This window comes from Agelaius tricolor, unplaced genomic scaffold, assembly GCF_023055355.1.
Source record: "Agelaius tricolor isolate 1412-34295 unplaced genomic scaffold, bAgeTri1.0.p SCAF_23, whole genome shotgun sequence".
NCBI classification, from domain to species: Eukaryota; Metazoa; Chordata; class Aves; order Passeriformes; family Icteridae; genus Agelaius; species Agelaius tricolor.
Window position 1 is genome coordinate 3,642,697 of NW_027269283.1, and position 72,089 is coordinate 3,714,785.

Sequence of the window (72,089 nt, forward strand, 5' to 3'; positions counted from 1 at the left end):
CAAGCCCATGCACTGTCAAACAGAGACACTCCCACAGCGTGGTGACCCTCTTTCTGTCACCTGCCACATTTTTCATGCTCAACCTACAGCTGTGAAACTGTTTTTCCCCGTTCCCTTTGAACAACAAAGTCCAAAGAACACTCCTCAGTTTGATGCCTGTCACAATTTGCAGAACATCCTTGGACAGGGATGATACTGCTAATAGTGAGGGAAGAGTTGTTCTGAAAGCAGCAGCAGCAGCTTTTCATTGCCTGCTCTTCCAGTGGGTCTGAGCTAATAAGAGGCACGCTGCAAACTTTATTTAATTTGTATGGGCCTGGTCCAGAGCTTTCCTCTTGACTTCAGGGCCATTGGATCAGGCTGCATGGTAGCTACAGCTTTGCTTTATGACTCAGTATCACTGTCTTGGAACAGTCTCTGCCAAATCAGTCAGTTTTTCCATTAAAACCTTCTCCAAGGAGAAAAATGAGTGTTCAGCTAACTGTCTGCTAACAGAAAAGTCTGATTTTTCACTTGTGTGTTTTTCCTAAATAACTTTCTCCTCCTCCATGAGAAACTTCTGGGTTTCAGGTGGGACAGTTCTGAGTGTCTCATACACACAGATCTGAGAATATCTGCCTGAATCTTTACCAGCTTGTTTGAATGTTCCTTTCTGCTTTCAATACATTTCCATGTTGTTACCTGAGAGGAAACTAATTTTTATGAGTAAAATGTGCAGACCATATTTCCAATTAATCTTCTGTGACAGCAGTTGCTGTTGCGTGACTTAACTGACCTGTGACTAAATAACTACAACAGTAAAATAATTTTAGTCTAACACTGTAAAAAACAAAACTAAAACTCTAACTCTGTAAAATGGTATTTTTTATGAGCTGAGCATGTACTCCATTAGGGAAAATGAGACTGTTTGCATTACCCAGCTTCACCATATACCTGCCTCTTTCCATATATGTGAATTCCAAGGATGGCTGGTTTAGGCTTGTATTCCTGAGGGAGAACTAGACCTGAGCTTTGCAGTTGGATTTGTGTTTTATTTCAGTTATTTTGTTGCTGGAAATGATGAAGAGTGTGAAGTTAATCTGCCCAAATAACACACCTACTACCACTCTGACTGAATTCTTTCCCTGCTTTGGACATTTAGTTGCTGCTCCATCCATACTCCACTCAAGGCAGCTCAGGCCCAGGAAGGAAGGGAATTAATTTCTCTCTTTGCAGATGAGTATGTTACAATTTCTTTCCAGCCTCTTGCTTTTTAACAAGCAGGGACATGTACAGACCTTTAGAAGGACTTCAGCCATCTGGAGAAAATGGTTATGGATGTCAGAGCAGTGACTGAAGTTACATAAATGCACAGAGAAGTTGTAGGACATAACTGCTCCTAGAAATTCTTGAGTCATCTGAAATCCATCTGACTATCTTGCCCCTTAATGACAGGGACAGGTAAACACAGGGAATTAAACAAATGGACATATCTTCATTGTCCTCATGGCAATCAGGAAGCCCCCTAAGAAAGCAAAGTTTCACTTCCAAAATGGAGTTGGGTTTGAACTGAGAAAAGTTGGGATGGATGGATCAAAGTCACAGAGCAAACCACAGTACACTATGTGGAAGTCAGGACACGACTGGAACAAATTTCCCATAGCACCATGCTCAGAAAAAGAGAAAAGAAGTAAACAAAAAACTATTGGCAGTTTACAATTTTGCTGCTGTCTGTTCCTTGTGTTGGTTTTCTTCGTCTCTGTTCTAGGAATTCTTTAGTAGTGCTATGAAGAATAATCAATTAATGCTTAGAAAGCAATTCTAATGATTCCCAGTTTACACATGAATAAACAAAATGCAGCTTAGGTGACTGAGTCACAATCATTTTTGGAGTCTGATAGGGCACAGGCAGCAACAAAGAGCCAGCTCAGCACTTGTGTTCTAATTGCTATTTTGCCAGAAAAGTTGGGGCTGGAGATCAAACAGACAGAAATGAGTTGTAAAGCTCCCTGAATGTAAATGGTTGAGCGTTGTTTAAAAAAAAATACTTGAAAAAAAAAAAATCACTGCACACTGTAATGATTTCATAACTGCTACATAGCTAAGACAAGACTTGCCTGAGGTCTCACAGGATGACCATGGGTCATACCAAGGACAGGATCCAGATGTGATTCTACTGCTGTGTTAAGCACGAGGCCATCTTTTCCTCTTCTAAAAATTTGATATTTGGTTATAGAGTCCCTTCCCATGCAAGCCCCTGTGATGCTCTCTCGTGTGTTCAGCCAGAAAGATGGCTAATACAGAAATATCCTTTTTCTGTGCATCATGGCTCATGGTGTCTTGCTTTTGTTGGCAGGGTCACAGCTTCAGCTGAGACGTGTGGCCTGGTGCAGGGATTGCTCACTGATGTTCCTCACAGCTCTGTGTGTGCACTGAGCAAGTGCCTGTGGTACTGTGTGTTCAGACAGCCCAGGAGATATTATGAGGATCACTCTTTTCTCTTCCAGGCATGAAGGTGTTACCATGATGTAAAACCAGGTCATGGTGAAGTTCCCCTTCACATCTGGGGACGTGTTTTGTTACTTGAAAACCCACAGAGCCCATATAACTGCAGAAGAACAAGCACAAGCCTTGCTATCCTACTTCATACACTATCAGCCAAACGAGCAAGCCAGCTTTGAGTCCTCCAGGGTCATTTTATTTTTAGGGCTGTTGCCTCAAGCAGGAAGAAAACAGCTTGATCTGTAGGCTCTGCTTTGAGCTTCCAGTGCTGGCAGCACAAAGCAAGTTCTTTTGACGTGCAGGCTGAGCTGAACCAGTGGAACAATCTGCATGGGCCAGGGAGTCACTGTGTTTAGAGTGTTCCTGTTCTGAGGCACAGCACATCTCCTTGTCTGTCACAGAGCTGATTTACTTTTGATCCCTTCAGCCTATGGTGGACATTCCAGCTGTTTTGCTGTCTCTTTATTTAATGGCGGGCTTTTTCTCCCTATGCTTTTTCAGGTTTTTCATTTTTCCTTGTTTGTCTGCAATCCATCTTGGAGACACTTGTTGCCCTGTTCTCTGATCTGTTTTGAGCCTCTGCCAGCTGCTGCTTCTGCTGCCAGTGGATAAAACAACTGAGTCACCACTTTGTGAATTTTGCATTTGCTTGTGGGGTGGCAGAGCCAAGGCCATCATGAACATATCAAGGAACCACAACAAAGGCCCAAAACACAAACACTGGGACTTAACCTCAAAGCTTGTGCTGGAGCCTGTTGAGGTGACAGGCAGCAAGATTCATACCCAGGGACCTCAAAGCCTCACCAACCTCAGCCTGACTCTAACCACATCAGAGGCATGCACCTCACACGGCTCTGGATCAGGGGAGAGGGTGTAAGGGAAAGGTAGAAGTGACAAAAGGGCTGTTTTCCTCTTTCCACAGTGGATTTATCACAGCAGATGTAAAAAACAGAAGAGTATGCTCAGGGCTATCAAACTCAGCAAAGCTGCAGTGGAAGAGAGCAGCACTGAGTGCACAAGGGAAGGCAGAATGGCTGCTTCCCTACATCATCATGTGTGTATTTGAGCCAAAATGCCTGTTTTGCTTTGTTTCAGCAGGTCAGGAGGGTTGGCAGCTCCTTCCCCACACCAGCACTATTTCCCTGTGGCCATGGCAGTGTCACCAGGGCACTGCTGCTGCCTTGGCTGTGACCTGTGCCTGCTTTCATGGAATTGTCCCAGCACTGACGTGCTTGCCCTGTTTCTCATGCCTTCTAAACATCCTGCTTTTTGGCCTAAGAAACTTTCTATCAGGGAGAAAACCTGTCTCTGGTTGACCAGAAGGACCATGGTGTTTTGGCTTTTCACAGCTTTGTTTTTGGGACAGCTTGCCAAAAGGTCATTTATAGCCAGTGTGGTGATTAGCTAAACACCAGGTGATCACCAGCATGGGGATGCTGATGCTGGTGGAAGTTTTGCTGCTTAATTTTAGCTCAATCAGGGTCATCCCTATGCTGCCAGCAAAGGCATGGGGACATTAAATACAGCTTGGGGATGAGGGCTCTGTGGATACATCAGGTTTGTTTGGCTACCTCCAGGTTTGTTCACTTTGGCTGATGGCATGAGGTTGTTTTTAGGGATAGACAGCAGAAAGGCTGAAATGCACTGATCCAATCTTCAAGCAGAGGACAGGACTGTATCAGTGTCTCTTTTAAAATATCCTGGCCTGCATGGCTTGTAATAGCCTTGGAGTAAAAAGATTTTTCATTCTTGGCCCTGATGCAAAAGGGAAATGGGTTCCTATTTGCATTGTCCCCACAGTGTTTGTGTAATTAATGTATGTGGGGGTTCTCCCTCCCCCACCCTCTCCCAAGGTAAAAAATGACCTTGTCAAAACTTAGATTACAAAATCTTAGTTACTAAGCAATGGGTAGGGCCCCACTGGGATGGCATCCCGGCTCCTGAAATGGTATGTATAGTAAAAACTAATAAAAATGGTGTCAGAGGCTCTCAGGCTTCCAAGTCCCCTGCTGTGTGACCCCCTGATCCCAATTTATTAGCTGAACCCAGGGAAGCAGACAAACCTTTCTGGCTCCAGACTGTAGGCTCCAAGAAATCAAATAATGTGAGCTCCAGAGCAGTGGCTCCAGAGCAGGAGGGAAGGAAATCCTCATGGAAAACAGGGGGCTGAGAGCAGGGCTGAAGGGAGCTGCTGACAAGAGCCATCTGAGCAGGATGGGAAAGGGAAACTCGCTCTGTGATATCTCAGTACCTCGATGCTCAGATGCTTTAAACATGTCAGGGAGCAGGAGCAGGAAGGGGGTGGGGAGAGCAGGGTTTTTAAGGAGGCAACCAGCCAAAATTGTTTCCTTTCATATGTTAGCAGTGCCTTTGCTCCGAGATCACCTTGTGCTGGTGACAGAGGATTTAGCAGCTGGGGGTGGCAGATGGAGTGGCAAAGAATGTGCCCTGTGGGTCACAGGGGGATGCACCTTCCCCCTTCCTGCTCCCCAACTGCAGGAATTTTCTCTTGGAAGCAATAAAGGTGGTGCAGCTCATCGTGTTGCTGCTGCCCCCCTGGATTCCCTCGTCCGTGTGTGATACACATAGCAATTAAAGCATGTTGCACAGGGGGAGTGAGATTTTTTTTTTTTTCCATCCCGAAGAGCTGCCAAAGCAAAGTGATATTGATGAGGATGGCTTGCTTCGATTAGCAAGCCATCCTCCAGCCTGTTTCTCTCCCCTCTTCTGCCTTGTTCAGGGAACTTCAGTGTTTTCTCTGCTTTCAGCAATTGTCTGTCTGTTCTGCACCTCCAAATCTGTGCCCAAATCGAGCTTAACTAGGGGTAAGAAGTGTAACAATAACTCTCCTTTTAATGCCAGCCATTGCATTTGGAGTGCTTTGGCTTCCCAAGATGTTAGCAGGAGAAAGCACTGCACCTTGTAAAAAGGCATGATTATGCAGCAAAACAGCTGAGGATGGACATGAAGAGATGAAGCCCATATGGCAGGTGAGCTATGGCAGTAGAGCAGGCCTGTCCCATTTGCCTGCTCTTTATTCAGGTGTCATTTGCTGTTTGGAAATGTATTCTGGGGGTTTCTGAGCAGAGACTGGCCCACAGTTTCTCCTGCTCAGTGACCTAAATGTTTGCGTCCAAGAGCAGCAAAAAGACAGGCCCGTAGCTTTATCTGCCTTCATGACTTTTGGCTTGCTTGAAAAGGGGTTGTGGTTTTATTCCTGCTTACCTGAAGAGATCTTTGAGAAATACTTTCTGATGTAAGAGCAGGACAGATAACAAATTTGGGGGCTGGAAAAACATGTGCATACAGGCAGGTTTTCTGCTTCATGCTAGGAGGAAACAAGGCTGCAGCTCTATAAATCTGGGCTTTCCTGGCTCTGTGTAGTTCCTTTTTAAATCACTGCCAGGGTGATCAGTTTAAACACCCACATCATTTGCGTTTTCCATAGTCAAACACAGGAATTTTTGGAGCGTTGTCTAAAGGGAAAAAATACAGCATGCCCTTCCTCTCTCACTCCTTAGCTGTGATCAGAGAGATGAGAGTCTGAGAGCAAGCAGAGGTCCTTGGTAGAGGATCAAGAATTGCTTTTTCCCCTGGATACACAATACAGCCTAAAGCTGTCCCTGGGCTTGGCTCAGCTTTTGCAGTTGATACATAAAGGAACCTGCAGTACCCTTGGGGATCTGGAGCTTGGTGTTTGCCTCTCTGCTGGGCAGTGGAATAGGTGGGATTGTATTGAGGGAAAGATGGATGTGAAGGGGCTGCTTCCCCAGGAGCCTGGGCTGGAAATGATGCTGCACTTCCTAGGGCTGGGGGTGTTTCCATTCTTACAGTGAGGCTGTGGCACTTAGGGACATGTGGCACTTAGGGACATGGTTTAATGGTGTAATTGGCAGTGCTAGATTAACAGTTAGGCCCTGCATGCTGTGGTTCCTACACCCATGTGCCTGAGGACGGAGGAGAAGCACAATCCCAAACAGGCTGGCTTCCCTCCTGCACAGGCTGCAGTGAGAAGCAGCCTCAACCCTGAACCAGTAAGAGTCACCTGCTGTAGGGTTTGTGTTGGTGATGGGGAGAGGCCTCATCTGGCTGCTGGTCTGGGGGCAGTTGCACAGCACAGCCGTGTCCTGCAAGTGCTTCCTGAGCTCTGGGAAGGGGCAGGTACCTGCTTTGGATGAGTGCTGTTGTGCAGTTTGGCTCACAGACAGTAGAACTGTGATTAGAGCTAAGCAGCAGCCATGAGATTGGTCAGCTGAAAAATGATTTAAAAAGTAGAGAAGCAAAGACAAATAGAACAATGGTCTGTGTATTAACACTTGTCTAGAATAACTCCCTAAGCTACAGAAAAGTTTATCTAGCAAGATATTAGGAAGTTTTAAGCTTAATAATGGAGCTCTGTGCATTGTGTTTGAAGGCCTACAAACAGGTATTGTATTTGAAATAAGCAAGCATTGTTTTAACCAAAGGTACCTGTGCTTATAGTGGTTGGATAGAACTACTATAAATGTGCTTTTGCTTTGTGGGATTGGTCAAAAAACTTATAAAGTGAGTTGTAATATTAAGTTCTTTGTCTGCTGCCTGGGATGTGAGCTGGTGGCATCTTCCCATTGTCATAACCATGGAATGAGAGTGATGCTGGAAAATAAAACAGCTCAAGGCACGTTCCAGCAGTCCCATCCCGTTTGTGAATTGTACCTAGCCCCCAGCTGGTGATACTATTGTGCAGTTTGCTGTGTGGGTGCTCCATCCACAATTTAGGGCAGCTGACCTTTCGCCTGACTCGTGTGCTGAATCAGCCCAGGGGGGGAGAGGCTGAGTTCTCCATAATGTGGATCCCCCATAACCTTGGATAAGTTGCTTTCACTGCACAGCCCTCACCATTTGTGGCTGAGCTATCACTTTTCTCAAGATAAGCTGGAATTGTGTGTGTTGTTGGATGACTTTTATCTTGCCATCACAGCCAGTGTGCACTTTCAGTGTCAAAGGAACTGCTTGGCTTTATAACTTGCATGTGAGGAGGGATTATTTTGCAAGAGGTCATGGGAGAGTGAGAGAAGGTATGATCAAGTTGTGCCCTCTGGAATATGCTGTGGGATGAAGATTTGGAGAGTGATATTTTCACTTTTCTTCCTTTCCCTTTTTTGATGTTGATTCAGAGCAGAAATGACCTTGGTCATTTTATGTCAGCAAAGATGCTGAGCAGATCTGAAACAAAAGGAGAAAAGCCAGTCAGTGTTTCAAGTGCATTTGTGGTTCAGTTGAATGAAAGCCCAGTGTTGCCAACTCATGATTTGATCATCAGTGCTGCAATGCACAGTCCTTTCCTATAGCTCCAGGTCTTGAGTTACAGAAGGTCTTAAAATACACTCTACTCACCACCACTCCCCCTTTCCCTGTAGGTTTCATGATTTCAAAGAAAATATAGGGAACATGACCTCAGTGCACCCTCAGGACTGAGGTGGTGGAAGGCAATGGATTAAAAACTGGCTCAGACTGTGAAGTGAAGAGATGGTGATATACAGTTCATATAAAAAGATTAAAAAAAAAAAAAAGTGATTTCACTATTGGCAGGTCAAACTTTGAGCAATACAAGAGAACCTCCTGGATTTGGGATCTGAAAGGGAGCTTCAGGTCACCCATTTGTAGCTCCATGGATTGTGCTAAGTGGGTGGGAGCTGAGCTTGCAGGAGTGTCATGGGATCTGCAAGGCAGATGTGAAGGCAGAAGAGCAGCTTTTGGGAATTTTTACCAGCACTGTGGTCTTGGCCACATTTGTAAAAATCCAGAGGAATACAGTTGTCTTGTGAAAACCAATGATTTCTTACTATTACCAAATCAAAACATTTAAAAAAGATCTTGTGTCTGCTTCTAACCTTAAATGACAACAAGATTTTTGTGTTTTCTCTCATTTTTTCCTAATTTCTTATTGATTAAGCAGGGTGGAAACCTTTAAATCTCTGTGCATAGTGGGACACTGAATTGTCCTTGCTGGCACCAAATTTGTTCTATGCATAAATGTAGGGAATACTTTGCTGATGCCATCAATGCTGCTGGATATTTGTGAGCAGAATGAGCATCCCCACACAGAAAATGTGTTAATTGATGCATCAGTTACTACTGTAAGAGATCTGAAAGTTGCACATGGATTTGGAACTACAGTGAATGCTGTACTCAGTCCTGCAAAGCCAGTGAACAAACTAATGCCCCAGTGGGAATGAAAAATCTCCTGCTCCCATTCCTGACCTTGAGAAGAGGTTTGGGAGCAGGAAAGGTGTTTTGTCTCTTCCTGCTAAGTCAGTTAGTCCAGTAAAGAGGTTTCCTTGGGAAGGAAAAAGACAAATTCTGTAGTCAGTAAGTTATGGGCTGGTTTCTGGAGGGCAGTGAAGGGCAAGGTTGGGTTAGACTCTATCAGGGAGACTTGCCAGGCTACATTTGCTGACAGTGATTGGAGCTGTCAATGAGAGTGACACTGGGGAGCGTCCACCAGCATGTTTAAAACATGCTCTGTGAATTCAGATGTGAAGGAGGCCAGAGAAGATATAAAAGATGTGGAAGGGACATGGGGGCTCCTCCCTAAGGTGAGATTTTGGATGCAATGACCTGTTTCTGTCAGGCTGTGTTAAAGTAAATAGGTTAATAACTGTTTTTGGTTTTACCATTAATCCTGCCTTTGATTAGCATTTATGTTTATTCTTCAGTTTCACTTAGACCCATGTTTACCAAAGGACTGGTCAGAGGTGAATTTAGCAAAGAAAAATAATTCAACGAATCCACCCTAATTTCAGTGTAACCTGACAGATTTTGCAGGAATGTTGTTGCCACTGCAGAGCCAAGGTAGGGTTGATCCCTCCTTCATTGTGTCAGTGATTTGGGGTATGGAACAACCAGGTGTGGTGCTGCTGTGATGGGACTGGCTCAGCACTGGGAGCACTGCAGAGCTTTGTGGATGCCAAACACCCTCCTTTGCTTTGGGATGGAAGGGCAAAAAGGTCAAAGGGCTCTACCCTGTGCTGGAGAGTTTGTTTCTGCTGAGTTTTTAGTTTTAAAAATAAATTTATCTGTTGTAAGAGAGAACAATTGTCTTGGTTTAGTTGGCCAGGTTCTCTTATGTTTAGCCTAATTTATGAGAAGATAAGGAATCCCTGGTCTATGCAGTTCCCTCTAGTGCAAACATGAGGGATGAAGCCAAAAGGCAAAGCTGAGCTTGGGGAAGACAGAAAAGCAGTTTCAATGCCATCATGTTATCTCCACAAACCCTGCACTTCATAGTCCCAGGCAGAACCCAGCACCTTCCTAAAGGGAGAGTGTCTGAGGGGCAGAGAGCTGCAAAGATAGAGGGGCAGAAAAACCAAACCAGGGCAAGAATAAATACTGGTCATTCAAAGCCTGAAGAGGATGGAGCATGTGGTGATTGGATTATCAAGCCTTGGATCTGTAAATAAAGGTGCCATGTTTATTCCCTTTGGGGCCCCATTGTCAAACTTTCCCCCCTTGTCAACCAGAGATAGCTGTGGTTTGTCTGGGAACAAAGAATGTGCCCCTTTCCCAGGGCCTGACACAGCTGTGGGGATGTGGGTAGGACAGGGAAAGGTGCACTTCAAATGGACCTTTTCAGGAGGTGAACTCATTGTCACTTCAAAGAATCAGATGATTTACTGTGTCTGTTTATGGGCAGAAAGTAACATCTTTATCTTTCTGTGGTGTGCTTAGGAGAGACATAACAGCCTGGTCATGTGCTGGAAAGAAATGACTCATTTCATATTGGGTCTGAGTGAAACGAATGTATTACTCATTTTTATGCAACTCTAGTAAATTGTACTTATTAAAAAGGAGGGGGAGGGTGGAGGAGGGACTATTACCTAAAGTCTAACCAAGATGTACTAGAAAATTAATTTAGAGATATGGTTGACCTCAGCTTCCTCGTAATGAAAATCTGCTGACAAATCTTGTGATTTTGTTACTCTTTTTAAAGCAGCCCTTGGGACTGCTGGTAGTTCAGGTGTCAGGACCAGTTACTCATTCAGATCCTGGCTGGATGATTTTTCCATTGTTCTTCCAAAGAAAAACTTCATATTCAGTCATGCTTTGGGCTTTCTGCACGGCCTGTTGCTCCGAGTTCAGCCCCATTGCTGAGGGCTGCTGGTGGGGTGTGAAGGAGCTCTGCAGGCTGCTGAGCTGTGAGCAGGGCTCCAGCAGCTCTGAGCATGGTGGTTGCTGCCCTGATGGTGCTGAAATCCTCCCGTGAGTCTGTGTGCCAGGTTAGGCTGATCTCTGCCTCACAGCCCCTCGTGGGTTTTTTGCTGACTGTCCTCTGCTTAGAGCAAATAAAGCCCATTCTCCTTCCCAGCACTATTTATCATTGAATTCTGATTAACTGCAGTACCATATTCAGAGGAGGCAGGAAAATGGCAGCACTTTTCAATTAGAGCATCCAGAACAACCTTGCCACCTCTTTCACAATCATTGCTTTTATTTGCAGAGGTTAAGATCATTTTTAGCAGCACTGAGAGCTCTTTTCCTCCAGTGCATATGCACAGAAGCCCCTCACACTGCTAAGCTGAGACTCAGATCACCACGGGTTCTCTGTTCTCTGGTGTCCTGTTCTTCCATCAGTGATTTCCATCTGTATCTCTGAGCTCTCAGAATAACAGGTCTGTGCTGCCTGGCCAGAGCTCACTGCTGGGCATTTTAACCTCCTCCTCTCTCTCTGTGAGGTTTATGGAGTTGGGATGGAGCTGGTGGCTTGGTCACAGGGCATTGAAATAAGCTGGCATCTGTTCTGCTCTCAGCAGATACACCACAACGTTGCTGTTCTGGGAGCAACCAGACATTATCTGGTGTGGGTTTTGGTGAGAATTGAACTTGTGAAGGGACTAAGAAGAGTGGATATGATATTTCATATTAGGGAATTGGTTTTATCTGTGCTTTTTTTTTTTTTTAATGGGGTTTGTGTGTTTATATTCTAAATCAGTCTTTTCACAGTTGAAAAGAAAGGAGCCTGGCAGCAAGCAGAGCTACTAAAGAATTTCAGTGATTCTGGCTGGTTTAAGGAGCGAGCAGACACTTTTCTGAAACTGAAGAGATCTAACCCTTGTCCTTCAGTCAGGTAGGCTGTAAAAAGCACTTGTGCTTCTGGGAGCCAGGACTGAAAGCAAACCTCAGCAGAGCCCACAGAGCCCTGCAGCTCAAGGGGTTGCAATAGATTTGTCTTAGTGGCTGTGTAAGAGAGACTGGTTAGGAAGCACCTGGAAACTTATCTAATTTTCCCAGCTATTCCGGTTCATCTAATGAAAGATCTCATTTCTGCCTACACACACTGTTGTGCCTCGGTCCTTAGACCCTTGGTGTTGAAGAAAAGCAGTGCAAGAAAAATATTTACAAGACAAAATGGAAATCTGGTTTCCTCCTGTTGTCAGTCCCAACTTTACCCCAGTTCTCAGAGGACTAGGAAATGTTGTGCTTTATTAATGCCTAAGTAATGATGGAAAAAAAAAAGGTTATTTTCATTTTTTAGGATTTTGTATTCACTTTACACTTTGTCAGTTAAAAAAAATGGCTGAGGTTTGCTAGCAGAGAACCTCTGGTGTGTTTTCAAAGGCCTTGGTGTGTAGCATAGTGCTTCTGGTATATATTTAAAAATTGTAAAGATTTTCATTGTTGCATTTCTAATTAAAAGCTCAGTGAAATGTAGGAGGTTTTACAGCAGAAAATTGAAGTTAGAAAAGGATTATAGCCATAGACAGAAGCTCTGGAGACCTAAGCAAAGTGAAACCAGGGTTCAACAAATTCCCTGCATCTTTATGAAAATCACATCTATGAGTCAGCAAAACAAGCTTCTCTCTCATCTAAAAATGTTCCTCTTGGCCATGCTCACAGCTGTGGTGCTTCCAGGGCCGAGCAAGGCGGGGCTGGGGCGGGCACAGGGCTGGGCTCCCTCCCACCTTGGGCTTTGGGGCTGAGCCCCCGGCTCCTCTGGAGGCTTGCAGGGGTGCTGGCCATGGCCACGGGGCTGTGCATGGAGCTCCCTCTGCCTCCATGCCTGGTGATCAGTCAGGAGCTGCTCTGGGGCTGCAGCTCACCCAAACCCCTGGCACAGACCGTGCCCAGCCCCTTGCTCGCCCCCTTGGTCGTACACACAAACAGGGGCAGCTCTGGCAGTAGGAGCTGTGGGTGGCTGGTGTCCACATCAGTGGGATTTTGCATTCTGGTTGTGGCTAGGATTGCACTAGCCCTTTGTAAATTTATTTATTTATTTTTATTTTTTTTTTACACCATTGTGGAATTACTCCAGGCATCTGACTTCTTCTGTCAGCCTTTCCTTGGCAGAGCAGCCTCACCTCCCCAGCAGCGTGACTCAGGATGCTTGTCTTGCTGGCTAAGGCTTTCTCTCCCTTACTCCATGTCACCATTCACCCTTTCCCTCCCTCCTAGCTCCTGGTCTCTGGCATGTTCAGCAGCAGAGCTCGTTGAAAAACACAACCATCTCCTTTGGTGTTGCTCTGCCTTTGACATTCCCACCTGCTCCTCTGAGCCGCCCTTCCCTGAGCAGAATCCCAAACGAGCTCCTTTGCCTGCTAATGCAGCCTTAAGACCAAATCCCTGAGATCTCTCCTTCCTCACAGAGGTTAAAGAGAATCGTTTGTGAGAACTTGAGCTTTCTGCCAAGTTAAAAGGGAGGAGATCAATGGGATCTGGGCAGCCCTGACACTGCCCCGCAGGTCACGAGCCCTTCCAGTGCTGCCTGAATCACAGAGCTGCTTCGGTTGGAAGGCAACTCTAAAACCATAGAGCCCAACTGTTAATCTAGCACTGCCAATTACACCATTAAACCATGTCCCTAAGTGCCACATGTCCCATTTGCAAAGATTCAGGGAAAACTGAATGTGGGTGGGAAATGCAGGGATGCCTCAGGTAGGAGGATTTGCAGGAATTTATTTTTTTTTTTTTGCAAGGAAGCTGCTGGTCCAGGATGGCTGTCTGGCTGAATTCCAGAGTCAATGCCATCTGAAGGTAACCAGGCATGGATTTCTTATCCTTTTCCATTCTTATTAGCAGCCTGGAAGTGGGCATGGAGGAGAGCACTGGGGTCCTGCTGGTGGGGGCTCTGAACTGTGGGCAGGTGCTCAGTGTGAGCCTGGCCAAGGGCTCATCCAGCAGCTCAGCTGCAGGCAGGGGCTGGCAGGGACTCACTCAGCCTGCCTGCTGCTCCCTGGGGCTCCCATGGCTCTCTGCCACCTCCATGGAGGTCTCCTTCAGTGAAACCTTCAGCCCATTTTCTCCCCAGAACAGCACCTGGGTGATGTCCCAGAAGAGCAGGGTCTGGATATCAGCAGTGACCTTCAGTGGGGAAACCCTTGGGAATGAGGCCATGGAGAGTGAGGGTGCAGCCTGGGAGATGAGGAGCTCAGGTGCTGCTTTTTGGTTTTGTTAAAGGCAATCTGTGCTAACTACAAATAGGTTGTGCAAAAACAAGACAAATAATAGACTAAATGTGGTTTAAGTTAGGCAATGGTAGCAAAAATAGGGGGATTCATTGAAATAGGGATTTCTTGAAACTGGACTTAAAAGTCCATCTTAATCTGGTGCCTGTGCTCCATTCATCATGTGGTTCTCTGGTCATCATTTTCAGGCCTGCTGACCCCTGAGCATGCAGAGGCTTGTGCAGATCTGGAGATGTATTTCCACCATGTCTGTGCAGGCATTCCTGTTAAAACCAGGGTTGAACTCATTAGGAAAAGGGAGTGAAAGGGAATAAGGAGGGCCACCAGGTCTGTTTGGAGTAATTCATGTGCTCTCTGAGTGGGGCTGTGCACACCTTTCCAGTCCTGTCTTTTCTGCTTAGCAGTGGAGGCTAAGGCAGGGGTCTTGAAAGGCAAAAATCTGGTTTCTGTTTCAGGCTGTGCCACTGTAACATGCTTTTTAAGAGGGCTGGTGGAATATGCTTTTCCCACAAGCAAAGGGAAATGCACTCAGAAGGGAGAGTTAAGAGGCAGCCAAGGGGAAGAGGAAAGGGGTGATGTGATCTCATAGCCGCTGACCTCTCTTGTGCAGCCATATCTCCCCTTCTCCTGGGTACCCTGAGAAACACCCAGCCCTCCACAGAACGGATGTTCTCTGACTATTCTCCCCCACACCCTTTTTTCCCCTTCCTTTAGCCCTTGATCTGTTTAGAAATTCCCACTTGTTTGCCTCTCTGGTTTCCATAACCTCACTGACACTGAGGCACTGAGGAGAACCCAGGGTTAGTGGCTTGGCCATGCAAGTTCAGCTCAGTCCAGCTCTGGGCAGCTCAGTGTTCGCCCTTCCTTTGTTTTTTGGTTTGGGATTTTATTTTTTTTTTCCACTACCATGTCCATTTCTGCAGAAGCAGCTGACACTTGAGTCACAAGGCCAGAGTCACAGATCTACCAAAGCTCTTAATACCCAGTTGTATGTTTGAGTGTGCATTTTTTTTTTCAGGGTAAGTACATCTTTTAGGGATGGAATAACAGTTTGTCCAAGAATCAACAGTCTTCAGGGAGCCAAATAGCCTTGCAGCCAAGGTTTGTGCTCTTTCCTTGAGGTTTTGGGGATGAGTTGCTTCCCTGTCCTCTTACATAAAAGAGGAGCAAATTGTCAGAATAAACACATTTTTAAATATACAACACCATCAGTCAGAGCTTAAGAGGAGCTCATTGGCTGGAAAAGAGATCAAGGCGACCGGGAATTTGGATGGCCTGACCGAGGAGTTTGGACTAAAAGGTTCTTTTTCATTCACTGGAGCTTGTAATTTTTTTCTCTCTCTCTATTTTTTTTTTTCCCTTAGGTAATCAGCCAGGAAAGGAAAAAATAAAAATCCTCCCCCTTCCTGAAGGCAGTGAGTCTGGACTCAGAATCTTATTTTGCTGTTTTATAATTTCTTTTTTTTTTTTCTTTTTTTTTTTTTTTTTCCCCACAAAAACAGATTGCTACTGGATATGAGTCCTTGCCTTGGAGCTCACCAGAGAAGCAGCCAGCATGCAGCTCTGCTGTCTGGAGTGGTTCTTTACTCTCTGATTCACAAGTCAGTGACTAATTCAGGTTTAACGATGGTCATCTGAAGATCAGACCCTCAGGGTTAGGTCAGCTTTAATCAGCCCTGCCTGGGGAGGGAGCTCTGGTAGGAATTGGACTGCACAGAAAATCCTGGGGTACTGATTTTTGGTGAGCTGCAGGGCATTTCTGTATTCTGTATTGTGTTCTTCCAGCTGGTTGCCCTTGTAGGGAGGAGGGATCCTTGCAGCTGTTCTTTCTCAAGGTGCCATCAGGACTCTTCCAGGACAAATCCCTGCTTCCTGGGCATAGCTAGGTTTGCAGCTTTCCCTGTGATTACAGCAGGACAGGGGGAGAGGCAAGGTGGGAGCAGCTTTCCTGTGTTTGCTCAGAGCAGCAGGGCACTGTCTGCCCCACCAACACAAAGCAGTTGTCTGTGAAATTTCATTAAATGTACAGGCAGCAATTGTTATTCCAGAGCAAGGAGAGGAGGTGGAAAGAGGCTGAGGTCCAGCTAGGAGTTGGCTAGCCTAGTTCTTGGATTGTTTTCCACACTGTGGTTATCCTTATCTGCATCTGGAAACTGGAGTGTGTTGTATGTGTTTGTAAGAGCAAGCGGATGTGTGAAGTGTTCTGGCAAAGTCAGAGACCTCATTTTCCCCTCAGTATAATGCAGCCTGATTAGATTGTTATTGACATGATGAGAACCTGCTAGGCTTGTTACATCTCTGTGGAAAGGCATCTGCCTGTTCCTTTTCTCCCTTCTGCCTGGAAGGATTGCAGAGCTGGAAATGGGAAGGACCTTTCAGATGGCAAATCCAGCTGGGAAAGCACGGTGTGCCCACCAGCTGATCAGCAGTTTGACATTGTATGTGGAGCTGCAAGCCAATTAATATCACTTTGGAACTATTAGGAATTCCCTAATGGGCAAAAAAGTAAAAGAAAAAAAAAAGTGAAAAGGAATAACCCACAATAAACCCCTCAAAACTGCTGTATTTTGGTAGATGTTTTTCATCCTCTAGATCATTGCTAACCTGACTTACTGGCAGTGTTTGGGTGATCAGATTTGTCTGATCATGTCAGAAATGTGCAGTGCTCCACGAGCTTCTACAGCTTTAACTGTTCAGGCTAAAGAAGAGAGGTGTGTGCAGAGCCCAGAGGGGGCTGTGGATGCCCAGAGGAGGCTGTGGATATCCAGAGGGGGCTGTGGCTCTCCAGAGGAGTTTGTGCATGTCCAGAGGAGGCTGTGCATGTCCAGAGGGGGCTGTGGATATCCAGAGAAGGATGTGGATGGCCAGAGGAGTTTGTGCATGTCCAGAGTGGGCTGAGGCTGTCCAGAGGAGGCTGTGCATGTCCAGAGAAGGCCGTGGATGTCCAGAGGAGGCTGTGCATGTCCACAGGAGGCTGTGCATGTCCACAGGAGTTTGTGCATGTCCACAGGAGTTTGTGCATGTCCACAGGAGGCTGTGCATGTCCAGAGGAGGCTGTGGCTGTCCACAGGAGGCTGTGCATGTCCAGAGGAGGCTGTGGATATCCAGAGGAGGCTGTGCATGTCCAGAGAAGGCTGTGGATGTCCAGAGGAGGCTGTGGCTGCCCAGAGGGGGCTGTGGATATCCAGAGGAGGCTGTGGCTCTCCAGAGGAGTTTGTGCATGTCCACAGGAGGCTGTGCATGTCCAGAGGAGGCTGTGGCTGCCCAGAGGGGGCTGTGGATGTCCAGAGGGGGCTGTGGCTCTCCAGAGGAGTTTGTGCATGTCCAGAGGAGGCTGTGGCTGTCCACAGGAGGCTGTACAGCCCTGTACCTGCCCGAGCTGCTCCCCTGCAGTGTGTGCTGGTGGGGATCTCCCCCTGATGGCTCTGGGCAGCTGAGTGTGTCTGTGCTGCTCTCTCCACTCCAGCTGCTTCCTGCTGGATTAGCTCAGGTATTTCTACCTAGTGCTGCACAGTGACTTCTAAATAAGAGCAAGAGAGGATGTGGACTAAGTGCATTAAAACCATTCTCCTTCCCAAAAATGGCTCTTGTGAGCTTTGCACCCTGAGATGGTCAGACAATGGCAATTCTCACATTCAGGATTTGCCATTGCAGGATGAGGACAGACTCAGTTTAATATCTGTGATGTTGCTCCCTTTGATCACAGCTGACGCAACCTCAAAAATCCTCATCCTGAAAGCTCTCTGAAGACAGATTTGTCTCCAAGAATGATTTTGGGTTCAGCAAAATTGCATGTTTCAGTGAAATGATATTTCTTTTCGCCAGCTTATTTATATTCATCATAATTGTCTCACTGTGATGCCTCCTATTCATTTGCTGGATCCACTTGTCTTGCATCTTGTTCTGACTCTGAGTGCTTTTTAGGGTAAGCCTGCCTTTTGAGAATATGCATGATTGGTACCATTGGAATAGTTTTCATGTGCTTGCAAGAAGTGCATTGCTAAGCAAAGCAAGCAGAGGAGCTGGGAGAGATGAGTGGAAAATGACTACGTGAAGAAAAGGGAAGAATTAAAATAGATGGCAAGGAGTTAATCAAATAAACAAAGGTTCATTTTTTAAAAAACCCTCTTGCTCTTTTTTTTTTTTTTTTTTTCTTTCTTTGAATAATCTCAATCTGATAATGATTGCACTGGCCAACCCTTGATACCTTTCTGTCTGATTACAGCTGGGTTGTAGAGGTAGTGATGAGTTACCACAACAATCTATTACTGGCAGTATTAATTAATGCCCCTCATTAAATTAAAAAGGGCAGAGATGGGAGTATTTTCAGGCTGTTCCTCACTTATAATTATTTATTTTAATTTTTTTTTTTTAATTTTCCAGAATGTTGTTCTCCTGAAAAGGAAAGCTCTTTAGTCTTGATGTTCTCTGGGTTTTTTTCCCTTCTATAAATTCATGCTTTGAGGAGAGTTAATTTACCACACAAAGAACCTTTGAAGGTCATGTTCAGTGCCTCTAACACTGTAGAGAGGATCTTTGAGAACAGCTGTTTGACTGTGCAGGTATTGGTGTTGTTCTGTATTGCTCTATGAATCAGATGCCATTTACCTACCAAAAGAGTGGGCACCTTTCTGGCCACTGTGTGCAGATACCAGAGATGAAATCACTGTATATCAAAACCCAAAAAGCAGGAAGGACCTGTCACTTTGCCCAGTCCTGGCTTGCAAAGCTTTAAGGGAAGGCATTTAGATGTGGATGGAGAAGGATCCTTCAGAAAGGCTGGATCTGTGAAGGAATTACTGCTTGTGTGAGTTTAGCAGAAATATGTTCTGCTGCACTGGCTTTGTCTGTCATTCTGCAAGAGTTGAGGGGGAATTTTAGGTGTTTCTGCATTTACTGTAGAGGATGAGTTTTCTCAAGGACACAGACCTGTAATTTGGCAGAGCTGTTCAATGATGGGGAAAAATAGTTTGCTTACACCTAATGCAGGAGTAAAAAGACCTTTAAGGGCTCTGAAAAGTTTCTCACAGGATAAGAGCTCTTGTTCTGGAGTTGCTTGAGGCCTTTTAGTGCTGTGGAACTTCCCCTCCATGACCACAGACCCTGTAAATTGCACAGGGGAACAACATAAAAATCTGGTGTTCTTCACAGGAGAAAAGCTGTTGGGAATACCCTGAGGACAGCTCCAGTCCCCTACATTTTTGGCTATTATATATAATGTGGTTAAACCAGAAAATTTTCAGATTATCTATAAGCATGGGATGCAGACAACAGAAGGTGCCAAGTACTCCCCCACACCCTTGAAAGGTGATGTAAAGAAGAAAAAGCAGGCTAGAGTTACTTTTGGGCACTGTGTGAGTAACAGAGTGGGATATAAGAACATCTAGTTTCTCTTTTAAGTCTTCTCTGAATGCACTTTGTGTCAAGTGCAGGTTTTCCTCTCCCATCAGACAACCTGCCACATGTGCTGCACATTGATGAATACCAGCTCTGCCACATGTTTCCTGGAAAACAGCACATTATGTTACTCCTCGTTGTAACTTTCCTTAAAATCAAGTACAAACCATGTTTCAGTCATCACAAATAAATAGAAAAAGCTCTGAGACTGGGATCATCTGTGTGCTGTAGAGGGGAAAGATACTCTCCCAGTGTATCCTACAGCTGCCCGTGCTCCTTTACTTTTACAACCCATATTTATTTATGAGTATGGCTGACCAGAGGAATAGTCTGGTGACATGCTTTCCTTTAATCAGTCCTTTGACTGGGATAAGTGAGTTTTAGAACTTTTTTCTAGCACTTGACTGACTCCCACCATATTAATCTGTGATTTCATTTAGATGGTCAAAGTCCCAGCACAGGCAGGCTAAGGCAGAGGGGTCAGTGTGCACCTTATTTATCCAGTACACAGTGAGATCCTGGCAATATTTCTCCATCAGATCCCAAACCCTGGAACTCACAGATCTCACAGAATTTCAGAGCTGTTCCTTTCATGAGGTTTATTTGTGTGGCACTCATGTGATCCCCACTTCAGGCTTTGGTACCTGCTTACAGTTCATCTGCTCCATTCCTGCAGCTTTTTCTTGCTCCTCAGATGTGGAGTTGCCATCCAGCTTGTGGCTGTCTTCACCTGGCCCAAAGCATGTGTGAGAAGCTCCTGCCCCTGATGTGAGACCACAGCTCTGACCATCCCCTGGCAATCTGCTGTGGTGGAGCTCACAGAATGTAGAAGGAGGAGGTAGATATGGAAATTGCTCCTTCATAGCAAGCATTGCTCTGGGAGCTTGCATTGCTGTTTTTCAGTCTGTGACTTGTGTGAGGGAGCACAAAGGCTGTCATTCAGTGGAGCTGGTTGGTGGTTTGGTACTGATCACCAACCACTGGGCCTTTTTCAAGTATAAAGTGCTGCAAATGCTCCATCTGCAGAAGCCATAAAGTGATTGCTGGGCTTCAATGCTCTGAAGACATTGAGTGGAGCCAGATGAGTGTAACCTGAGATCCTCACTCTGAGCCTCTGGATTCAGAACCACATTTGATCCAAGTTTACACTTGAAGTGTAGTGGAAATAGGTTTGAAGGGAATGCCACGACTCTCTTCAGACTGTGCTGGTCAGCTGCTGGCATCAGGATGTGTGGCTGAGACTTGCAGTCTTCTTGCATCAGCCCTGCTGCCTCTGAATGAGCTGAAGGAGAAGTCCATGGAGAGCCTCTCTTGGTGCTGTTCTGAACAAGGCACTCAGAATTACAAATATTCTTGACTCTTCCTGGTGTTTCACATCAAAGTGTCACAAGGTGCAGATATGACAGCTGGCAGTCTGCTGGTGGGGGGAAGAATCCCACTTCTGCTTGGCATCTTGTTGGATGTAGGAGCAGTTGTGTGCTTGTAGTCTCAGTAGCTTTACTATTGATTTTAGCAACAAAAATAAAATATCTACAGGAGCACACAAGATTTACAGCAACTCAGAAGCTGAAACAACTGTTTTGTTTCTTAGTAGTGGTAGAGAGTGGGGCAATACCTGGAAAAGAAGTCATTAGAGCTTATTTCCTTTGGGAAATACATTCTTCTGCCTCAGAAATGTCTGTGTTTCCAACTGCTTTTCTGTCTGTTAAATAATGTGGGCGTATGATTTGAGTCCTGAGACATAAGGGATGTAAGCATGTACCTGAAATTAGGCATGTGTGTGCTTTCTGCTGAGTAAGTGTGTCCTAGTCAGGTATTTAAATTTTAAATGCACTGGGGCCCTCACTCATAAAGTAAGCAAATTTCAGCCTAGACAGCAGTGGGAGGAATAAACATTGAGCTCAAAACAAACTGTTATCAAAGTAGCTCTTCAGACTATGTAGAATTACACTTTAAGATGGGCAGAGCATCTTTAAAGCCCTTTTGCAGTAGCTAAGAGCTTACACATTAGCTTTCATGAGAGGCATTAGAGATGTCTGTGAATATTATATAAACACCAGCCTGTTTGCAACAGTTTATAAACTTAAATATTTTATAAGAAAATACTGAACATTTAACTTGCCTTGTATTTTTTATACAGCAATAAAAACACCATTTTTATCAAAAGTTGCTGGGAAGGCTGACTAATAATGTAACACTTCATTATAAACTAGGAGGAAAGTTCACTGGTCTAGAATTAATAAGGTGTATAATCTGTACAGGAATTTTTACAGTACAGGGGGAAGCAGCTAACTTTGGCTTTGCTTCTGCATAAAGATGCATGTAATTTGTGAGAATGTGCTCTGATGCATCTTTATGTCTCTGTGGCTAAAGAGGCTTCTGTGGTTTGCAGCTGGACATTGCTTGGAAAAGGAAAATACCACGTCCTCACATGAGATAGATGCATGGATCTGGATGTCTTTGCTAAGTGACCTCCCTGCAGGAGACAGGAAATATCAAGTTTTAGACCTGAGCATCTTCTCCCAGCATTTTCTCCCAGTTATAAGTGTCAATGGGAGCTGCATTCCCAAAATGGAAAAGTGTAAAGCAATGAGTGAGCAAGGTTTGGGACATAACCCTTGTTTTCCACAATTTGCTTTAACATTTCCAGCAGGAAGGCAACAGCTTTGCCCCCTCCAAACAGGGCAGTTCTGTACTGCAAGTGAAGCACCATGCAGGCTTCTGGGGACTTTAAATACAGTCTGCCAGGCACTCCTGAGTTTCACAGCTATCAGGCTTAAGCAGCAGCTGAATGCAAGTTTGAAAATCACAGCTCAAAGGAATACTTAAGAGGAGGAAAAGCTTCAACTTCTAATTCCTTTTAAATCCGTATTTTGTTGTAAGCTCAGCTTTAATTTTTTTATGTGTTTGCTGATTATTGCCATTGCTCTGATTTTACTGATTGATTTGGTAATTTTCATTGTTTTTATTGCCCAAATATCTTTATCAAGATTGACCTTTCATGCAAACATTCACTTGGCTTTCAGCAGAAATTCAACTTCTAATTTTGTAGGTATTTAGGTGGTTGCTTCTTTTCTATACTCTATACTAACAGTTGCCCCAAGGGTGTTGTTCCCTTGACATCTATTCCTCGAGAAAACTCCTTCTCCAGCAAGTGCTATAGGCCAAGCTGGGATGACACAGTAGTAGAAATTCTTGGTCCTCTCTAATTGCCACTATTGATGAAGTGAATATGTGTAACAGGAGGAGAAAACTCTCCATGATTCTTAAATTCTTATCCTTTGTTTTCTCCAGAACACAGCAACCCATCTAGGATGTAATTCCATCTGCAAGCCTGAATGCATATTTTTTACTCTAAAATTTGCATAGCACTTGGTCAGTTAGAGCAGAAGAATAAACAGCATCTGAGATTTTGAATTATTTAGGAAAGTACCTTTACCCATGGAGTGATAAGACTGTCCCTAAATGACCCACCAGAACTAGGTGTGAAAGAATTAACGTATTGTCCCTTAAAAGGAGACCAAAGCATTAACTGCAAGGTTCCAGAGTTACAGGGTATTTGTACCTCTTAATTCTTCCAGGAATCATGGAACTGGCTTTGCTTAATGGAAGATCATGTGTGTTGAAAGGGAAATTCCTTTCAGATCTACACAGACTTCAGGTCAAAAATTTGTACTGGCCAAAATTGTTATTCCAGTTGACTAAGGTAGGCTGAAAAATGGTGGCCAGGAAAATGCATGCTCTGGAATAAATGATAGTGCTGATGTGGCCAGATGTCACACATATGTATGTCAGGATTCATTCCTACAGTTATTTCCACTTTCCATTGGCATAAACATTGTAGAAAATAAGGTTAGCACTTGTGCCATCTACAGAGCAAATGCCAGTGCCAGCCAGAGCTGTGCAATGTTTTGTGTGTTTTTCCTATAGCTTGAACAGGAGTGTGGCTTCCTTAGAGCATGGAAATGTTGGAAGATCTATAACCAGGCTTGTCTCCACAGCTTGAAGTGTTCTGCAGGCAGTTCTTTTCTATAATTGTGTATCTGTGTTTTTATTTGGAATAATTCAGCAAGCCATCCAGTCTCCTTTGTTTAATGATTTTATCAAGCCACCTTTAAGCTGTGAGGATGCAGTGGGTGAGAGATGGTCCTTCATCCCTACAAGTTTTCTTATTTTTTAGCAAGGTTTATGAGCTCCATTTGAGTCGTTGGAAGCTGAGGCACTGGATGACTTGGCCAAGGTCATACAGGAAATTTGGGATGGAGAACCAAACATATGATTGCTGCTGGTTTCCAAGCCAGCGCTCAAACCACTGGGCATCCTTCTTAATTTCCAGCCTTTTCTGGCATTGCTACCAACTTTCTGGTCCAATTCCTCAACCACGTTGTGCCTCTCCTTTGCTCCTGTTGCGCGTAAATCCAACCTCACAAGGTAACATATCGAAGCAATCAGTAGGTACCCAGCAATTTCCTCAGCCAGTTTCACTTTTTCGCTTCATGACTTGCCCACCAACAAATTTATTTCTTGCTTGGAGCATTTCACTGAACTGTTTCTATTCAAAAGTATCTGTTAGCACTTTGCTAAGCCTCAGACTGAACATCTTTGATCCACCCATTTCAAGATTAGATGGATGACAGAACCCAAACTCTAGCTCCAAAAACATCCATGTTTTGGAGGTATATTCAAAGCCCAAGCTTGGATTTGGCTCTCAGTGTGGTTACTTTGATCTGTCTTCAGAACTGGATGCCTTGTCCTGTGACATCTCTGTTCCTAGCACAGAATCTCGTGTTCCTATCTGTGTGAGAGCTCTGAGACACGACGGGTGCTCCGTGCACCCCGTGTGGGAAACGGCGCCCATGGATCCTCTCAAATTCCATTCAGGTTGTGTTTGTGTGCAGTGGGGTTTTCTCATACTTGTTGTTTTGTTACTCACCTGGAGGCACAGGGAATTTGGCCCTTTGACAGAAGCAAAAGTGCAAGAAATGCCACTGTTGCGTGGCGCTCTCAATGCGCTCTCCCTCTTGCCTGTTTTCCATGCAGCTGCTTCCCCCTTCCTAGAAATCACATCCCACTGCTCCTCCCCCTTTATCTCCTGTCCCCACACCATGAGAACGTGGTCTGGTTTTTCCCCCCATGGATGGGAAAGCCAGGGCAAGCTTGGTACTGTGGTCTTTTGCACTAACAGAATTTCGGTGCAATTCACTCTTTCCAGGGAATTACTCTAGATTTATTCACCACAAAGCATCCAACCATAACAACTCAGTAATTTTAAGGCCTAAGGAAAAAATGTAACAAGATGTTCAAAAATTTTGGTTTGGGATAATTGGGAGTTGTTTATATCCTTGTGCTGCTGATTATGTTGTCATATACCACCATTACTGGTGTCCTCAGGAACAGGATTATCTTTGCTTGGAAACAAAACCTCCATTTTAACCACTTAAATGCTGGTTAATGTAGCTGATAAATGGGAAGAAAAATACACCCATGCTGTTACTGGATATATGAGACACTCAAAAATCATAGTGATGAGGGTTGAATAAACAGATAGATGGACAAGTGAAACATAATCACTGTAATTTTTCTGATAAAATTACCAGGGCACCACAATTTATCTTTAGAGTATTTAGGGCAGGGTCTCCCACTGCTCAGTAGAATCAGTTCTTGCTCTTCCTTGGTTTGAAAATAACTTTCTGTGCATTCAGATCATACCAAGCTTTCCAAGCTGTATCTTCCTGGGGTTTTGTACCCTCCAATTATTTCTGCATGCATCTGGAATTCACATCTCTGGGTCATGGTTATTCCCCTGGCTCACTGGAATGCCAGCCTTACCCATGAAGTCCAATGAATAACTCTAGTAATGGAAATGTGTTGTAGGAGGTATGGGGCTTGTCAGTCCTGCTTCTCCTCAGCTTTTCTGGGACAGCTGGAACTGGTATTTCCTACTATTCCACTGGAAAGAATTGTACTGAATAGACTGGGGATAAATATTCTTTGCAGTACTTTGAGAGTTAAAAAGAAGTTTAAATATAAATTACATTTGCAGTCATGAGAGTTTTTAGATTCCCAGAGTGGCATATGTAAGCTTTCTTGTGTTTTTTAAGAAATTATTATTTTGTTGGGTGTTTTCTATTTGTGTGCTTTAAGGTGCTATCAATAATGTGTACAGTAAATTCTGAAGTTTTGTACCAATTTTCAGCAAATATGAGGTTTTCAGCAGTCATTTTCCTCTGATTTCATGTGATCTGGGACCTGGAATGCAGCAACCTAGATGTACTTTGTCAAGAGAAAGCATTGTCTGCACCCAGAGTTTTCATAACATCTAATTTAAAATGCATCTAGGATTTTTTGAGGAAAAAAAAGTCTCAGAGACTGTAGTGAGGAAAATGAGCCATTTCCTTAGCTTGAACCTGCATGAATTAGTGGTAAAGTGTTGATCTCTAAACTTGCAGTTTCTGAACCATAAAATCTGTTTATTTCACCCTATAAAAGAACATTTTAACTTATATGGCTATTTAAGTTTAAAAGCTATTAGAGAAGTGGGTGGGGAGAGGCAAAGAAGCAGCTTGAATCAGTAATTCAAGCTTGCAATACAATCTTCATCTGCTGCATAGCTTGCATAGAAATCCCCTTCAATGTGGATTTTCTGTGCTTGTAGCAGTCCCACCATACAGGAAATATACAGTATACATTTCCAACATTATCCATAATTGTAGTAAAGCTTATAAAGCAACCCATTCCTTGTGTGTTCCTGGTGATCTGCAATAACTGGGTATTCTCAAGTATGCATTTAAAGGAGAGAAAAACATAGCAAGAGCTGGCAGAAGTCATCTGCAGTGATTTTCCAAAGGGAGTTTGGGGAAGGAATTATTAACCTGCTCCCATGCAGAAACAGCAATGGCTTTGATTGAAAACCTCCATACCTGTGCTTTCTTTTGTATCTGAATTCCAGGGAGGTTTTATTTCCCTATAGACTGAAAATGCTGGGGCTAAAACCGTGTGGATGCAGCACCTCCTCGGTTGGGCAGGACAAGGTCCCAGCACCTGGGGAGAGATGGGACTGACGAGGAGGGGCTGCTCCTGCTGCAGGCAAGGCAGGGATGGAGGGAGCCTGGATCCTGCACCACCCTGAGCCTTGGAGAATCCTGAAGAAAGCAGAGAGGGGTTTGTGCTGATTGGAATGCAAGGTGAGTGTTTGTCCTTTGTCCCAGGGAGGGAAGGCTTTGCACAGCCTCTGATGCTCATTCTCAAGCACACAGAGCAGCCCTGCTTACAGCAGTCACCTTCAGTAAAAGGGAAGAGAGGTTTTGATTCTCTCCCTGCAAATTTGGTAGCAAATTGTCAATGCTTTTGCTCGAGCTGTGCAGGCCTTTTCCATCCAGCTATCCCTGAACTTGCAGCACCTTTCCAAAAATAGTTCAAAGCGTTAACCGTGAGTTCCCTGAACTGTGATCCTACCACTTCTGTATTATTTGGTTCACCATTCCTTTGAAAGTATTCATCCTTCCCCTCATAAAACTTAAATCAGCTTGTTCTTTGGTCCAAGAGTTGACATCATTATGATGCTACATCCTATGTAATGGTGTGAGAGCTGGAAAAGCATTCACAGCAAAACCACGCGGTGAATTGAATTTGCAGCCCTCAGCCCTTGCAGTCTGAGCTCCCTCCTGCCCTTCTCATTTACTTGTACTTTTAAAACCTGTGCAGGTCCTTGGAAATACCCCACGATAACAGCAGCACTGCCCTGAGTATTTATCAAGGGTCTTTTTAATGTTCCCACTTTTCTTTCCATGACCCCACTTGTTTTACAATGTTTGGGAGAGCAAAAGTGATTGTTTTACCAAATTAAGCTAGATTTCTTGCCAGGAACAGTGGATAGAATCTTGTTGACAGATTTGGAAAAGATTATTCTTTCAGTACCTTTTGAATTATTTTTTCAAGTGTGTCTGCCATGCACTGTTTCCAAAATCAGCCCACATTTAACTGTTTAATATTATACGGCGACAGGGACAAATTAGCACCTTTCATTTTCCTATCAAAATTAACACATCCCAAGAAGACATTTCAAGAGCTACACATCTCTTATTTAGAAATAAATGTAGGAATCTACTTAAATGTGTTCACCTCAAAATCTAGCACAAATAAATTTTGAGGGATTTGTTATTGATTTCAAACACCTCAGAATTTTGTCTATTTTCATAGAATCATAGAAAACCTTTGGTTGGAATGGACCTTAAAGTTCATCCAGTTCCAACCCCCTGCCATTTTGCTTGCATGTGTTTGGAGCTACCTTTTTCCTCTCCTGTGTTTTTCATATGATGATTTTTTCCTTTTTGGTGGAAAGCCCTTTTTAGAGTCTGAAACACATCTCATGCCTTTGCTCGAGGGCTTCCTCACAGGCATGAGGTGATGTCTTGTTTTGTTTTTTCCTCCTTTTTTTCATGCCTAACTTGCCCTCTGGGTTTGTTTGTTCTTCCCTCCTCCTCTGGAGCATCTGGAATGGGCCACAGCTGACACTGGGCTGATGGGCAGGGTGCAGAGATGCTTCTGGTGATAGAAGGAAGCTCCTGGCTGGTGTGTATTGCCCCTGGTCACATTGCCAGGGACTGCTGCCATTTGCTTTATTGCTCTGCCTCTCTCCAGCAAAGGACACAGCTCCCACCCCAGGCACTGCTGGTATTCAAGGCTTTTTGTCTTTTGTGTTAAAAGTCTGAAGTTTGTTATAAAGTATTAGATCTTCCTGGGTGGCTTGTGTTTAGGTGGATGTTGGAGTTCTGACTTTAGCACCAAGATTTAGCGGGGGGAAAGTGAAGTAGACGGTGTTTTGTATTGTGTGGTGTTGGGGGATGTGATGCTAAAAATAAAGGAAATACATAATATTAAAGTGTTCAGAAAATGTTTAGATGCATACTCCAGGACATGATTTAGTGGTGGACCTGACAGTGCTTGGTTAATGGTTGCACTCCATGGTCTTGGAGGTCTTTTCCAACCTTTATAATTCCACAGGGTTGATTTAGCTGTCATGGGAAGTGACTCTGTAGATCATTCGTGCTCACTGAAGCTGCTATGCACTGTAGGTACAGATTCATATTCTTTCTGCCACTTTTGGTCCGTGCAGATACCTTGGGTTAACAGAACAGAGCACACGAATCCAAGTCAATATGTCTGTGTATTTCACTTTTCTGTTTGAGAATATTAAGGCCAGATTCTCATTTATACTAAGCCCACTAGCAATATTCTGGCAACAGAAAGACGCCTTAGCAGGAATGTAAATTAAAGCCTCTTTATACTTTTAATAGTGTTTGTAGTTTCACTTGGCTGTGGTACAGGAATGACACATGTCTATTCAAATGGCATTTGCCATCCTGTTGATGGTTGCTGATATTCTTTGTGCTTCTACCCCCTAACTAACTAGACCATGAGTCTGCTGTAGTCAGAGCTTTCCAATTTCCTTAAAAGGTGCTTTTTTTTCCTTGGAACATCTAAACCAGGATTTAAGATTAAAGCAATTTTTCTGTCCTTCCTTCACTATATGATGACCCTGTTTATGCCTTCATGAATCTCTACTAAATGTCCAGTTCTGCAGTGGCCAGACAGATTATTCTTGCCATTTCTGTTGCTTAAATTGAGGAGAGGGTTCTTCATCTCACTATGCCTTGTACGATGCCAAACACATCTTTATTTGCTGGATTAAGAAAAATAAAACCTATATTAGGAATGAAACCTATATTTTCATCCATTGGAGCAAGAACTTCAAGTATTTTACATTAAATCATCCCAGCTTATACATGCTCAGGTCCATTTTCATTTCTGTCCCTTTATATCCTGCCTACAAGTACCTCAACTTTCAAGTGGGAAATCATCCTCCAAAAAGCCCAAGAGTTTAAGGAACAAAGTGAGACCTTAAGTACAAGGCTTGTAGAGAGGCTACATGTGAGCCATACAGACTTAGGAAAAAATGTCAATATCAGCATCTACTTAATATATTTCAGTAAAATTCTGCTTTTGCAATGTCTGAAAACACAATGTAAGTATTTTATTAGATCTACAACTGTAGATCTGACTGTAAGGTCTTGTGCTAAATGACCACACATTCAACAATGCTGGCTCCAGAGAGCTTTGGAAAAAAGCTTTTAACACAAATCCAAAATTAGTCTTTGCTTGTTTGGAATTTTTGCTTTTTTTAAAATAATTTTTTAAGGGATCACTGAAACACCCATTGCCTTGAGATTGGCATAAAAAAGAATTATAATGCTTTTCTCTCTCATGGAAATCTGGACCTCTCCAGTGATTTAAGTTTCCCATTCCTTCCTTTTAACTTCATAAGGACTTAGTCCAAAACTTGTCTGCAGCCTGACTACTGACTTGTCAGAGTGTCAGTCCCTATTGATATTGAATTGAGAAAATTGTGCACAAAGTAAATAGAAAGGAAAGATATGTCTCCATCAAACTAAAATACAGCATTTGGAGCTGCTAAGGAGTCAGATCGTAGAATAATTTATGTTGGTGAGAAAGCTTAAGGGTCTCAGTGCACATAAATTGGCTCAAGGCTTAAGAAACGCAAATATTTATAAGATTCTCTAATTTAGTAAATGGATTCTTAAAAACTAAGAGCTGAGTAGCCTCCCCATGTATATAAAACATGTGACAGCACTATGCAGACCTCCACAGATCATAACACATAGTGCAAAGCATTTCTGCAGAAAGCTCTTATCTCCTTGATGCTCTTAAGTCCTCCCCAAATCTTCCCTGGGATGTTGTGAGTCTTTGCCCCACAATGCTTTCTATCCAGACAAGCTGTTCCCTCCATCTCTCCTTCACCTGAAAGTATATTTTTCTGCATTTCTAGATTAAATTTTCTTCTTATGTTGATGGGTGACTGGAGGAATTTTCTGAGTGACTGCTAAGATAAAGATGCCCCTTTTTTGGAGCAGCTTGCACGAGGAGCACTGTACAGCTGAACAGGGGTGCTAGAATTTAATGTCTGCTCGTGTCACCAAGGCTCAGCTGTCACCAGTTTTTCATTTATCACACTGCATTGCTATTTTCTGAAGGATAAAATATTCCAAACCCAAACAAAGTCATCATTTAAGGAGCAAGAAGGCCTCTTGCTCCTTAAACGATGACTTTGTTTGGGTTTGGAATATTTTGGAGCGTCTGTGCGGAGTCTCTCTGGAGGTGGAGGCTTCTCCCAGCCCTCCTTACTCGGTGCTGGCTGGCAGGGCAGGGGCTGCTGGGCTGGAGTGCTGACAGGGAGGTGATGGAGTGTCTGCTGGAGCCGTGGCTGAGGGTCAGTGCCCGAAATGTGAGAACAAAACAGGCCCGGGTGCTAATGGCTGGCAGGTGTGCGCCAGGGCAGCGCAGGGGAATGAGCACAGGGGAGTGAGCACAGGGGAATGAGCACAGGGGAGTGAGCACAGGGGAGTGAGCACAGGGCTCCCCCTGCCAAGAGAAACACAACTGGGGCCTCGTGTGAATAAACAAGGGCTGAGGGAGCGTTTCCTCACGCTGGTTGTGCATGGAGCCCATGCACACGTGTCCCATCGCTTGCACGCGCGGCTCCTCCAGGGCAGAGCTCCCAGTGCTGTTCCCATTTCCCAGCCAAGGGACAAAGCCCTCTCCTTGCAGGGGCTGCTAAATCCCCTGGAACACCTCTTTCCTCTGCTTCCTTGCCCGTGCAGGTGTGTGGAAACCCAGGGCACGGGGAATATTTCTGTGTCAGCTCTGGGGTGCCCTGACCCCCAGGGCAGCACTGACTTTGACCTTCGTTCATGGAGAAAGTTTCCCAGACTTCAAGATAGACTGGAATCCACAAAAATGTGAAATAGATTATAGAAAGTAGTGTAGGTGTATCTCTTGGTGAGAAATTGAGGTTTTGGGATTTTTTAGTATGTTGTGGATGGAAGCAAGATGGAGGGCACAGGGTGTGGTCCTGGGTTTCTTCTTCATGCTTCTTCCTTCTTCTTCTTGGGTTTGGGTGGCATTTTGTAATTGGGCAGAAAAATCTGCACTGGGGGCTCTGTGGGTTCAGTTATTGGGTTAAAAGGGAAAATAATCAGGTGTCAGTTCTTAATTGTAGTTTAGTCTTAAAAGACCTTGTAGCAAGAGATTGTTGGCCATTTTGTGCCTTCTAATGAAAAGCTGCTGAACTCACAGCAGTGAGAATGTTTTACTGATAAGAAATAATAAACACCTGAGCCCCAACATGAACTACTGTCTCAAGTGCCTTCAATCCAGACCCAGAGAAACCCACAACTGGTACCCCCCACACCTGTGTTCACCTTGTAGGGTGTCACCTTCCTTACCTCAGAAATCCTCCTCCTGATCTCCCCTTTCAGCCATCACCTCTCCTTTTCTATTCCCAGCCCTCGCTGATACACACCAAGATCACATTTCTGCTTTGGCCTGGGTTGTGTTTTCCAGGCCAATATATTATGCCACTTTCACACTCCCCTCCCTGCCCCATCTGGCTTCCATCCTACCCCCATAAAGATTATTAATATCGCCTGTTTCCAAGCGATTTATTAGCAGGGGCCTAACTGGTGCCATTTCCCATTTTAGTAGAGCACTGAAAATAATCCTGAGGAGTGTGCCCAGCTATAAAAATGTACTTATACTGTCATATTTGCAGTTTCAAACATGCACCACTTGATAGTCTCAAAAGTGCTGTTTAATTGGGGTTTATGGGTTCTAATTAATTATACTATATAAAAAAATTACTTGTCCCATTACAGCTCTCTGTGGTTTACTCTGAAGAGCAATGTAATTTAGAGATAAATTGTCCTTCTCTATCCCCCTGCTCCCCCTCTTCCCAGCAAGTTCCAGAGCTGTTTAATTCTCCTCTAACCCAGGAATGAAGCTGAGAAAAAGCTACATTTTGATCAAGGGACACAACTTTTCCCCATACCCATAAACAGCTTTAAATGTGACTCAAAATGGTTCCACGTTCTTTCTGCTGAATCAGACTGGTGAAATTATGAATAATCCTGGGGCTTTGCACAGCTCAGGTCTGGAGGGGCTGGGATTTTGCAAATATTTTGAGCATGATGGCTGCTTTGTGCACTGTGGATTATTTCCTCTGATTTTACAGAGGTACCAGTGAAGGAAGGTGAGAATGAGCTCAGGATTTTTGGCTGGATGAAGGTCTACGTTGAGATTTCTCTCCATGAACCTGTGGGAAAACAGGTAAAGGATCTGCCTGCCTTTGTGGCATTTTGGTGTGACAAGCAGCAGAGGAAATATCTCAAGTTAACTTTCTGTTCTCTCTTGCAGAATCACGAAACCTGGATTACTCAAACAAATTTTGGGGCAGTCTTCTGACTCTTAAATGCTTCCTGGAAAGACTTTGTGAAAAATGAGCAGCCAAGCAGGTACACTTGTGGTTGTTTGAAATATACTATTAAATTACATCCCTCACTGTAATAAATTTGGTCTCATGAGGCAAAACATGAAATATAGTAGAGCTGAAATGGAAAAGATTGTATCCTATGGCAAGAGGGGATGGCTTTACACTGAAAGAGAGCAAGTTTAGATTGGATATTAGGAGCAAATTCTTCACTCTGAGGGTGATGAGGCCCTGGCACAGGTGCCCAGAGCAGCTGTGGCTGCCCCTGGATCCCTGGAAGTGTCCAAGGCCAGGCTGGACAGGGCTGGGAGCAGCCTGGGACAGTGGAAGGTGGCAGGGGGTTGAAATGAGATGATCTTTCAGGTCCCTTCCACCCCAAACCATTCTGTGATTCCATTACTTTATCTGGAAGTTAGGGAGTGAGAATGTTAATTAAGGAAAAAAGACAGGGCAAAGAAACCTCTTTAATTTAACTTTTACAGGGAAATTCTACTTATTTTAAAAATTTCATGTCATTCAAACTTTTGTGTGTGTGGCAGATACCTCCAAAATTATACCCCCAGGCCTAGGAAGGCAACGTGGTGGCCTCTCCACATCCCTGCTGTTTTTCTAAGTACTAAAAGGTTATGATTCCTAATGTCACTGCACAAATGAACATTCACTGGATCAAAAAAGTTTGTTAGTCATGCTTCACTAATTTGCTTATTTTATAAATTTAATAACCAGCATGTCAGTTGCTGGAAACTTGGATCATCCTGGGTGTCCGGATCAGTCTGCTTCATGTGCTGGAGCACAAGCTGTGAGAACTGCCAAATAAAGGAAAAAAAAAAAGAAAAAAGAAAAAAGAAACACTGCAGTCACACACATTACTCATCAATCTGAAAAGTAACAAGATTTGTACTAAGAATTGTTTTTATTAAAGTACTCCTTTTATGCAGTAAAATTAGTTAAGGGAATTTTAGTGCATATATCTAGTGGGTTACATTAAGACTAACTACAACCTGCAATGTTTTATGGAATGAGCTAAAACAGAACCCAAATCTGAAAAAACTTGAAAATCTCTGGGCAGTGTTTGGATAAGTCCAAACAAACCTGAATATCTTGGTGTTTGTACAGTGTTTATGTTTGCTTTTACATGGCTTTTACTGCCACAGAAAGCCATTTATGGAGAGGAAACAATGTGAAACCTGCTCTTCTCATGTGATTTTCATCATCCAGAGATTTAAATAAGTGGGATCTGCTCTTTTCGTGCTATTCTGTCCCCATAAATTACTCCTGGAGGCATTAAAAGGGCTTGTGAAAAGCACAGTAATAAATAGCCAGAGGACAAATACAAATGTTGCAAACTGCTCATGCTGCTGTAGCAGCAGCTCTGCTGCAAATTTATTGAGCAAAACTGATGAGGGATCTCCATACCTGTGTCAGCTCTGCTCTGTGTGGAGCCTCATTTTACACCGCTAAAACCGATGCTAAAAATCCCCTTTTTTATGGGATGACTTTTACAACAGTATTGTGACTGCTCAGGGGCTGACTGGGTTACTCTGGTTATTCCAGAGGAGCAGAAGGGTTAAGGAAAATGAAGAGAGAAAGGAAATGTCAGCTGCAAAAGGATTTTGTAGCCCATGCCACCTGCAGCAGCTCCCGGCCCTGGGTGGAGCGTGGCTCTGGGCAGGGACAGCGGGGTTGTGTAACAGAGGAGAGCTCTGCCAGGTCCTTTCTCCTGACACATCCCAGACCACAAGCATGGCCCTAGATCTGAGGGAGAGGAGCAGCAGGGGCACGTGTGAGTCATGGCCCTCATGACAGGGGAATTCCTCGCTGGCTGCTGGCAGCGGCCGCGCTGCGCGGTTTCCAGTGCCCGAGCATTACGGAAAGAGCCCTGCTCAGCTGAGAGCTGAGCTCTGACTGCTCCCCTCCCTTCAAAATAGAAGATCCTGACATAGGGGGTTTTGGTTTCTTTTGGGGTTTTTTTGTTTCTTTTTTTTTATTATTATTATTATTGTACGGTTCTCATGACTGTTCCTTTGAGAGCTGGGAGAAGCCCAGGTTCACACAAGCCCCAGCGCATCCTTCAGAGGTGGCTGAGTCAAATTGCCTGTCTTATCCCCTTGATAAGAAAACAATGAGCAAAATATTAATCAGTGAAACTGCCAGGCTAGCTTTCTATGGCATTTAATTAACCCAAACCCCAGGTTCATCTCTTAAATGAACCCCAAGGTTCATCCCCTTGATCTAGCCACGAGTGTGTGCTCTGTGCTGGGAGCTGAGGTGGGCCAGCTCTGCCCTCAGGCCATTGCTGGATGGCGACTCAGACCTGCTGCTCCTTCTTACACAAGTTGGTGGTGGATCCTTTAGGTTAAAAATGTTCAGATTTGGGTCTTTTTTCATGAGTCTATGAAATGAGACAGACCTGTGTGTGTCTGTCTAAATGGGACTCACTCTGTTCTAAATGGGAGAGACAGTAAAAGTACCTGGAAAATGAGGATCTATTCCTGGCTGTCACTGTATTGAAAATAACACATAGCACATTTAATAAGTTTTTTATTACAAAATGTAGATGCTACTGCAGTGGTATTTTAGAAATAGCTGGTGTTGTGCTTGTAACAAGGATTGCTTGAAACTTTCCAGGCTTCTTTATTTCCTTGTAACTCTGTCAAGCTCCAAATATTCACATTAAAATTTCCAGTGCTGGTATCAGCTCTGGTTGATTTATTTAAAACAATTCAAACCCAACACAAATAAAATTTTAAGGGAATTTGGAAGTTTGAGGAAGGGGAGGCATAGGTGTTCCCATGATTCAAAATGAAATGAAATTATGAAATAACTGAATTTCCTGAATACTGGAAATTTGGAGTTCTGCTTCTACATACTGCTTCAGCAGGGAATGTTATAAAATACAAGTGGTTCTGATTTACCCAGGCACATGTACCCTGATTTCCTCAAACAGAAAGACACAGTCAGAAGGCTGAACTGAAACCTATTGAGCAGATTTTGTTCGCCTTTAATTTTAAACAGAAAACTTGAATCATTTGGGCATAATATACCATACCAGGTACCTTTTCCAGACTTTGGAAAATTTTGACTGATTATGAATCAGGATCAAGAGTAAAAGTATACATAAGTTTATATTATTACACATATATAATAACATTTTATCACATTTTATATATTTATCATATGTAAAATACATTTCTACTTTAGCTTAAAATTACATTTGTATATAAAATTTATATTTTATATACATACACATGTGTAAGGGAGACTGTTCTCCTTGAAAAGCTTATTATTTAGAAATGGGTATCGGGAAATCATGAAATTAGGGTTTCCTGCAAAGTGTTTATTTGGCTTCCTTTTGTACCTGTGCTTGGTCTAGTCTTTAATTACTTGACCATGTGCTATATTTAGCAGAGCACCCTGGTCTCATTCAGTTCAGAAGGTGGAGCAGCTCAGGACATGAGTCAGAGCTGGGGACAGGAGGAGGCAGATGCCTGATGGACTTTGCCTGGCTTTGCTGTGGAAGCAGGGAGAGCACAGTAAAAGGCAGAGAGCTGAAAAGAAAATGTGAAATCTCATGGTTCAAGTATCTGAATCCTGCAAAACTTTCATCCAGTCTCAGAGAAGTCGATTTGCACTAAATTCTTCCCAACTGGCTATTAATTTTATTTTGCTTTCCATGTTTCCATTTGCAGAGTAGACTGCCAGTGCTTTCTCCTGACATATGATGCTGTACAATGTTAAACATTCTGAGAAATCAATTCCCAGACATCTCAGTTTGGGGACTCAACTCTAGCAGAATGTTTTGACCTGAATCTCTTTGTGTTTCAGTTTGCCATCTGTTAAACAAGAATAATAATATCCTCTCGTCTTACAGGGTGTTGTTAGGAGAAACGAGGGCTGTGAAACACTCATATGCCATACTGATAAGAGCCCTAGAAAAACTCACAAAAAATCAGCAATTGTGTCTTCCAAGCAGGTTTGGAGTAGTGTATGGTAAATGAGGCCCCAAGCCACACACTGAATAATGGCACTGTAACAAAATATTGAATATCTGCTTATTAAGTGAACACTGTCCATCCTGAGGTAGAATCTGGTAAAAATACAGAAGGGGTTTGCAGATCTGAAGATGTCTGTGAGGACAAATAAGGCTTAAGACCCTAAGAAACCTGTTTCTGGTTTCAGATCTGGCATTTCTTGTTGCTAAAAGCAGTCCTCACAAGGTTGACATTTCTTTTCTCCACACTTTCTTGGCTTCTGGAGGGATGAAAGAATGAATCCAATCTCATGAACTTCATTCATGAGGACTCATGAGCAGAGCAAGGAATCAGAAAAGCATCTTTCCAAATGAGACAGGTCCTAGTTATGAAAGAGTGAAGGGCTCTGCTTCCTTCTGTCCCTCTACAAACCCTTCCCTGCTTTCTGAAGGATGGAGAGCCCCCATGGGAGTGGGGTCCAGCACGATGCAGTGGGGGATGCTGTCTGTACCCCAGTGGTTGCTCTCCTCTTCCTTATTCTCTGCAAAGTAGGGCTGAGTTGGCTCCTCTGATAAAGGATCCTTCCCAGACACAAAGAAGAGAGGAACAATCCCCGTCACTTTGCAAGTCACTGGGAACAAAACACAGCTGCCCCTGCACTTTGTGAGGGGTGTAAAGTGTGTCTGATTGCTTAGCCTTCAGCAGGAGGCAGCTCAGGGTGAACCCTTCCTGCTGCTTTGCCACTATTAAGATCCAGCAGTACCTTGATGTTTCCTCACTGGCAATAATTTGCAGGATTAAATACTTCAAGCCACTCTAAAATTAGTTCCAGGAGGCATTTTTTGCTTTCATTTCAGAGCTCTCGCGAGCCTTTCCTACCCTGTAAATCTGCTGCAGCTAATTACCTGATGGTTACTGTGCTCTAGAAGATTTCGAGTATCTGTCTTTTCTACTGCTCTAAAGACCCAGGTGGGGTTGCAGCACAGAACTTGTACCAGGAGTGTTTGCCAACAGCTGTAATGAGCTCAGACAGCTTCATGAGATGGGCAAATAAACCACTGCAAACAAAATTGCTTTTGTCCACTGTGTCCATTCAAGATTCAAAGCAAACCTATTTTTGAGCCTTTTAAAAACATCTCAGAGAGCCATTGAAAGTAATTATTTTATGTCTTGAGCTCTCTCCATCTCTCTAACCCACTGGAGAGCCTTCAGAATCACAGCACACATTTTCAGCTTCCAGTGCTGTGGTTTAAGAGTTTGCAAGGAATACTTGGTATTTTGTTTTGAGAACACCTGAAGTGCATGATGCTGCTGTTTGTTTCTATGCAGGCATGTCACGATCAGAGTCAGAGGTAGGATAACCTTTGGAGAATTGAGAAATCTTATCACAGCAGCAAAAGGAAAAGCACCACTGGACAAAAGCCCTCTGCACAAATCCACTGGCAGCAGAAGGTACAGATTTCTGCTTGGTGTTTCTGGCCACTCTTTTTGGTCCATGCTGACTAAGGCCATGCCATGATCCTTTCTATTTTCTTCCCACCCTTCCCTGGCCCCCTTGAGATGATTCAGTCTCTGAATATATACATGTGTCATGTACAAAAATCTTACTCTCCTGACCACAGCAGAAATCTGTGGGGTTTGTTTCTTCACTTGTGATTTCAAAGGCTGATTTTTTTTCCACTTGGCACCATGCCCAAGAGAAATTGTCTTCCACTCTTACTTCTCCTGGTCATTAGACTGTTAGGATCTTTTAAACCTGTTTGCTCATTGCTTCCTGAGGCACAGGCCCAGCTTTATCCACCAGTTCTCAGTCTTAATTTTTAAGTTTGGTGCTCATGCTGTTAAACCCACGGCAATTCAAAACCCATTTCATGCAGCCAGTAACAGGACAGATATTTTCATTCTTTGAGCCATCACTGAAAAAAACTGAAGTTGTTCCTTCATTTACTCTGAATAAAAACTGTTCATCACCTTCAGAGAGACATTTGGTGAAGCTGCCCACCACAATAACTCAGTATTTCTCTCATCAGCCATTTCTGGGAATCTCAGGCACAGCATCTCACTACCTGCAGTCACCTTTTTTGACCATAGTGGCCTAATGTGAAACAAACTGTAAAAGCCAAGGCCCAGCAGCAGGGCTTGGCTGCTTCTGTATGATTGTCAGTGTTTACACTTGGAAATGATGTTTGAAATCCATGTTCTGAGAGAGAGACCCAGCTCCCTTTGAAGTCAACAGAAGTTTCAGCCTCCACTTCCACAGCCCAGGGGTTGGGCCCTTTGTTCTTTTGTCTGGTGCAATTTGTGAGTAATTCCTACGATCCAAGTGATGGGCTGGATTTTCTAATGTGTTTCCAAACTGTGCTCCTTCTGACACCAGATTCCTGTACTGCCTCTCCCAAAATAAAATGCTGAAGGAGCATGGATGGAGGAAATCCGTTCAAACTGAGTAAACAGCTCGTGAGGGTAGGCCAGCAGGATTCATTCATGCTCCTTCAGCCCAGGCTGGTTTGATTCCAGTTGGAGCACTCTCTTCATTACAGGCCCCCTGGGGAATGTTAATCTGTACAGTATAAACATTTATAAACATCTACTAAATCATTACACTTCAGCTGCCCCATAAACACTCCTGAATGCTTTCCTTAGGCAGCACTGGTTGGGTAACGTGTGGCTTTTTGGAATGAGTTTACGGGAGTTTGGCGCTGGTAGAAATACGGGCAGAGGGCACAGGAGGTTAAATAACATTGTTTAAGCTCCATGACTTTTTTAGGATAAAGACAGAAGCTGTTTGTGAGGAATTAAAGTGAGCCTAGCTGGTAGATGCTGAGGACAAGCCCAGCTTGTAGAGGAGCTAAGACAGCCTTTCAGCTTTGCACACTGGATTTTAGTGATGCTGCTGCCAGGACCATCCCAAAATGCACTTCTCACTAGTCCACTTGAGGTTTCTGGACCAGGCAATGCATCATTATTCATCTGTGGCAGAAACACAAAGTGCCTCTGAAAGAACTGCCTTATGCAAGGGAAAACTGTAGATATAACTTCAGAAAAAAAACTGAGCCAGAACTAACTTAACCCCCAGAGCTAAATAAGCTGGGCTGCAGGCCCAGGGCTCACTTGTATGTGTTTACAGGACACATAAGTGTGTGTGTATATATATATATATATATAAACTGGCAAAAATAAGTATGCTTATATATATATATATATATATGTATTTGTGAAGTGAATAGGAATCACTTTCAAATGCACATATAGCAAAGCAAGCCTTGAACTCTGTAAAGCTGAACTTCTCAATTCTTGTTTGTGATCTATTCCCTAACCTGAAGGTGCTGGCATGGCTGAGATTCCCAGGACTCGGGTCAGAGTGACTTTCCCCCCACTTGTAGAAGTTGTATTTAATATAGAAACAGTGAGTAGAAAAAACCAAACTTACCAAGCCCTCCCATTTTCAAATGGGTAAAGGAAAATTCCCTCAATTATTATTTTTGTTTGTTTGCAGAGGTCTGGAAAAGCTGGGAACTGATAGAGCTGTCATTAATTACCATGAGGATTGTGTTCAAGTAATGTAACCTGAGCAGAAGTTAAACATGTTGTGTGTGAGAGAGTTGTGTTTACTGACAGCCTGATGAATAAGTAACAACTTGATTTCTAAAAAGCATCTTAGGGAAAATGATTTAATTGGCTATAATTATATCATATCCTACATTTGAGTGAATGTGCCTGTGTGCACAGACCTGGTTTATTGTACATCTCACAGGTACATGGCTGGACACAATGCTCATCTTCTCAAGCTGCTAACAAGAGCCTCCTTTGCCATCTCCTCTCTCTTGCATTCAGAACACACAGCCACTGCCTTCCAGCTATGACCACACCTATTTGTGAAATGAGAGCCCAAAAAACCAGATTTTGTTTTTCCTAAGTGGACCTAGATGCACAATGCATCCTTTTCAGAGCCTCAGGGCCATGGGACAGTGGCTGTGACATCTCCAGACCATGGCCCACTCTGCCCTGACCTTCTTGGACAGCAGCATCAGGTCAAAAATATCTTGCAAGGAAATGAGACAAGGAAACTCGTTTTACTATTCAAATTTACCAAAACTTCCCTAAAACATGAAATAAAACCATACCCATCATAGGCTAAAGGTGAATTTGCCATATCTGCACTTCCAGCTTGTAAATCTCCCTATTTGTGTGAGTGTGCATACATATATATATATATACATATACATACATATCTATATATATGTATGTATGTATAAAATCAGTAGTACAGGGTGATTTTCCCACAGCTTTTCTGTGGCATGTAATGAGGTGAGTAATTTAAAATCTTCTGTGTATGGTCCAGGTTTGAGCTCACGGAAAGCATTACACATTATTAGTTTCAATTGGTCTTTTAACATCCATCTTAAAGGGTCAATAAATGAGATTGCCTAGAGGTAAAGCTGTTGTTATCATGTGTAGGGTTACAGTCACAGCTGGAGGGCACAGGCAGGGACAGGCTGTCTGTCTGCCTGTGTAGGAGACTTCAGTCACCAGTCAGGGTTCTATTAATTTTATAGTGCCTTAAATTCATATTGTAATTATGAGGCATAAGCAGAGAGAAAGAGAAATCTCCTTTTAATATGTTTTAAAAAATCTGGAGCCTATTACCCCACTTAATTCCAATTATATTACAGCTGAACTTTTATCTCAGTACACTGCAAATAAATTCAGGCCAAGGTAGCTTGGATATGTGCTTCCTAACTTCAAAACAGGAACCTGTGGGCAGTAGACAGAAGAGAGTAAAGGAACCAGAGTGAAGCCTCAGGAGTGTCACATTATGAATTTAAATACCTGGGCTGAAATTTGGTGACCTAATTCAAAACCAAAAGTGAATTCACACAAGCCCCTAAGTGGAAATCATTTATCCACTGGGAAAGATCACCATATGTTTTACCATGATGACAAAGCAAGGCTTGGAATATCCTTAGCTCAGAGGACTGGGAGATGGAAGCTTTTAAAAGTGATGGGTGATGTGATACAATACAGTAATTGCATGGATGTGGGCAAAAAAAAAAAGCTGAAAAAGTGAAAGAATTTGCATATTGGCTTGATGAATATTTACTGAAATGTTCTCCAAGTCTGAAACTGTGTTATATGTTACTTCAGCTCACAAGTAATGAAAGCTCACACAACATGCTTAGTATAGAGGCTTTTCCAGTGCATTAAATATATTTAGAAGAGAGGACTGCAAACATCACTTTATAGGAGAAGTCTTAAGATAGCAGGAACTCAAGGTGTTTGGCAAGAACAAGGCTGGTGCTTCCTGCCAGTGCTGGTGCTGCCCAGTGACCAAGACTTTCTGTGGCAGAGTCCCTGGGTCTTTACAGGGAACATTTGGACGTTTAAGAGGACTGGTGTTGTGTAAACTCCATTAGAGCCTTTTAATATTGGCTGGGCACCATCTCCTGCAGCCTTTCCTGTATTTCCTCACAGCCCTGAGGGGTGGGACAGTGGTGGTGGGCACTGTTGGTTTAGACAACTGAGCAGCAGCTGCTTAAAAGCAGTTTGCATCAGGCCCCTCTCAGTGAGGCTGTGAGAAGATGCTCTGTGTGAATCTCCCACTCTTTTCTTCCAGCTGTGAGGAAGAGGAGGGGCTGTGCTGCAGCACCATCAGTCTCAGTGCTGGGATGGGACACTTTCTGTTGGCTTAGCATGTCCTGAGAGCACAATCTCCAGGGAGAAATGTGTGCCCTACTGAGCCACTCCTGCCTCTGCTCCTCTCCCCAGATGTCTGGGTTTCCCTGGACTAGCCTTGTCCTTGGGAGCACACTTAAACCTTCTCTTTTTTCCTTAAATGTAAGTACCATTACATGCTTGCAGGAGGCACTGTTGTCATCCTGGGTGAGTATCTGTGAATAGGTAATAATAATAATAATAATAATAATAATAATAATAATAATAATGGGAACAACGTAAGAGAAGGTGATTCTTATGTTGTTCCCATCAAATTAAGGACCCAGAACATGAAATTTTTATCAAAAAAAAAAAAATCAGTTTTCTTTTTGTCAATCCTCCTGTCTCTAGTCATATCTGCAAAGTGAAGTCTGGCAGTGCCTTTCACAAAAGATATTGGTCAAATGACTTCCAATGGCAAATGGGCATGAGGGAAATTAAAGATGGTTCATGAACAGCCAGAAACTGGGAAAAGAGGCAAGGTCAGCTGACCAGAGCCTTATAATTTAGTTCCTGCTGAGGAGATAGATAAGTTGTACATAGTCCTTAGGTTGACCTGGTGCATAAAAACAAATCCTGCAGCCAGCTTTAGAGATAAGCACAGCTTCAGAGTTCCCTGGACAGTGTTTTCCAACACTAATGTACAGTCCAACCCAGGGACTTCAAGCAAATGAACAGATTTGGCTGTGGGAACAGTTCAGCTTCCTCCTTTCCCTGCAGTGCAAGTTTGTGCAGAGGGAAAAGTTTGCTCTTAAAGGTTTAATGCTATTAGTGTGATTTTGCTCAGGTTTTGTGTCTGTATCTCAGATTTTAGCAAATACTATGTAGTAAAACATGAGCATGACACCTTGTCTAACTTTACCCCAGCTTTTTTATGCAAATGCTTTTAGAGGTGGTCAGACCTGTGTTTGGTGCTGCCATGTAAAAGGCACAAGTCTCTCAAAACCAGTCCTTCATAGGCTAAACTTGTCCCTATCACAAAATCTGTGCTGTGCTCAGCCTGAAGTGGGCAGAATACTCACAGCAGGGAAGGGAGTAGCTGCACAAACCTCTGCCTGCTAAAAGCTCCTTTCTCACCATGGTTGTGTTTTGGAGAGAGGGACAAAGGGAAAGCACTGCAAACAATGCTTTTGCCAAAGTAATATAAGCTCTTCAACTTTTTCCAAAAGTGTCAATTCAGAGCCATTCCTTGAGAAGGAGTGAGTAAAGGGTTTGATCCAAAGGCCAGTTGTCAGTAGCAGTCCTGCCCATTGGCTGCACTGGGGTTTGGATTTGGTCCTAAGTCCAACAGCCATTAAAAATTAAGTAAAAAGCTTTGGCAAAGCATTCCAAGCACCATAAACAAACATGTTCCCAATATGAAGTGCATTTAATGGAGTTTTGCAGCATTGGTCTCCCGGGCAAGCTCTGTATGAGTCTCTGTTTTCCCTCCCTGTCCTAATGGCCAGAGCCAGAGGGGTGCTGGTTTGAACTGTGAAGGAGGCTGGTTTTTATCCACATTGAGTGGAGAGGCATAAATTGGCATTCCATATCATCATAAAAAAAAAAAAAAAACTTCCCAGCAATTATTAAAAGATTCTTATCTCTTGCTCCCTACATGGATAATGAGATCCCTCTCTGCTGGACTGAGACAGCCTGTCTCTCAGCTCACTTAATGAAATGGACCCAAGTTTGCAAATTAGCATAGCCCTGACTCCAAATGTAACCTCTTGTTGTCTAGTTGTACATCAAGGCCCCTGGCTTATGTCTTTTCTTATTAACACCCCGTAATCATGTCAACCCTCTTTAGTTTTCATTTCCTGTTTCCTTTTACAAATTCACTTTTGAGTTTGGAGCAAGATGTTGGATGCCTTTGGATGCACTGAGATTTTATTTTTGTCTCATTTTTAACATTATTGCAGTATAAGTTTATCAGTGGGTCCTGGGGTGGATCAGGGAATCTGTGTTCTGTTCCATATTTTTGCTACTTGGTTGCTATGTGATCTTAAAGCAGCTCCTTTTGTATGTGTGTGCTCATTTCCCTTCCAGTTTTTAAGGTTTTTATTTTAGACTGTAAAATCTCAGTGACAGATATTTTGTCTTGGCCTATATTTGGTCGGTGCCTTTAGAGTGTTTTTTTGTTTCTGTGAGGTTGTCTGTGTAATAGACTATTAATAATCATAAAGAACAGCGATATTGGGCCCTAACAAACACAATATGCTAAAGGCTTTCTACGAAGTCAAGAAGGATGAACCCTTTGAAACTCTTTTTCTTTCTCTCTCCCCTGATGTGAAACTTCATTGTTGGACCTTGAGAGTAATAAATCAAAGCAGCTGAAAGAAGAGAATCATGATTTCTTTTGCCTATGTGTAGCTGACCCAATCTGCCTTTGATAAAGCAGTGGCCTTCCACTTTATCCATTACCCTACTAATTATCCTTCACTTTCATGAGCAGTAAAATCCAGTCACACTTTAGAATAAAAAAAGAAACAGGGATGTGATTAGTTGTGTACAGATAAGAAGCAGCCCACAGCGTTAGCTGGGTAATAACATTTTCTAAGACTCCTTTTTTTTTTTCCCCTGGAATTCATTTCCTCTCACTTACATCCATTGCAGTAAAAAGTACTTACATTTTGTAACACAAAAGATAACTCTTCAATGCAAAGCTTTAGTGTGTGTCTTTAAAAGATTTACTCCTTTATCAAGTATTAATTTAAGAAAGGGTGCCTTGTAGGTAAGGCAACGACATCAGTCATAGTCTTCAGGGCAGCAGATTTATTAATTTAATAGGTTTATCCATTTTACAGCTTGGATAATCATATTTCACCAAACTGGTACACAAGGAGTCCTCAGCCCATCTGACAGCTTTATTCTTGTGTAAGTTAACAAGCACATTTTGTACTCGTGACCTTGTGAATTGTACAAGTGCGAGGAGCTGGAGAGGAATGACAGACCAAATCCAAGGAACATGTCAGCATTTCAGTTTTCCTGAGAGAGATTTATAAAGGGAGCAGTGAGGAGCCCCAGCTGAACAGGGAACTTAAACATTTGTTAATTTATTTGGTTTAAGAAAATATGCAGAATTAAAAAAAAAAAATAAAATTAGCGGAATGTTGATTTAAAAATTAAGGACCTAATATGTTTATCAAATATATCAGTTTAACAGTGGAATCATTCCTGACTATAGAGGAGTTGTTCTTGAGCTGGAACAACTGGAAAAGAATTGGGCTGGGTTTGTCTAAGGTAAATTCCTTTGGTACATACTCGTGTTTACTCCTTGTGTTTATCTGTGCTTGCTGTGGCCAGTAAATTCCCTCTATAAGTGCCTAAAATTCTTGAAACTGGTTAGGAATTAGAAGATTAAGGCAAGAATGGAGCCAAGATTTTAAAAACACCTCGATAAAAATAATTTTATAGTTAAAACCCACAGGGATATGTGTTGCTTGAAAGCAACACACACTTCTTTATTGCTTGGCATTTCTTTTCCTATTGAAACTGTTGGGAGAAAAAGAAAATATTTCCCTATTTGTTTAAAAGCTTCACTTAAAACTGCACTTTGTAAAACCTGTATTTCACTGTCTTAATGAAAATTTGACTTATTCAGGAAGAAAATATTTCCTGGGAAAAAATAACATTCAACTGAAAATTAACTTGTGTCAGAAAATGTAACATAAAAGTTGGGACTAATCCTACTCTGTCCTTTTAATAAAAGCAAAAGCTGAGCTACTTACACTGTACTAACTGCAAGCTCTTCAAATAAAAGAGCAAATACATAGCACCTCATCATAAAATGGTCCATTTGGCAGCAGGGAAAGAACAGAAAGAATTGTAGACCTCAGGGATTTATTTTCATTTATATTCAAACTCCTTTATGCCATTCTTGACACCTAAAGAGGAGTATTTTGTGCAAATCAGAATTAGGCCACGGAGACAGAAATTTCAAAAGCTTTGAGTATCAGTTGCACATGACAGGGCAGTGCTGAGATATATTGTGCCCTTAATTTACTCTCCTCTATATCTCTCACTTGCATTTCACTCATTTTTGACAGCAGGTGATGCCTTTTAAGCTCCTCTTTGCAGGTGTCAAGGTCTGTGTGCCCAATTTGAATACAGAGCAGTCAAACATTTGCTCTGAAAGTTTAGAAAACTTCATGTCCTCTTCCAATCACTCGCACTTTCTGGTTTGTACACAACCATAGAGTTTGGGTTGAGTGTGTTGTAGGAGGATATTTATGTTTGCTGGAGAATTCCTTTTAAAAGGGAATATTATTAATCATGTTGCATTTTGAGCTGTTGTATTTACAGCAATGTCTGAACTTTCACCATAAAGTACACAAACAAGTGTCACACAGGGAAAACATTTCTCTTGCTGCTAAAAATTTAGTGCTGCTGCCTGCTGTGCACTAGAAAGAAAGAAAAAAAGATATTGTATGAACTTCTGCTTGGCCTTTTTTTTTTTTTTAATTTGTAGGGCCTAAAAATCTAATTGTGTCCTGCCTTTAGCCATGTTCCCTGCAGGTCTGACAGGACTGCTCTGAGGTTTTTTGGTTGTTTTTTTGGGTTCCTGTGTTTATTTTCCCAGCTGGAAGTCTGCAAATTGAGGTGATATTTCCAAGGTATTGTCACACAATTGAACCTCCCTTTAATTTCTGGCCATCTGAGGCACACAAAGAAGGTGGCCAGTTGTGCTAGGGGATGCCAAAGCCCATCTTGCCTAAAAATGGCAAAAAAAGGAACTTCTTGTTGGACATGACACCGTTGTCCCAGCAGGCTCTGGAGCTTTGGATCATTCCTTTTCTCCCTAGCTGGAGCCTGTTTTTTACAGGAACATGCTCAATCACAGGGTTGTGTTTTACTTGGCTGTGGATGTGTTACCGGTTGGGATCCCTAATTATTATCAATTTGCAGATTGCCTGGAATGTCTTATTAAAATTCCTGTGGAATGATTGATCATAATCAAAAAATTAATCACCAATCAGCCCTGGCAATTAACATTAGCAAGTCTATTTGCATATATCTGGTAATTTATGCTGCTGCTGGAAGAAGGGACTTTTCCTGAATGTTATTGATTAGGGGAGAAGAGCCAGATGCTTCTTTCACTGGGATATGAGCCTTTATTAATAGGGCTGGGAATGTGGAAGGAGTTGAAATCTGCTCTGACATGGGCATATTCAGGTGTCTGAAAAAATTTTATTACATATTAAAAGTGTTCTATTTTGCTTTAAAAAGGCTTTGACTTTTGGCTCTTGTTTAGAGTAGGTGCTTTAAGTCCATTAGGATAAAAACACACCGTGATCTCAGCCCAGGCAATGAGATTTTCATTGCAAGAAGTTATTTAATAGATGTAGTTATTTAATGGTATGAATAAGGAATTTGCAGGCTTACAATTAATTTGATGAATTGTGGTATTTAAGCTATGAAGAACTGCACAACAAAGTCCTAGTAGTGGTTGACAATAGTCTGCTCTGTTCAATCAGGGGATTTTTTTAAAATAAATTTTTAATCTTTTTGCATTTTTTTTTCTTTTTAAACCTATATTTTTATTAATGTATTTGAGGTTTATTATCCAGTCATCAACACTGATTTTGTTTTTAAATTTGCTTGATATTGCTTATGGGATAATACATCTGCTTGAGATGTTCTGAGTCAGGTCCCAGTTTCTGGTATTTATAATCTTTTTTGCAGTGTAACCCTTGGTTTTACTTCAACACTTTTGTGTGTCTCTCATACCTGCTACTGTAACTACAACCACATGAAAATGCACAGTCTGCTATCATAAATTCAGATTAGTTTCTCATTTATAACTGCTTAAATATTAAGAACAAATTAATTTAAGCCAATAGGCAAAGTGATAACAGTTTATCCTCTGGCCATTGCAGCCCTATTAGTGATAGCAGAACTAAATCTATTCCAATAACCAAAGAAGGTCAACAATTTAAGTGACAAAATTATATTGAAAAGAAAGGCCAACAAAACCAGGATTTTTTTTCTTTAGTATCTGAATTTAAAAGTTTGAACAATGGAAAGAATGTTTAATTTAAAAAATTTGCATTCTTTTGAGAGATATTAATTCTTAGTTGTAGCTTTGTTGTAAGCTAGAAATCTTTGTAGTTCATAGAGGATTTTAGAAGAACCTCTTGTATTGAAACTCTAAAGCTCTGTGCTGATTTTAAAACTGAAAAGTGCTCTCTAAAATACATGAGCAAATAATGGGGAGCTCTATTCCTAACATAGCCAGATTGGTTTGTTCTCTGATGTCAGCTCTGTGCTTATCTCTGTCTTTCTTGAACAAAGATCTTTCTTCTTGTTTATCTGACTGTTTACACTAATCTGTTTTGCAAGCTTTGAATGCCAGTGTCCTTAATGCCATTCATATATTTCTCTGTGTCTCTTTACTGAATTTTTCTCCCATTATTGATTTGAAATGGGAACAAATCCGACTCCAGCTCTGATGAAACACTCAGCCCCATAGTTACTCCTTCACCTTTTGGAGAGCATGAAGTGATCTGGGAAGAGCCTGGTCAAACCCCCCTGTACCCTGAGATTAACCAGTTATCACACCTGGATTTTGCTGAAGTTAGTTGGTAACCATGAGATCTTGTCACTGCAAAGTTCAGGGGTTAATTGAAATCAGAGAGGCATAGCCCATTCCATTGTCCCATAACCCATTCCATTGTCCCATAGCCCATTCCATTGTCCCATTCCATTGTCCCATAACCCATTCCATTGTCCCATAACCCATTCCATTGTTCCATTCCATTGTCCCATAACCCGTTCCATTGTCCCATAGCCCATTCCATTGTCCCATTCCATTGTCCCATAACCCATTCCATTGTCCCATAGCCCATTCCATTGTCCCATAACCCATTCCATTGTCCCATTCCATTGTCCCATAACCCATTCCATTGTCCCATAACCCATTCCATTGTCCCATTCCATTGTCCCATAACCCATTCCATTGTCCCATAACCCATTCCATTGTCCCATTCCATTGTCCCATAACCCATTCCATTGTCCCGTTATTTACACCCTGGCTCCTGCAGCCCCCTGTCCCCAGCAGGCACAGGGGACAGCTGCAGCCACCAGCTCCTGTCACCCAGCTGGATGGCTGGGAGAGAGCTGCAATGCCTGAGACACTGGAGACCATAGAAAATGCCTGAGGGAGGGGAAAGGGGCATGTGCAGGAGGGGAGAGAGCTGGTGAATGCCCATGCACCACCCCAGCCACAGGGTTACCAGCTGGTGCTGAGTGCTGGTAATGCTCTGGGGTTTATGGCAGGTGTGCTTTGCTCAGGGCACAGCTTTTCTTGGGGAAAATGGGCAGGCCTTGGTTGGCATCCTGGCAGACTGGCAGTGGTTCACCAGGGTGGTCTTTATGCTACAGAAGTTCATGTTGCATTGGATGAGTAATAATTTATGGTTAAAATATATAAATTTCCCTTCTTCTATCACCCAAGTTGATCTGAACAGTGGAATTTTTGCTGGTAACTATTAATTACCAAAGGTTGTGATGGTGACTTTCTCCAGGGTTTCTGCAGTCAGCAGTTATGCACTATTTACCTTACAGCAACCAGAGAAGCACGGCAGATTTCCAAAGGGACATTAAAATGTTAAAATAGATTTGAATCTTGTAAATCTAAACCTTGGGGGGCGAATCACTGCCTTCAGTGGGAGCTGGTGTGGGCATGGACAAACAGAAGTCTTCCCACTTGGAGTAGTTTTGAAGTTTTGAGCGTAAGGAAAACAGGTTTGAGGCAGATTGGTTAGAGGTGAGTGGAATACAGGTGTCCTAAAAACTGGGATACTCAGATAAAGAATCTAAAAATCTCACCTTGCATGTTTGTCTATATTTAGCAGATCTAACCCCCAATTTTAATGAATATTGAGCATAGGCCTGCAAGATCCTTCCTTCCCTTTTCTTCTCACAGCTGCCATTCCCAGCCCCAGCCCAGCTCTCCAGAGTGTCCCAGCCAGCCCAGAGCAGACCCTGCTCCAGTTCCTCATGTTTTCTGTACCATTCCCAGTGCTCTGTCCTTGGGAAATGCAGTCTGCAATCAGGCCCCAGCTTTCATGTGATGCACAAACCTGAGCCAAACGCTTCTCTTTGTTCCCTGATTTGAATCCAAATTTTTTTTTAATCTGGGTTCAGGTGACTGTTCTCAGTCCTAGGGGGTGGCAGTGTGAGTATTGCAGTCTGGAATTAGGCAGTGTTCCAATCACACTGAAGTGTTTAAATCACCAATATGAATCTTAGGAATAGCTCTCCAATCTCTTGTTACTCAGCCCCCAGAAATATGAATGTAACAGCGCTGGTAGAAATTTCCTTTCCTTTTTTTTTTTTTTTTCCTGCAAACACATTAAAATGAAACATCTTTGTATCTTCTTTCAAAAAGGCAAAAGCAAACCCCAAACTGTTGCAATTTTTTAATGAAAACTGAAAACTTTTGAATTTCACAGCTCTTATTAGTTTTCAGAAAACAAACAAAAAGTCTCTTGTTTTTTATAAGCAGCAACAGCATTTTCTGGTTGTTTCTTTAACTAAAAAAAAAATTAAAAATATCAAAGTTACTTGCTTCTACTTGATTTTAATACACAAGTATTACTTTGAATGTGACTTAGCTTCTGACAAGCAAATAAAAATTATCATTTCTATTCTGTATACACTTAGAGCTAATACTTCATAAAAGCTTCTCCTCTGATGGGGTGACAACATATATAGACTATACACAACCACAAAAGGTTTTTCCTCTGTAATTTATGTGCCCCAGCCACACACTGAGCCCATACACTGCTGAGGAGGAGAAGGTAAATCAATCAAGGGTGATTTCCAGTGAACAGCCATATCACATCTACCACCCATTTGCTCTTGGCTGGCTGAGAAATGAAGCAATTTAAACCTATTGGGTCACACTGAAATGGGGGCCAAAATCTTATCAATGTGCTGCACACAACGGAGCCTCATTTCATCTTCATTTCCAGAGGTCCATGGGTTTGCAGCGTGTCCCTGCAGTCCATCAGTGTCTCTGGCACTGCAGCCAGCCCTGGCTGCTCAGCTGGTGCCAGAGGTGGAAAAAAACAATTCTTTGGTATGAAAGGAGAGGGTCTAGGTTGGAACTTTTTGATCTACACAAAGAAATACAGAGGGAAACACAATTAGTGGTCAGTTATAATGCAGATATGAAGATAAGCCTGAGAAATCCAGTATTGGGGTGGGAAAAGAAATGTTCTCCATTCACTTGCTTAATGTTTCATATAATCTTGGAAGTGTTCCACTGCCTGACCCTCATGTTTTCAGATTATTTCCACATCTGTCTCAAAGCTGTGCCCTCCTCAAATGGACCAAGCAGCTAGTTTCTTAGTTAAAATAATAAAATGTAAGAGCACCCCAAGTGTGCTGAAGCCCCCCACAGCTCCTGCTCTGTGCAGAGGAGAGCACCTGGAAAGGCTCAGAGCCCATCCCAAGCCCCAGGCAGGAGCAACACCCGGCATGAGCTCGCCCCTGCCTTCTCCTGTTCCTTGTTGCTTCGTATTAAAAATGAAATTCCACACGGACTTTCCAATGGTTGCTTGGAAATTGGATGTCTGGCAGCCCGGAGGGAGGTGTTGGAATTCTGCACCTGATTGCATTTCTCCCTTCTCCCCCACAGGAGGAGTCAAAGGTTGTGGTCCAGAAGAGAAGGAGCTCGTGGGCAGCAGGTTCTCCTCAAGCTGAGAGGAAGCTTCTTCCCTTCAATACTGTGAGTATGCTCTGTGTGGATGTAAATGGATTTAGGAATCTGATCCAAAATAAACTGACATGAGCAAGGAAGCTGAGACTGACCCCAAAATAAATTGTTCTCATCCTAAACATTGACAAAAGGAGTAAAAGAAAGCAAGCAGAAATAAAGAGGCAGTTCAGAGCTAGGCACAAGTCATCAAAATCTCTTTTGGTTTTTTAACCTGCTTAAGGAAGAATAAAAGGGCTTCTCTGAACTATAACACTTCTAAACAGCTTTTTGAACACTTCAGAAATAAGAATATTTTAGTATCTCTTGCCATGTTGTTGTCTCCAGTGTGATGTTACCCTTCTCCCAAGGGACCTGGGCTGGTCTGTGCCAGGGTCACACAGGATGGTTCACAGCAAAATCCCTCACCTGAATCCTCCCAAATACTTCAGAGTGCCCTGGGATGCTCGGCCTTGTGATGCCTGCAGGGATGTCAGCACAGGAATGGGCAGGGACAGCCAGAGTCAGCATCTGCTATTGAGCCTGGCCTGCTGGAGTGTGGCTCTGCACAGGATTTCAATAAATCTTCTCTCTCCAGTTTAGTTAGGGAGACAGAAATCTGTCCTTGCACCTGGGTGTTATGTGAGACAATGACAAGCAGTTAATGGCAGTATTTGTAATTCCAACTATTTAGAAATTGTGAATCAGTTTTCCAAAACTTAAAAATAATGAAATTTTTAAAAAAATAATATTTCAGGTTATGTCTAATTTCTGCCTTCTCAACTCTTTTGAATGCAGTTGGTTTACTTGTGAAGTATTTAAACAGAAATACATGGGATTGAAGTCTGCTTTTAAAAATGACACTCAGCTTCTGACATATTCCTGTCTTCTAGATCTGAGCTTTAACAGCAAGACCAAACATTCTTGGTATATTTATACGTGCTAATAAATGCAAACTCCTTGCCAAAACCATATCCCCCACAATATGCAGAGTGCATCAGAAGTGAAAAGTAAATTAAATCTGTGACTGTTTCCTAGTTCTGTACTAGAGGTTGCACAAATTTAAAGCAAGTATGGGTTATAGCCAAATTCTGTTGCATGGGTTTCATTTACAGTAACATTGCTGTTGTCAGCTAGCCAGTAACCTCTATTCTAGCCATCAAACATCATCATTAAAAGTTCAAGGTAGGTAAGAAATATTTAATATAATCATAATTTTTAACTGTCTTCTGTTTTTCTGTAGGGTTTACCTTACATTTTTCCCTCTCAGTTTTGTTTTCATTATTTATTCAAATAGTGACAGCTAAAACTTTGAAAATGAAAGTTGAGATTCATGACAATCACCTAATGGCTGAGGCCAAGGTGGTAATGAAAGCATCAGTCATCTTGAGACCTGTAATATATTCACAGGAATTAACAAAATCACTTGAGCTGGCAGTGAAGGAGAGTTTGTCTTGTCATCAGGTCGTTCTGCCTGTATGTAATTTTATTTTAAGACTGTTGCTGCATTCTTTGGGTGATTAAAGACTGATAGACTTTATATAGATTTTCTTTTAAAATGCACTCTTTGTAACATATAGGCAGGGTTGTTTGCAAGCAGACAAGCCCAGTCCAGCTCTAGCTTGGTGTTATTAAAACATGACCAGTCTTCATCTTGGGGCTGGCTCTCACCTGGCCCAAGGATTTCCCCAGCTGCCCTGTACAGACCCTGGCACATCTGTGTCCCACTGCCCTCATGCAGACAGGGTTCAGTCCTCAGTGAAGCAGATTCCTCCAGCTCTGGCGATGGCAAAAATTAAATTCCCTTGACTTCAGCTGTAGTTGTAAAACTTTCCAGACACTGAAGACTTCACTGCATTTCTGTTCGTGAACTCCTCGGAGTTTGATGGCTCCAAGGAGCTGTGCCAGTGTTGATAGGAGGGGTTTTAAAAAAGAGTATATTCCAGTTGTTATCCTTAATTGACATAATATTGTAAAAGTCTGTGTAGCTTATTGGCTTGACAGAGCAAATTGGGAGATTTCCAAAAAACATTTTTTTTTTAAATCTCCCGATATGAAATATTCCAGCCCTTGTATATTCCTTGTACACAGAATACATGGAGAAAATAAGCAATAAAATACCAGATGGATTTCCTTTGAAATGTAATTACTATCCAGGTGCAGTCTCCACCTTTCATAGTCAAAGATTTCCATCATTTTCATAGTATTCTTTTAAGTTATAGTATCAGCATCTCCTGACCTGAGCTATCAGCCAGTGGGGAAAAAGAGAGGCTTCACCTCTCAGTTCTCTTTTATCCTTGGCTTTTTGTCCTGAGAATGGGAATTGAGATGCCAACTGGTGCCCACCTGGGCAGCTGCTTTCAGTGAGGACACACCAGGCCTGGGGAGCTGTACTGAAATTCATTTCTCTTCACAGAGAACCAAGCAAGAACATTTTTTCCCCACACTCCTTGCAAAGAAGCAGACCAATAAAATAATAATAACAATAAAAGGCATAACCAGTCTCCCCTCCCATTCTGACATGTTCAGTGCCAAAACTCAGATCAAGTCTGTAAGGCAAGGTGAGAATGCAGTGAAAACAGGGCCTTTATTTTAAGGGCAGAGCTGTGAAGTTTTTAACTCTCTCGGGGCTGCTGGCTGTGCCTCCTCACACTGCACACAGCTGCTGAAGGCTTCCAGGGACTCTGGGTGGTGGGTGAGGAAAGGGGAAGTGGGAGTTTAGCTATGCACAATATTTCCCATAAGAAATAAAGCAACAGAGTCTCACCTCACTGCCTGTTTTTCCACATGTATTGAGACGGGAATGTATTTATATAACCCTATTAAAAGGGAACACTCAGTAGCGAGCTGGGTCTTTAAATAGCTACTGTTCTGCATATTCCTGTCTCCAAACTCCTCAATTTCAACTCACACCCACTTACATTCTTTTGACATATTCCTCAGGTTTGGGTTTTTTTGTGACTTTGGGGTCAAATCCAAAACTTATTGAAAGCAGTGGAAAGACACTCAGTGAATTCAGTGGAATTTGGATAATACTCTTAGAGCTCAGATACCATGGTGATAAATGCAATAAATTACACAGACAAAGGTGGCCCATTTTGGGCTAGCTCTGCTTTGACAGAAACAAATTAAACTGTTGCTATTGACTGCCACAGGAATTGATTCTGCCCCTTCCTTGGTGGCATTTAAGCAGCTCTCAAAACATTTTGCAAACAAGGGGAATATCTTTATCTCCCATTTACAGAATGGAATAAATTGGGACGCAGAGCCACGGCTAAACCTGGAAGTAAGGCAGTGCAAAAGAGCTGGAATTAGACCCAGATACCAGTCCCTGACCACCCAGTGGAAGAAGAGTCTGTTAGATGCCAGCAGGCTGGCAGAGCCTCCTGGTGCTCCCAGATCCCAGTGGATCCAACGGGAGTGGAGAGGGCAACCAACACTGTCCCGTAAATCCTGGGTGTTAATGAACTGCCCAGCCCTGCAGAAGCCGTTTGTTTTTACCACCAAGATGCATTATTTCATCCTTCCCCCACCTCAATGTTCATATTTTCCCTTTGACTCCTGGTATTTTGGTTCCATTTAGCAAGTTCACTCTTGGGTTTTTTTTCCCCGTGTCCCTCCAGCCACCTTAGTTTGTCTTTTTTTCTCCTTCTTTCCCTTAAAATCTTTTTTTTTTTTTTCCTCATTCAGTGCACTAAGTGGATTTACGACCCATTTAGGCAGCTTACAGTGGCATTGCTTTTACAGTTCAGAGGCAGAAGGGCCATAAAAAGATTTACAGTTACAGCAAGAGTCTGTTGCATGGAAGTTCGAGATCCAAATTAGACAAAGGGTGCGGGGCTGTGTGAGTGGCCAGTAAAAGAAGCTTGGAAACAAAAACAAATTAAACTGTTGTTAGAGGAGGAGATTGGGGTGGGGGCAGAGAAGGAGGAGGAAAAGTTGCCTGTTAACTTCATGTTACTATTGCAACAGCTCTGTTAATTCTGTTACACAAAGCCCTTTTTCCTCCTTTTTTCCTCTCTCGATGTTGTTGTTGGACAGATTTCCTTTGCAAACACAAATCTCAAACTGAAGAGCAGCAGCTTCACACAGTAGTTGAGATTCCAAGGCAGATATTCCCAGGATGTTGGCAGCTGTTTTTGCTGCTGCTGGGACTCCAGAATCCAAACACCAGAGGAGAAGCCAAGTGGCTGAAGGAACAGGGCTGGTCAGAGTGGAAGCCTTCAGGTTGCATTGCATGAGGATAGTCAGGAGAAGCTGGAGACAGAGAAATAGATTTGATCCTCTCCCACACCAGATTTTTCCTGCTGATTTCAAAAGAAACAGAAGACCAGGCTTGACCAGATCCATATCAAACTGAGGTAGAAGGGAGACTTTTGTCACTAAAGGAACAGGTCTGGGCACAGAGTGAGCCCATCTCTGGAGTGTTCAGAAGGTCTTGGACCTTGTTTTTTGGTGTCTTGCCTATTTACTCACTGTGGGCTCATAGCCCTCCAGTAAAATTAGTGTTAGTGGTGCTGGAGGTGCCACTGGGATCCTCTGGATGAAAAAATACTCCATCAAGTCAGACCCATGTTCTTTGCTCCCACACCTTCTCACATGGATGTTAACACTCAGGTTTCTGGATTTCTGTAAGAGGAGAAAAGAAATCATAACACTTTCCATAAATCCTTCTAGATCTTGTTTCTCCTTTAGAAGAAAAACCTCCTCATAAGAAGAATGGCCATATTTTAGAGAGTTTTGGCTAGGATTTTTTTTCCCTAGAAGAAGAAGCACCAAGAGATAAACTTCAGCCCAAACCAGCAGCAACATATCACTCAGACCCCTGTTAAACTCTAACAGCTAATTGGAATTGCCAGCTGGACATCTCCTCCTCCTTTTCCCCTGCCCAGCCCTGGGTTGATCAATCTATGGGTGCTCCTGGCCCCTCTCAGGGCTGCACCCATGGGGTGCCTGCTGCTGGTTTTGTTTTGTTCCCTGCACGTTCCCAGTGCTGGGCCCAGCATCCCTGGGAGCTCTGCTCTGCTGCCAGGGGCTCCCTGCCCAGCTGCTGTCCATCTGTCTGTCCGTGTGTCCCTAAATCCCAGCTGGCCAGGCACTCAGGACACTGATGGATTTCAGTGGCTCCTGCTGGAGATTTTGAGCAGGACACAGAACTGCTCCCAGTTCTGCTGTGTCAGGGCTGTTCTCTCTCCTCCTTTTTTCAATTTCACTCGCTCTCACTTCTGCCTCATCCCCTTTTTTCTTCTTCAGTGAGAAGGGCCTTGAACTTCTGGCAGAGATTTGACATATGAGAGAAAGCACAGAAAAGGAGAAAAGACTGTATTTTACAAGTGATGGTTAAAATGTATTCTTGAAGTACAATTTTTTTTAAGCTGAGTATGGTCGGGTTGACAATGCAGCAATTTCCATGAAAAATTCTTAGAGAAGCAAAAGGTTTCATTTTTCTGGGGAAAAAATATTTAAAATTAATATAGTCTTTTTACAGACCTACCATTTCTGTATTTCTTGTTGATTTTTCCTATTCCCTCTTTTTATTATTTTCATTTTTCTTTTATATTTATACAAGACATATAACTCCCAGTTATATAGTTTAAAAAACTCAACCAACCAGTAAACCAGCAACTTTCAGACTTTATTATGATTGTATAAATTTTAAAACCAAATCAGTATTTTCAGTTTGAATCAAGCTGGCAAAAACATGAAAGCCATTATGGATCTATTTTGAAAAAATCTACTGTTCTTTATAGAAATGGGTATGTATTCCTAGGGCAAGGCTGGTAGAGCAAACTTGTATTTTTGTAAGAAAATAGGAATTTAAATAGGAATTTGAAAGCTAAGTTGTAATGGCCATCGCTATCACAAGTCAAAACAGCCAGGATCCAACACTGGCTGGGTCTGAGATCATCAAAAAAGGCAAATTATTTTTTTCCCCTGTTTAAATTGTTTTGACTCCTTCCCCTTTTGTTTTCCCTTCCGCTCACCACCTGTCTCAGAGCAGACAAAGGGCCAAGCAAGGGACGCCCCCACACCCTGTGTGTCCCTGCTGGATCCCCCGTGGCTCTCCTGGGGGTTCTGCCATCCCCTGCAGCCCCTGCACACACAGCCCCAGGGCAGATCCCACATCCCCAGCCCTGCTCAGGCTGATGAGGGTCAGGAACAACTTTTCCTTACCCACGGAGGGGCCCCCACATCCCCTGTGAGCTGCTGTGGGCTCAGAGCGCGCAATGTGCTCCGTAAACAAATAACCCGTGTTTGTTTAACTGGGTCACTACGAGCCCAGTCCCACCTCGGGCACGGGACGTGGGGAGGAAGTGGTGGGACAGGAGCAGGAGGGGAGACAGCAGCAGCCTCAGACCCAGAGGACTGCGAGGAAGCAGAGTATGGATGGCTGCCAGAACAAATGCTGAGCCTTTTGGGAAACTGCTCTGAGGTCTGGGGGAAAAGCCAGAGAACAAAGAGGTGCAGGAAGGCACCAGGGGTGCCAGACCTCCAGGAGAGCCCTTGGCCATGGGCAGGTAGCTCCAGTCTGTGATATCAGCTGGCACATCCCTGCCCTGCTATCACAGCTCTGACCACGCTGTCTCTGGACACTGAGGCCAAGGCCTCTGGACTTCTGGAGTCCAGGAGCAGGAAGCATCACAAAAATGAATGGAAAAAGAGGAAAAAGGAGCGTGAAAATAGCAGCAATTCTCCAAGTCTCTGTATGTGGTCTGCCTTTTGGGCTGGAATGAGTAGCCTTCAAAGCACTTAGGTGGCTCAAAGTCTGTGAGGCCTCATCAAAGCACAATGTTGTGTTAGAGAGAGCAGCATCTGGGGATATTCCTGGATGTGTTTCCTCCCAAGCTTATCTCCTTGAGTTTACAGCTCTCTGGCTTGTTTATTAAATTTTATTTTGGGGGTTTAAATCATCGTGAAGACTGATTGTGAGAATAAAATGCCCATCTCAGCTTCTGCTTAGTCAAAACTGATTCAAAAAACCTCATATTTTCAATCCTTGATTTCTCTAGAATTTTAATGCTACGAGTCCCCTTTTTATTCCCCGAGTGACTACATTCAGTGTGGGTTTGGAGCCTGAAGTCCCAAAGCCTGCAGGCGGCACCCAAGAGCATGGAATATGACTTCTCCAAGCTCTCTGTGTTCCTTGGCCAGATTCTGGTCTCCGTCACCTTACAAAACTTTCCTGGGGACCAGAGACAAGGATCTGATCCCACATTTTAGTAAAATGAGGCTTCACTGATTTCAAGCTGAAAAAAATTAATATCTGCCTCAGTTTCTTCCATCCCAGGGGTGATGACTTGATTTTGTTGTTCACTGGTCCATGGAAGGCTTTTGGGTGCTGGCTTTTGGAGCTGGTGTGGTAATAAGGAGTGGCCATAACGAGCTGGGGAGCTGCAGAGCCTCAGCTCATTGACAGGAGCAGAAATGACTCACAAACACACCAAAGCAAAATGGGCAGCTACAGGGATACAAGAGTGGCCCAGTAAAGAGGATATCCTGCCAAAATGCTGTCTAAGTGGCCATTAATGGACATCTGAGTTTTGCTAAATAATTAATGTGTCTGTTGTGTTTTTTTCCCTTATAGATCTTTCAAGGAATTTAGTTTCTGTTCCTTTGCATTTAGTTTCTGTTCCCTGAAATGTTGCTTTTGAACCTGTCTTCTCAAGCATTTATACATGGTCTGTGTCTAAGGCAGACTTCTAATAGCAGTTCCTGTCTGTTTTGGGCAGAAAACATTTGGCCCCAGGTGTGTAAGGAGGCAGATAGCTCCCTTTGTTCTCCTGGGGTAGTTTGGAAACTGAGGTGCAAGCAGCTGAAGTGGGATTGCCAAAGGCAAGCTATAGGTCTCTATAATGGGCAAGAACAAGTCTCGTCCTTTGAGTAAGACAAAGAAAAACAGTAATGGAGCTCTAAAAACTACTAAAATGAGCTGTCTGAATCTTAGGCCTCCAGGGGTTCTAAATAATACTCTTTTGTCCATCTCTACCTGTAAAAAAATGTCTGTTTTGTTTTTGTCTGGACTGAAAATATCAGCGTGTTGCACTGGCTTTGCAATCTCACTTTGCTGACTCCCACAATGCAGAAATATCATAGAACCACAGAAAAGTTTGGGTTGGAAAGGACCTTAAAAATCATCTCTTTTCACTCCCTGCCATGGGCAGGGACACCCTCCACTGACCTGGTTGCTCCCAGCCCTGTCCAAGCTGGCTTTGGACACTGCCAGGGATCCAGGGGCAGCCAGGGCTGCCCACCCTCACAGGGAGCAATTCCTTCTTTATATCTAATCTAAACCTACTGTCTTTTGGTTTAAAAACCATCCCCTTTTGTCCTGTCACTATAAATATCATATAAACTACAATACCATATAAGTAGTTGGGAAGAAATACTGGTAAGAACTGGTCTCCTCTGAAAATAAGTTTTTATGTCCTTTTTCAGATTTTCCTTTGTGTCTTTGTGGTTGGACTGGCTCCCCCAGAAGGCTGTAATAGGCTTTTTTTCTTGTTTATCACAACACCTGAATATCTGGGGAATTTTGCCACCTTCATCCCAAATCCTGGCTGTTGGTGTGAGGACCAATGTCAATGGTAACACAGCAACTTACTCTTTTTCTCACCAGCTGTTTTCCCTGAGTACCAATTGACCACTTGGGCTTCATCTTGTAGTTCCTGAAGGGATGTAAACCAATATAATCAAACAGAGCCCAATGCTGGGGCAGGTTTTGGGTTGGTCCTTGCTGAAGATGGGGGGTGTTCACCAACATCCACTGCAGATGTGGATCCAGGGAGTTTTGAGGCAATTCAGTATTGATCACACCAGTCCTAAAAGGTGGACATGACACTGAGTGCTCTTTTCTGCTCTTAAAAATACCAGGTAAGTCACAAATGAAGGCATGAGCTTAGCTCCTAATGATGGTCAATTCCCTGAAACAACCCAAACCTTTCACCATATCCGCTTAGGACAAGGTGTTCTTCCTCTTCTGAAGCACAAAGGAAGGAAATGTATCTTCAGGAAATGTTTATTTTACCCATGGATTGTCTGGAGCAAGGTTTGACAATACCCGGAAAAAAAAAAGTCCCCATAAAATTAATATAAAAATAGGTGGGGTTATTGACAAAATGCAGGATTTTTATGAGCTAGAGAGAAGAAAATGTGCTGCAATGCTCTGTGCCAGCAGCTAAAGTGCAGCTGATGTGTGACCCATGGACCCTCCTGACTGCAGCCAGGTGAGCCAGGGGACAGGTCCCTGTCCTTGTCCTCCCAGATGGGCCATGGGCACATCTCAGCACAGCCATTTGAAAGGAGAACCAGTGAGATACTTGATCATAAACATTGGAAGGAGTGATGCTTCTTAACACCTAACCCTGAGGGGGAATTTAACCCTCCAAATCTACAGGAAGCCTCTTTCTTCAGATACCAGGAGATGTGTTTGACATATTTCTGAACACAGAGGCTCAACTCCCCCTCCCTTTTTTTACTACATTTTTTTATCCTAGCTGGGGAGAGCTGTAGCAGAAATCTTGAAGGCTGCTGGTCTGCAATTGAAACCTGCGAGATTTAATGCCTTGAACTTAGAATGAAGGGGGAGAGGGAGAGGGAGAGGGAGAGGGAGAGGGAGAGGGAGAGGGAGAGGGAGAGGAAAGGAAAGGAAAGGAAAGGAAAGGAAAGGAAAGGAAAGGAAAGGAAAGGAAAGGAAAGGAAAGGAAAGGAAAGGAAAGGAAAGGAAAGGAAAGGAAAGGAAAGGAAAGGAAAGGAAAGGAAAGGGAAAGAAATATTTAATTCCCTACAACAGAGATCTGCCCAGTGTCCTCCTCCCAGCCTTCCCCTCGCTGCTGCCGTGTCCCTGCATCCACTGCAGACCTGTGACCTCCTGCTCCTCCAGGCTGGCTCCAGCGAGCCACGCTGGGGCTGAGCTGCCTGAAATAGGCTCAGAGAGAGCCTTCCACAGAAACCTCTAAATGGGTTTTAATGTCTCCCTGCCGTAGGATTCCCGGAATTAATTTGTGTCTGGCTTTTCAAATCAGGGATGTTGTGTTGAAGAAGATGGATGCTCCTAAGAAGTATTGGAAAGAATGAAGGGCTGACAGGGGTGGTTTATGCAGCGAGCCTGGCCATGGATGCAGAGTAGTAAATGTGGTTGGTTGATTGAGATCAGATTTTTATTTATTTTTTCCAGTGGCGACGCCCATGTCGTTTATTTATTTATTTTCCCCTTTCACATAACAACAACGCTGTATTTTATAAATCCCTGTGATTATAAATCTAGTAGGATGTCATTCTTGGTTTCCTCAGAGGCCAGGAGTCTATACCCACAAGAGACAGATGGGAGAAGTAGCCAGCAAACCTTCTATATTATTGCAGAGAATTGCAGGAACTGGTTTTGGTTTACACCGCATGGGGAGCACAGAGTCTGCACAGAGTATCTCCATTTACTGCTTCCTCTGTGAGCAGCCAAGGCAGGATTGCTGACACTCCCTCCACACAGTTCCTGGGCAGGCAATGATGCCCTGCAAAAGATGCAGAGCCACGGATTTGCATCAACCCTTTCTGTTATCCTGCTTTGAGGATACAGCCTAAAAAACTTTTAAAACACTTCATGCAACTGTGCAAATCTCATGTGAAAGTCCAGGTTGGTTCAGCTCCTTCTACCACTTCCACTCTGTGCCTTGTCCCAACAGAATTGCTCCAAGAACTGCATAAAAAAGCATCCTCTTGCTTTGTCTTGCAGGCAGCAGTGGCAGATGAGACTTTGAGTTCCACAAGGTGTGGGTAGCAAAAAGAGATTGTTGCTGCAGTGTTAGGAAATGTTTCTTTCCACAGTTTAGAAGATGACTTTTAAAAGTAGGGGATTTAGTTTACATTTTTTTCATGAGGTACAAGGTCAGTTGTGGAGTGAGAGCTGGATTTAGATTTAGAGTCATCTCTCAGCTTTGAAGAGAGAAAAAACAACAACAGGCATGTTTGATTTTGGTGCTTTGCTTCATTTCCTTGCTGCCTTGGCCCTGGGGCTGCCTGTGGTGTTGTGGGGGCAGCCCCACAAGGTCTCTGGTCCTTCCCTCCTCTTCCTATCATTCACCTCCTCCCCAGCCCTACCAGAGTCAAATATAAACTTTCTTAAAATGAACACAAGATTCATTCCACTTGACCAGGCCTGACTTCCCAGAAAATAAACCGAGAGAGCAGAGCCAGCCAGCCCCCTGTCCTGGAGCTGCCAGCCTCCAGAGAGCTGCGGGTGACCCAGAGCTGTTCTGGGCTTTCTGTAGTGGAGAGGAGGGTGGAAAGGAGAGAGAGCCCACCTAAAGGATTTCCAGGGTCTGCTAAGTGTCTCAATTATCACAATTGTGATTTTTTTCTTGTTTCAGTCTCAGTTGGATTGCTGGACACAACTGTTTCCCTGCCCTGGAAATGGACCCAAAGGAATCAGGTCAGTAGGATCTATTAGTCCTATTGATAGAAAAGGATTTTTCAAAACTCAGCACTTAAATCCAAACAGGTCAAAAGCCAATTTCCTTTATGACCATTTTTACAGTTATCTTGTGTTTTCAAGGGGCAATGGTTTGAACTTAGAAGGAGAGATTTACATCAAATGTTAGGAAACAGTTCTCCCATGTGAGGGTGCTGAGGCCCTGGCACAGGGTGCCCAGAGAAGCTGTGGCTGCCCCTGGATCCCTGGAAGTGTCCAAGGCCAGGCTGGATGGGGCTTGGAGCAGCCTGATCTACAGGGTGACATCTCTGGGGTGGAACAGGACAGTCTTTAAGGTCCCTTCCAACACATTACTCTATAAAAATAAAAAAAAAAAAAAAAGAAAACACAGAACAAAACCCCATCATCACAGAGGCTGTGTATATTCATTGAAAGAATGACTAAAAAATAAAGAAAAGAATATGCTGAGTAGTTTTCCAGCCCAGTTTTGCCGTAGTTTCTGCTATGCAGAGGTCACTCAGTACTGCACTGACTGGAGGGTGCCAGTGCTGTGCGCTCTGCCCACGACAGTGGACAGTGAGTGGACACTGGACAGGCCTCAGTTTGCTCTCCAGGGCAGCTCTCCAGACTCTGGACTTCCCCTGGCCTCTGTGCCAGCTCTCAGCTGTGGGACACTCTCTCCTTCAGTGCCTGGCAGTGTGCTGGAGGCAGTGAAGCTCTGTGCTGCAGCTGCCCTAAAACCACAGCACCAGCCGTGACCTTTTGCACTTGAGGTCCGTGATTTTTTCTTAGACTCCCAAGCCCGCAGGTGTTATCCCTGCAATTCCCTGGGAGCAGCTGTGTGCAGGTGATTCTCTCTGAAATAGCATGGGAAAGAAACAAGTGTAGACAAAATAATAAATACACCTGTATAGGCCTCCCTTTCCTTGCAGACAGGGGATGTTTTGGGACCCAGGTCAGAGTTATCTGATATGTCCTGGATCCCCTCTCCCAGCACTCATCACCTTCTCTAAGTGACAATGTTTATCTGCCTTTCTTTTCCCAGGACAGGTATCTTTGATCTCATCTGGTCTCACTGTTAAACACTCTCTCTTGCAATGAAAGCATGAGCTTCTGATCCTCTCTAATCCCAAAACATCCTGTGGGATTGAGTCTCTCCACTTTCTTCATCCTACAAGCAAAACCTGAAGTTATTAAAAAAAAACCCCAACAAAACAATGAAAAAAACCAAGTCAAAAAAAAACAAAAAAAAAGAAAAAAGCCAACAAAAAGAAAACTAATAGAGTCTTTACACTGCAGCAAACCTGCTCTTTATGGGAAAAAAAATCTTGAACAGAGCCAGCTGCAGCATTCCCTCCTGGGAGCTGAGTGCAGAAAGCAGCAGTAGCCACGGTGCAAACTCAGGCACCTTCCTCTGTGGGTCTTCTGCTCTGCCTGTGGTGATAGTTACAGGCAGCCTTAAGGAGGACAAATATAGTTAATGAGGATTGGACAATATTTCTGCAAATTACTTATGTGCTGCTAAGGATAACATTCAAAGTTTAAAAATAAAAATCAAGGGAAAAGGTTTATTTTCATGTTAGGTTTAAATTTGCTACAATTTTTGTGTCTTTACTATCTGCTGTTTTCCTCTATAAGCATTATCTATTCAAGACAGAACAGATTAAAGCTAATTGTTAGGCCCCTCTGTTTTTTTCTTCTTACTGTTTTATCTCCCAAGCAACTTTATTTGGTACAAGACAAATAATCTGAATTCCTGAAGTCAGAAACAAGGAGTGGGAGTCCGGGAAACTGGCTGCTGATCTAATGCAGTTTTTTGCAAGTGTGGTTATGGTCAGAAACTCTAAATATGGCACCGTGTTACTGTACACACGGTGACTGCACCCTGTGTGTCAGGGGCTGAGTCACAGCACTGTAGTTTACTGACAAAAACATGTTTTACTGCTCCTGGTACTGAGAGTCAGTAGAGCTGGGAGTGAAAGTGCTGAGCTCGTTGCACGGTCACCAGCTGAATCACAGAACCATGGAAAGCTTTGGGCTGGAAGGGATCTCAAAGACCATCTCTTGCCACCCTCTTGTTGAATTTGCAGGCAACTCTGACATGGGAAGAGATGAGAATCTTGACTCCATGTTTCAGAATTTATTATAAAATTTATTATAAAATTTATTATAAAAATTATTATTTTATTATATATATATTATATTATAAAATTTATTATAAAATTTATTATAAAAATTATTATTTTATTATATATATTATATTAAAAGAAAATGATATATTAAAACTATACTAAAGAATAGAAGAAAGGATTTCATCAGAAGGCTAGCAAGGAATAGAAAGGAATGATAATAAAATCTTGTGACTGACCAGAGAGTCTGAGAGAGCTGACTGTGATTGGCCATTAATTTAAAACAACTACATGACACTAATCAAAAATGCACCTGTTGCATTCCACAGCAGCAGATAATTATTGTTTACATTTAATTTCTGAGGCCTCTCAGCTTCTCAGGAGAAAAGATCTTAGCAAAAAGATTTTTCATAAAATAAATCCGTGACACTTTCAACGAGGCCAGGCTTACAGTGGGTTTGGTGCCTGCCCAGGTGTTTTGGTGGTGAGAGGGGTGGAAGCAGCAGAAGGGACATGATTTGGCCATGGATGTTGAGGTGGGGGTTTCCTTGTCTGGGATGAAGAGGCCGTGGAGGAGGGATCACTGCCTGGCACCCTATGGTGGGGCTGCCTGAGGGGAGCGCAGTCAGGAGAGCTGTGATGCCCATGGCCATGATTCTCCTGCTGGGAAAGCTCTGGAAAAGTTTTCTTCCCAGCACCCTGAAGAACAGAAGAGTCTTTCCAAGCTTCATGGAACAGAATTGTCAGTTTATGGCTCCCTCTCCCCCTACTGCAGGAGAGGCTCCCTCCTGACCTGCTGCAAATGAACAACAGTTTGATTTTCTCAACTTCTGAAGTGAACTAGCTGGATCTCAATGTTAATGACAGAACCTACATTAATATAATATTTTTTTTCTTTTAACAAAGCCCCCTTTTTTTAATCTTTTAGTAAGTGTCCAGCAAAGAGCTCAGCTGGCATTCCCATACTGTCCACATTCATCCTAACCTTTAGTATTGACTGACTCATGCAGTAGGCATCTGCAAGAGTTGTTAATGGAAAGTATTAAAGAAATGTAGTTTAATATTTGGTAAATAGGATGTGTCTTTTCTTTGTGCTTGAATTCATATTTCAAATGCCTGTGTTTGTGTTATTTATATTCATATATTTCAGGGGCTGCTTAATAATAGTAGCAATTAAGATAATAACAATAAATACTAATAATACTGAGCTCTTCTGCTTTTCATCTAAGGAGGTCAAGACTCAAGGGTGTACCTCTGGGGCTGGTGTAACGTAGATCTGATCTCTTCCTGCTGTTTCTTCTTGTGGAAAGTTAGGAATATCATGTGAAGATCAGATCACCTCTATTTTGGCCTCTGGAATGTCTCTTAGGCATTATAAATACCGGTAAGAAACAAAAAATTGGAAAGAAAACAAGCACCAGGACATTGAAAAATATAACCACAAATACTGACCTATTTGGGAATTTTTTTTCTGATTTAGCAAAATGCTATTAATACTATAATTAAAGCTATTTTGTAGCCTGTGGGCTTCAGCACCTGGCTCTTATTAGAGCTGGATCCATATTGTATGGTGAAAAAAGCCAAGAGGACAAGAGAGGAGATGGCCCAAAGGAGAACACAAGAGGGCACAGTGGCACCTGTGGTGCACTTTTTGTTCTCTGGCTTTTTGAATTGTTGAGGGCAGGTTGAGCTCAGAGCTCTGTTTACATGACATAAATTATTACGGTAACAGGGGTCATTAGTGGGAACAGTAAAAATTTAATTTTGTCAACTTGGAGTGGATTATTTACTAGAATTTTTTTTTTTTTTTTTTGGTGGCTGAAAGATAGATGTGATGACTGTGTCATATAAGGTCAATATGGTAATAAGCCCCACTGCAAGTTTGACTGAATTAATGTGGGCAGCCAGTAAGAATGTACTGATTGTATTAAATAAGGTACAAAATGCACATTCCAGGCAGGTGTTTCTGCACTTTCCTCATCAATTCCACTGTTATTGTATTGTATTGTGCTGATGGAAACGAATTCTGTGATTTCAGAAACAAAGGACGCTGATGCTGCTTTTCATCCTTCTGCCCAAGGAGAATAAATGTTTGTGCAAACCTTTTTTCATGTTGCTGCCCAGAAATGGCCCAAGTGAAGCCAAGAAGCTGAACATTAAGCAACATCCCCCTGGTGATGCTGCTGAAATGAGAGGTGAGTGGTGAAACCTTTCTTCTGGAAGAGTTAAAGGTGTAAATAGATGTTTGTAAGGAAGTGACACAGAAATAAGCAGGAGCCTATCTCAAATGTTAGGTTGAAGCTCAGAGGTCACAGTTGTCCTTAGATGTCTCAGTGGGGCAAACAAGCTCCCTGTGCCACAGTCACCTGCCTGGGTGTGCTTTTGTGGAGGGAGAGCTGGGGGAATAAGCCCAGCAAAGGGTTGCAAACAGCCTTTTTTGGGTTTTTTCAGTCACCATTTCTGACACTCACAGGAGGTTACAGCCTGGGCCTTTACGATGGGAATTGTGGTTGAAACCTCTGAAGGCTGTAATCCATGACATGACATTATTTCACAATTACAAATGAGCATCTCCCCTTAATTGTTTTTCAAAGAAGTTGAAAAAAGGCCCTTGTCCTCAGGTCTTCCATACATAATATTTGTAAATAGAACTTCTCCTCGCATCCAAAGCAGCCTCTGGGGGTTTCTCTCCCTCCCAGAAGGGACCAACCCGGCGCTGTGCGCGGAGCCGCGGAAGGAAGGTGCAACCCTACAGCGCGCGCAACAAAGCGCAGAAACAAGATCATTAACATCTTAATATCCTGCCCTGACATCTCACAAATTATTTTAGACTTCATAGCCAATGTAAACAGGTTTGTTTTCAACTCCCCTAATTGCCTGCTAATTGAGAGCAGATGCAGGCCTTAACTTTCGGCAGATAAAGAGCAGCCTCTTCTCCGGGGCTCCGCATCTATCGGGAGGTCTCTGATGTGTGCTCTGAGCTTCCCTGCTCAGTGATGCCGAGGCAGAGGGGGATTGCAACGGCTCCTCTTGCCTGAACCTCAGCGAGACAGAAGGGAAGCCAGAGCTGTGGGACTCATCAGTAACATCATCATCATTATTGTTTCATTTCGTACTCCAGTGCACTTTCTGCAACAGCGCAGGTCTCCTTCTGGGGGGGGAGTTCTCCGAATTATAGATGGGCTTCTCGTTATGATAGAAATCACTGGGTTTATGAAAAATACATTGCTGTCATATTCCATTATCTACTTCCTCCCATGCTGCAATCCTGTAGCTTGCAAGTCATTAGATTCTTTTTCAGAGTTCCTTTGAAATAATCCTTTCAAAAAACACTATTCATTGGGTATGACCCCAGAGAGATACTGTCTGGTACTAAAGCTCTCTTTTAGTTCTGCAAGGGAGACCTGTAACAACAAGATAAGTGCATGTATATTCCAAGTAATGTCTGGAGTTTGCTGCCTCCCATTAAATGCAATAGGAGCTTGCAGTTCAAATGGTAGAATTTTGCTTTGTAAATGCAGGAGAAAATGGAGTTCAGATATATAGGTAAATTTGCATTTGGTAGTGATTTAATGTTCCATGGGTCTGTTTTAGCTCCAACTTAAATATTACATTAAAACCATCAATAAAGAAAAAAAGGAAAGGAAAAAAAAACCCAAAAAAACGTGCTAACTGCTGGGTTCAGAGGGAGTGGATGTGATTTTGTTCTTGCTGTCAGTGTGGCAGTGAGCTGCCTTTTACTTTCTCCTCTTCATTTAGCAAGTCAGCAGCAGCAGTTAAATGATAGCCCTCCGGTCTTTCTTCAGGACTGTTTTTGCAAATGAAAGCAGGAACTTCAAATCCTTGTGGTTTTCATATCACTTACAAGGTGTTTGGTGAATTTTAACATTTTTGCATCTATCCATGAAACAGTGGAGGGGCTGGAAGTATTTCTGAAGTAAGAAGTGGCCTCTGTGCAGGGAGGCTGCATGGCTTTGTACCACTGGGTTCAGGAGGTCAGAAAGGGATATTGAAGAGAAAGTAACAGCCAAAAATGAAAATCTTTGGTGGCTTGTGAATGATAAATGGGTTAAAAGAAAAAAAATAAAGGGGAAGAGTTAACATCTAACCAGTGTCTTTCAGAAATACCTAAAGCACCTGGTGTCTGGATTATGAAACATTATTCAGTCCCAGAACCACAAACTCTCCAGGTTTTCACTGTGATTTCTTCATGAAGCACTTTTTCTCTCCCAGGGCTGGCTCCAGGCCTCTCTGTGAACACAGAGTCACCCCTGCTCACATTATCCCTCTCTGGAAAATTGCCACAAACCTTGCAGAATCCAGTCCTGATCTACCAGCACTGTGAGGGGTTTAATAGGAGGGCAGGGGGCTTGCAGTCAGTAGCACAAGGCATAACAGAGTAGAGCAGTGGTCCATTAAATCAGTGTGCTGGGGCCCAGGCATTTACAGTCACACAGTCAGATGTTTCCAGTAATTATTTCCCCACAGCATTTTTATTAGGTGCTCCATAAATAATATTCACTTCCATGCTCTTCTCACGGTCTTTTATAAATATATATATATATATATATATATAGTAGGAGAGAAAAGAAGGGGAATTCACTTTACTTTCAGCTGGATTTTTCAGGTAATTCTGTTTTTGAGCCCTACTGAAGCAGATATGAGCAAATTAGTTTCTGCTGACCAAACATTGTGGCCTACAACAATCACTGGGCCAGCTTAATGCAAGAATCACAGAACCACCATAGAATCACAGAATGCTTTGGGTTGGGAGAGACATTAAAAGTCATCTTGTTCCACCCCTGCCATGGCAGGGACACCTTCCACTATCCCAGGTTGCTCCCAGCCCTGTCCAGCCTGGCTTTGGACACTGCCAGGGATCCAGGGGCAGCCCCAGCTGCTCTGGGCACCCTGTGCCAGGGCCTCAGCTCCCTCACAGGGAACAATTTCTTCCTTATAACTAATATAAACCTATTCCCTTTCAGTCTGAAGCCATTCCCCTTGTAAAATGACCCCAAAAATAAAACCCTACCTACTGGTAGGTTTCTATTTCAGATTTAGATTTGTCAGGTCATGGTCCCTTGCAGACCTAGGATTGACAAGCAGCCAGCACTGGGGCTGGAGTGGGATCCTTTTTCTATGTGCTGTTTGTTTGTTGTTCACTTGTTTTGGTGGTATTTATGTAGTTCAAATCCAGGGTCATCACACCAACAAAAGGCACTGCCCTCTTCTCTGTGGAAGGACCTGCCAGAGCTCAGCACTGTCACTGTGTGTTTCATCTGCTCTGTACATGCAGCCCCCATGGCCAAGCACTGCCTTTTCCATGTAGGCTACTGTGCAAAGGCTTTTTCCAGGAAATATCACTGCCTTGTCTCAGTTATAGCATTAACTCTAAGCAATACAGCTTCTTTCCTGGCACCAGCACTTGTGTTTTGCAAAGGGTTTTTGCTCAGATATTTAATTTTCAGCATCAATTTTCTATCCAAAGTAAGATTCCTCAAACAAACTCAAGGATCTGGGGACTTATTTTTGTGCTTGCTGGACTGCAGTGTTGTAACCAACCCCAAGCAGAATTCAGAGGAGCAACAGCAAAAGGAAGTGGAGTAAATATTCATGGTTCAGCTTTGCTACAAGGGTCATAAACTCTTCCACCTGTGTGTGCAAACCCTCTGGGCAGCAGGAGGTGGGTATTTATATAGATCAACCCACAAGTGCAATACTTCTCAGCTGAATAGCTGAGTCAGGGGAGGTTTAGGTTGGATATCAGGAAATAAGTTTTCATGCAGAGGGTGAGCACTGGAAGAAGGTTTCCCAGGGCAGGGGTCACAGCCCTGAGCCTGCCTGAGTTCACACCACTCTCAGGCACAGGGTGGGATTATTGGGGTGTCCTGTGCAGGGCCATATGTGGAAACCCAGGGCACTGGGAATATTTCTCTGTTTGCTCTGGGGTGCCCTGACCCCCAAGGCAGCACTGACTTTGATCCTCATTCATGGAGAAAGTTTCCCAGACTTCAAGATAGACTGGAATCCACAAAAGTGTGAAATAGATTCTAGAGAGCAGTATAGGTGTATCACTTGGTGAGAAATTGAGGTTTTGGGATTTTTAGTGTGTTGTGGATGGAAGCAAGATGGAGGGCACAGGGTGTTGTCCTGGGTTTCTTCTTCTTCCTTCTTCTTCATGGGTTTGGGTGCCATTTTGTAATTGGGCAGAAAAGTCCCCATTGTGGGCTCTTTGGGATCAGTTATTGGGTTAAAAGGGAAAATAATCCAGGTGTCAGTTCTTAATTGGATAGTTTAGTCTTAAAAGACCTTGTACCAAGAGATTGTTGGCCATTTTGTGCCTTCTAATGAAAAGCTGCTGAACTCACATGGTGAGAATGTTTTACTGATAGGAAACAATGAACACCTGAGTGTGAACATGAACTGCTGTCTCAAGTGCCTTCAGTCCAGACCCAGAGAAACCCACAACTGGGACCCCCACAGGCAGGAGCTGGACTCGATGGGCTTGAGGG

At 43.1% G+C, this 72,089-nt stretch overlaps 1 long non-coding RNA gene across 1 annotated transcript; it reads left to right on the forward strand.

Moving 5' to 3' along the window:
- Nucleotides 1-11,214: 11,214 nt before the first annotated feature.
- Nucleotides 11,215-42,372, forward strand: LOC139599509 (uncharacterized). Its single transcript, XR_011682251.1, has 5 exons — nt 11,215-11,587; nt 26,269-26,503; nt 32,407-32,501; nt 32,589-32,686; nt 42,247-42,372. It is a non-coding gene; the product is annotated as an uncharacterized lncRNA (long non-coding RNA).
- Nucleotides 42,373-72,089: the final 29,717 nt, after the last annotated feature.